Genomic DNA, 72,089 nt, shown 5'->3' with positions numbered 1-72,089 from the left:
ACTAGATTCGAGCTATTTGGAAGTTGATATGCGCATAATGGGATTTCTAGAGCATTGTTTAGATTGCTTGACATTGGATTCGGCTTGTTCGAGGTAAGTAACTCTTCTAATCTTGGAGTTGAGGGTATGAACCCTGAATATATACATTTTGTGAATTGTTGGGAGGTGACGCACATGCTAGGTGACGGGCGTGTGGGCGTGCACTATACAAATTGTGACATAATTATTTATGTGGAATTTTATAGTTAAATAATCTTGGCATTTTCCATGCAGTTTTATGTGTTAAAGAAATTGAGCTGAAAAGTATATTAAAAATTATGTTGAGGCTATGTGCCAGTATTATTGGGACCCACAAAGGTCATATTGCTGTGAATTATTGTGTTAAATTAAAAATTCAGACTCAATCATATTCATTTAATTGCATATCATAACTCAGTTTTATGACTCTATTTTGATGCATATAAATGTTTTGGACAGAATGCCCTATTTTACTGAAATGCCCGAGTGGCTTGAGAAGTTTATTACTAAGTGAGGCCGATGGACTGATTTGTGAGGATAAGTGTGGATCGGGGCTGCCCGCCTGCAGCATACTTTATTATTATAGCACGTGAGTTGTCCGTGCAGATTATAGCGCTTGGGCTGAAGGAGCCCCTTCAGAGTCTGTACACACCCCCAGTGAGCACAGGTACCTACTGAGTGCGAGTGCTGAGTGACTGGGAGGCATGAGTGATTGTGAGGTATGTACGAGTGGCAAGAGTGATTGTGAAGTATGCCCGAGTGGCACGAGTGACTGGGAGGTTTGCCCTAGGGACTGTATATGAGTGATGTTCTGCCCGAGGGGCTGTTTATGATTTTATCATTGAGTTGCATTGCATTGGCATGCACACATGGCATACATGCATAGAGATGTATTTTTTCTCATGCTGTACAACATCACACCATTCATGATTTCTCACACATTTTTTGACAGATAGGCATAGTGATGCATTTGTTTTACACGGGTTATCTGGAAGAAAAATGAAATATCTTATTTATTATTTACAAGATTTTGGGAGAAATTTATTGTTTTCAAACTATTCATATTTTTGGCAACTCCAGCAAACAATTTGGGTTTTCACTCATGTATTCGAAAGAAAGAACTATTATTTTTGAAATCATGATTTGGCTGGGTATTTTATCCCTGAGTTACTTCTCGTATTATTTTCTTTATGTTGTAATGGATTGTTGTGGACTATTAGTTTTGGACCCGACCTTGGTGGAAGCTCATCACTACTTTCAACCTACGGCTAGGTTTGTTACTTACTCAGTACATGAATTCGGTTGTACTGATACTACACTTTTGCACATTGTGTGCAGATGTTGGCTGTTGTTGTTGCTATGCTCGATGGTTGCAGGACTTGAAGATGTAGTTGCGTTCCTATTGTAGCTACCTTTTGTTCAGGGTAGCCTTATATTTATAAAAGCTCTGTTTATGTATTATTCAAATAGACTATGTATTTATTTCATTTCTGCTTTGTATACTCTATTCTTAGAATCTCAAGATTTGTACTACCAGTTCTTGGGGAATGTATAAGGTTAAGATAATTATTTACTTAAATTTCTTTAATAATTGTTATTGGGATTGGATAGTTGAAAGTTGGCTTACCTAGCGGGTTGGATTAGGTGCCATCACAACTAGTTAGATTTTGGTTCGTGACAAGGTGGTATCAGAGCTCTAGGTTCATAGGTTCTACAAGTCATGAGAAAGTGTCTAGTAGAGTCTTGCGGATCGGTATAATGACGTCCATACTTATCTTCGAGAGGCTACAGGGTATTTAGGATATATACTTCCCATTTTTCTTTCCTTATCGTGCGAGATTGATTCAGCTTGAGATATAAACTCTTTGAATTCCTTCCACGTATTCGTATGCGCATATGAACGATCAGTATCACCTGTGCATCGCCAGATTATGATTCTATGAACGAGGTTCGAGGTGAGTATTTTGTGTTTTGGTGGTGGGCCAGTCTGGAGGACTTGAGGCCATGATTAGACCGCAGTTTAAGCTCAACAGCTTCAGTTATAACTTGTACAATTTAACTCATAAGTCCGGTAATGACCCTACAGTAGAATTTGTGGCTTGATGAGCGGTGGAATGGCGGTATGATGGGTATGATGTGACCGAGGGATATGTTAAGACGATTTGAATGTGACGAGAAGTGTTTCCTTGAAATGTAAAGAAATGTCCATTGGGTGCTTGATTTTCGTTTTAATGTGACGTACAGTCTCGAGTATGAAAGTTTTGAAGGATCTTTTATATTGTTAAATTTTTGGGTAAATTAAATTCTCATGTCTAGGTAATGAGTTTGGACGTAGATTGACTAAGTGATTGCATAGTAATTGTGACTGCGAAAAGATATAACAAGATACCAGATTGAGGCTAAGCAGGTGGATTATCCCCTGCGGAGTAATCTATGTAGGAGTATTTCTTATGATGTGAGTGGAGAGTTTCTTTTCTGCCGACGGGGTGTATGGGTGGAGATTTGAATCTGAATCTGGTTGAGAAAGTTGACTTGTGTGTTAAGAGGATGAATACGAGCTTAGCGGATGATTGCGGTATTTTTATGATTGGCGTTGTATGAAGTTGGGAAAATGTTTTGTTGGACTGACTGTGGCATTATGGTAGTAAGAGAGTATTGGTATTGTGAGTTATGGAATGTTTTAATCTATGGCTTTGAGCCAAGTGGGGGAGTCTGTTATGTACCATTTGATTTCATGGTTAGGTGTTAAATTTTAATTTTGGTCGGAGCCATACTTGTAGGTTAGATATGACTTGTAGAAGTTAAGATCGAGGATGACTCGAATAAGGAGTTCCTAGTTAAGGATTATATTTCATGTATGAGTAAATGAAATTCGCGGGATGAGTGAGTTGTTATTGGTGAATGATGTAGTGCGCACGAAGTATGAATTTGATATGTGGTGTTAAAGTAGAGTTACTTCTTTGAGTGTTGTGGTGCTAATGGGGCACGTGTCTTTTGGCCCATTTGGGCGACGCAATTAGATTTAAGCAAAATGGGTGACTCCCGAGAAAGTTTCAGTGGGTTTGAGAATTATATATAGCAAGTGAGAATGTTTTCGGACATGGGTATGGATAAAAATCCGAGATTTGCATTTGATGGTGCCTGGACTTGTGGAAATTCTATATGACTATGGATTCTACATTTTTGTATAAGGAAGGTAAGAAGAACAATTTCAAATTCACATAAAGTATTCTTAGAGTGAGTGTTATAGTTATAGTATTTTTGAAGGTCATTAAGAAGAATACAGTTGTTGATGGGCCGTAGGGCGTTGTGGTTTTTTGCTAATGTTTGTGGGGTAAGTTGTGGTTAAAGATCATGGTAATTTAGCAAGAAGAAGTATCAATCTGAAGACAAATTCGGAAGGGACTTGGAGAAATAGGACAACTTGGTAGTAGGTTGGATAAGTATGGTAATGGATATGATCGGTTCTTTGAGTGCTTATGATGTGGGGGGTTTCTACAGGTGCTTTGTGGCAATACACCTGGACTTGGTGACCTGCGTGGCTTGGTCGAGTTAGAGGGATTTAGTTTTAAGGTTTTGATGTTGTAATGGATTGTTGTGGACTATTGGTTTTGGACCCTACCTTGGTGGAAGCTCATCACTACTTTCAACCTACAGCTAAGTTTGTTACTTACTCAGTACACGGGGTTGGTTGTATTGATACTACACTTCTGCACATTGCGTGCAGATGTTGGCTGTTGTTGTTGCCGTGCTCGATGGTTGCGGGACTTGAAGATGTACCTGCGTTCCTGTTGTAGCTGCCTTTTGTTCAGGGTAGCCTTAGATTTATAAAAGCTTTGTTTATGTATTATTCAAACAGACTATGTATTTATTTCATTTCCATTTTGTATACTCTATTCTTAGAAGCTCATGATTTGTACTACCAGTTCTTGGGGATTGTATAAGTTTAAGATAATTATTTACTTAAATTTCTTTAATAATTATTATTGGGATTGGATAGTTGAAAGTTATCTTACCTAGCCGGTTGGGTTAGGTGCCATCACGACTAGTTGGATTTTGGGGCGTGACATGCCGTTAGCTCCGTTAGGTGATTTCGGACTTAGGAGCGCGTCCGGAATGTGATTTGGAGGTCCGTGGTAGAATTAGGCTTGAATTGGCGAAAGTTACAATTTTGGCAATTTTGGCCGGCAGTGGAAATTTTGATATCGGGGTCGGATTGGATTTCCAGAAGTTGGGGTAGGTTCGTGGTGTCATTTCTGACTTGTGTGCAAAATTTGAGGTCATTCAGACGTGGTTTGGTAGTGTTCGGCGTCATTTGTGGAATTCAGAAATTTCTAAGTTCATTATGCTTGAATCCGTGTGTAATTCATGTTTTTGGTGTTGTTGAAGGTGATTTGAAGGTTCGACTAAGTTCGTATGATGTTATGGGAAGCGTTAGTATGTTTGGTTGAGGTTCCGAGGGTCTCGGGTGAGTTTCGGGTGGTTTATAGATCATCTATGGCCTTGGTGAGATAGTTGATCTGCTGCTGTATTTTGGTTCTGGTTTCCTCTTACGCGTTCGCGAGAGGGGCCTTTCGTTCGCGAAGAGTGTTTCTGAGATGGTAAATTTTTGTTCTATGCATTCGCGAAGGTGAAGACGTGAACGCGAAGGGTAGGGCAGTGTGTGCATCGCGAATGCGTGAGTGGCGTCGCGTTCGCGAAGAGGAGTAAAGTTGTTGGGGACCCCAGGTCCTTGGTCTACGCGTTCGTGAGGTGAGGGTCGTGTTAGCGAAGGTTTGAGCTGGTAAGACATCGCGTTCGCGAAGCAGTTGTCGCATTCGCGAAGAGTAAAGAGGAGAGGCAGTCTGAGTTGGTATGTGCAAACGCGAGAGGACGGTCGCTTGCGCGAAGAAGAAATCTTGGCAGGCAGTTTTAAATTCAAAAAAATCGAGGGTTTGAGCTCATTTTTCATATTTTGAGCTAGAGATCATGGATTTGGGCGATTCTTAAAGGAATTTTCGCGGAGTTGATTGGGGTAAGTGTTTCTCACTTGGTTTTGGTTAAATTCCATGATTATATCTTGATTTTTATTATCTAAATTGTGATTTGGAATGAAAAATTGGGGAAAGAGTGGAAGAGTTCTTGAGATGGAATTTTGAGGTTTTGAAGGGGATTTTGTTGTCGGATTTTGGTAAATTTAGTATAACTAGACTCGTGAGTGAATGGTCTTTCGGGTTTTTGTAATTTTTGTTGGATTTCGAGACGTGGGCCCGGGGAGCCGGGTTTGAGTCAATTTTGGATATTTGGCTATAATTTGGTATTTTTCTTGTAGAATTGGTTCCTTTAACCTATATTGATAGTATCGTATTGCATGTGGCTAGATTCGGAATGTTTGGAGGCCGATTTGAGAGGCAAGGGCATCGCGGAGTAGGATTTTCACTTGGCTTGAGGTAAGTAACATTTTCAAACTTAGTTCTGAGGGTCAGAGACCCCAAATTATATGTTATGTGATTGGCATTGAGGTGACGCTCATGCGAAGTGACGGGCGTGCACCGTGAGAATTGTGACCTGGGTGATTCCATGGAACCATTTAGTGACTCTATCCTGTTAAAATCCATGTTTTCATCATGTGATAAAGTAGTTAACTTGTAAATCATGCTAGATATCATGTTTAGGCTTTGTGCCGGTATAATTTGGACCCTTAGCAGTCGTTTCTTGCTGTCATCTCACTAGTGTCATTTACTATTTCATACTTAGTCATGATCATGCATTTTTATATCATATCTCAGTCTCAGTTATTTATTGATTCATCATATCATTGTTACGGGTTGTTTTCATGACATTGTGAGCCCGTGGTGAGACTGGAGAGGTTGATGACTGAGTGAGGCCGAGTTCCTGGTTATGAGTGACAGTTATAAGATCGGGTTGCACGCCGCAGTGGTTATATTGATTATTATGATAGCGCTTGGGCTGTAGGAGCCCCTCCGGAGTCTGTAACACACCCCCAGTGAGCGCGGATGATATTATTGAGGGGTGGATTTCCCTGGACATGGATTTGTCCGAAGTACTTGATACCCTGAGATGGATTTCTCCACAGGGTTGGATTGCCCTTTTTCCTCGGTACTGGTGACTTATAGTTAGTGTTGTATATGTTCCAGGATGGATTTCCCTAGGTCGGATGGCCATATACAGTACGAGTGGTTGAATACTTGAGAGTGGAGCACATGGTGAGTTTCATACAGTCTGTGCATTGGCATGTAGAGATAGCTGAGTGTATACCTTACACTGTTCAGATCTGTCCTTCCTTTACTGTTTGAGCTGTATATTTGACTTAAAAGGATGCCTACGTTTCTGGACATTTATATTTATTATACCTGTTGAGGTTGAGTTCGTCACTACCTTACCGTCCAAAGTTTGGACTTGTTACTTACTGCGTTGGTGTACTCACGTTACTCCCTGTACCTCGTGTGTAGATCCAGGCGATACCGATAGTAGCAGCGGTTGCTGATTAAGGATCCTAGAGTTTTGGAGGCTATCAAGGTAGCTGCACTGCGTTCGCGAGCCTTGACTCTCCTTCTTCATCTTTGTCGTACTTTCAGTTTATATATCTAGACACTGTAGTAGACTGTATTTCTGATCTAGACGCTCATGTACTCAGTGACACCCTGGTTTTGGGCTGGATTGTATCAATTTGGGATTTTAGTATGTTTTAAATAGTTTTTTTTTCTTTAATGTTAAATGCTTCTTTTAATGTTTTCAAACTTATTGTTGTTGAGTTGAGGTTGGCCTAGTTTCACGATAGGCGCCATCACGACGGTTGATGTTCGATCGTGACAAGTTGGTATCAGAGCCTAGGTTACATAGGTCTCACGAGTTATGAGCGGGTTTAGTTGAGTCTTGTGGATCGGTATGGAGACATCTGTACGTATCTTTGAGAGGCTGTAGAACCCTTAGGAAACTCCGCATTCTTGAATTCTTGTCGTGCAAATGTGTTGATTCTAGTAACTAAATATTTGTTGTTTCATTCTCTCACAGATGGTGAGGACTCGTACTACCGGGCAGGATGGATAGCCACCAGTACGACTAGCTAGGGCCGCGAGAGGCCGAGGGTGAGGTAGAGGCTGTGGTAGGGGCAGAGGTGCAGCCCGCACAGTAGCTAGGGCAGTACCTGCAGATCTACTAGTTTCCCCAGATCAGGAATAGATTCCAGTTGTTGATGCACCAGCTCAGGCACCACCTGTGCCTATTGCGATTCCAGGCCTTCAGGAGGCCTTAACTCAGATTCTGACTGCGTGTACCAGTCTTGCTCATGCGGTCTCTGTTTTGGCTGCAGAAACCACTTCTCAGGCTGGGGGAGGTGCTTAGACTCCAGCTGCCCGCACACCAGAGCAGGTGGTACAGGGATTCCAGACACCGGGGGCACCACCAGCCCAACCGGTTGTAGCTGCTCAGGACTATTTAGTTCTTGCTATGACTAAGGATGAGCAGCATAGATTGGAGAGGTTTGGGAGAATCCGGCCTCCATCTTTCAGTGGTGCAGAGGGATAGGATGCATATGGTTTCTTGGACAGGTGTTAGAGGATACTCCGTACAACAGGTATTCTGGAGACCAGTGGGGTCTCGTTCACTACCTTTCAGTTCTCTAGGGCTGTATTCAGTTGGTGGGAGGTTTACGAGAGGCGTAGGCTGGTCGGCGCAGCGCCCCTTACCTGGCAGCAGTTCTCTATTATCTTTCTGGAGAAGTTCGTGCCTCAGTCCTACAGAGAGGAGCTGCGCAAACAATTTGAGCAGCTTCGTCAGGGTGATATGTCTGTGACGCAGTATGAGATGTGATTCTCGAAGTTGGCCCGTCATCCTATCTGGTTGGTTCCTACAGACAAGGAGAGGATCATGAGGTTTATAGATTGCCTCACTTATCAGCTGCGATTGCTTATGACTAGAGAGAGAGTGTATGGTGCTACTTTTGATGAGGTTGTCGACATTGCTCATCAGATTGAGATGGTTCGCAGTCAGGAGAGGGTTGAGAGAGAGGCCAAGATGCCTCATGGACATGGTGGATTTAGTGGTACTCCTTCTGGGGGTCAGTTCCAGTACGGTAGAGGTCATCCTTTCAGGCATGCTCAGAGGGCTCGCCCAGTGCACCGAGGTGCATCATCCGGTCTTGGGCCCCATGGTTATCAGCAGAGCCAGACATCATTCAGTGCACTACCAGCTCAGAGTTGGTTGCATGCACCATCAGCTCAGGGTTCATCTGTGTCAGGACCTTCTAGTGGTTATTCTAGTGCTCGGGGTTCCCTTCAGTCCCCAGTGTCCGGTAAAGGTTGCTTTGAGTGTAGGGATTTGGGTCATATCAAGAGGTATTTTCCCTTTCTGACGGGAGGTTCATCTCAGCAGAGGAGTCAGCCTTTGACGTCAACACCAGTTCCTCCACCACCCGCTCAGCCAGCCAGAGGTGGAGCCCAATCAGCTAAGGGTCTCCCTAGAGGGGGAGGTAGATCAGGGGTGGCCAGGACCGTTTCTATGCCCTCCCTGCCATACCAGATACCATTGTTTCAGATGTTGTGATTACATGTATTGTTTTGGTTTTCCACCGGGATGCCTCGGTATTAATTGACCTTGGGTTTACTTATTCATATGTTTCCACGTATTTTGCTCATTTTCTAGATATGCCCCATGTGTCTTTAGTTTCATATGTTCATGTATCTACTCTTGTGGATGATACCATTATTATGGACCATGTGTGGTGACCATTGGGGGTCTGGAGACCAGAGTGGATCTTTTGTTGCTCAGTATGGTCGATTTTGATATGATATTGGGTATGGATTGGTTGTCTCCATGTCATGCTATTCTAGATTGTCACGCTAATATTGTGATGTTGGCGATGTTGGGGTTGTCGAGGGTTGAGTGGAGCAGTTCTATAGACTATGTTCCCAGTAGAGTGATTTCATACTTGAAGGCTCAGCGGTTGGTTGAGAAGGGTTGCCTCTCTTATTTGGCTTTTGTGAGGGATGTTAGTGCAAAAGTCCCTACTATTGATTCTATTCCTATGGTACGTGATTTTCCGGAGGTGTTTCCTGCAGACCTGCCGGGCATGCCGCCTGACAGGGATATTGACTTCGGTATTGATTTAGTGCCGGGCATTCATCCCATTTCTATTCCACCGTATCATATGGAACCGACGGAGTTGAAGGAGTTGAAGGGACAACTTCAGGAACTCCTTGATAAGGGGTTTATTCGGCCTAGCATGTCACCTTGGGGTGTACCGATTCTATTTGTAAAGAAGAAAGATGGTTCTATGAGGATGTGCATTTATTACAGGCAATTGAACAAGGTCACGGTCAAGAACAAGTATCCTTTGCCTCATATTGATGATCTATTTGACCAACTTTAGGGAGTGAGGGTGTTCTCCAAGATCAATGAGGTCTGGGTATCACCAGCTGAAGATTCGGGATTCAATATTCTTAAGACAGCTTTTAGGACCCGATATGGCATTATGAGTTCTTAGTGATGTCTTTTGGGCTGACCAATGCCCCAGCAGCGTTTATGCATTTGATGAATAGTGTATTTCAGCCCTATTTGGAATCATTCATTATTGTATTCATTGATGATATCCTGGTGTACTCTCGTAGCCAGGAGGAGCATGCTCAGCATCTGAGGATTGTATTACGAGATTGAGGGATGAGAAGATTTATGGAAAGTTCTCCAAGTGTGAGTTTTGGCTTGGTTCAGTAGCATTTTTGGGGCACATGGTGTCCAGTGAGGGTATTCAGGTGGATCCGAAGAAGATAGAGGTGATGTAGAGTTGGCCCAGACCATCCTTAGCCATGGATATTAGGAGCTTCCTTGGTTTGGCGAGCTATTACCGTCATTTTGTGAAGGGATTTTCATCTATTGCATCGCCCATGACCAAATTGACCCAAAAGGGTGCTCCATGCAGGTGGTCGGATGAGTGTGAAAAGAGCTTCCAAAAGCTCAAGACTGCTTTGACCATAGATCCAGTTCTAGTTCTGCCGCCAGTATCAGGTTCTTATACCGTGTATTGTGATAATTCGAGGATAGGTATTGGATGTGTTCTGATGCAGGAGAGTAGGGTGATTGCCTATGCCTCGCGCGAGTTGAAGACTCGTGAGAAGAACTATCCTGTCCACGACCTTGAGTTAGAAGCTATTGTGCATGCCTTAAATATTTGGCGGCACTATTTGTACAGGGTTCATTGTGAGATCTATACTGATCACCAGAGTTTGTAGTACCTGTTCAAGCAGAAGGATCTTAATTTTCACCAGCAGAGATGGTTCGAGCTTCTCAAGGACTATGATATCACTATTTTGTACTATCCGGGGAAAGACAATGTGGTGGCCGATGCTTTTAGTCGTCGGGCAGAGAGTTTGGGGAGTTTAGCATATCTTCCAGCAGCAGAGAGACCTTTGGCATTGGATGTTCAGGCCTTAGTTGGCCAGTTTGTCAGATTAGATATTTTAGAGCTGAATCGGGTATTGGCTTGTGTTGTCTCCAGGTCTTCTCTTTATGACCGTATCAGGGAGCGTCAGTATGATGACCCCCACCTGCTCGTTCTTCAGGACAGGGTTCAGCAAGGTGATGCTAGATATGTGACTATAGGTGATGATGGCGTGTTGAGGATGCAAGGCCGGATATATGTACCTAATGTGGATGGTCTTTGGGAGTTAATTCTTGAGGAGGCCCACAACTCGCTGTATTCCATCCATCCGGGTGCCGCAAAGATGTACCAGGATTTGAGACAGCACTATTGGTGGAGGCGAATGAAGAAGGATATAGTTGGGTTTGTGGCTCGGTATCTCAACTGTCAGCAGGTTAAGTATGAACATCAGAGGCCGGGTGGGTTTCTTCGGAGGTTAGAGATCCTAGAGTGGAAGTGAGAGCGGATCACCATGGACTTCGTAGTTGGGCTCCCACAGACTTCGAGGAAGTTTGATGATATTTGGGTTATTGTGGATCGGTTGACCAAGTTCGCGCACTTCATTCCAGTTGGTACTACTTACTCTTTAGAGCGGTTGGCTGAGATTTACATCTGAGAGATTTTTCGCCTGCATGGTGTCCCAGTTTCCATCATTTCAGATAGGGGCACTCAGTTTACATCGCAGTTTTGGAAGGCCATGCAGCGAGAGTTGGGTACTCAGGTTGAGTTGAGCACATCCTTTCACCCTCAGACGGACGGACAGTTCGAACGCATTATTTAGATATTGGAGGACATGCTACGTGCTTGCGTCATTGATTTTGGGCTTCATGGGACCAGTTTCTACCGCTTGCGGAGTTTGCATATAACAACAGTTATTAGATGAGCACTCAGATGGCTCCGTAGGAGGCTTTATATGGGAGGAGGTGTAGATCTTCAGTGGGATGGTTTAAGCCGGGTGGGGCTAGGCTCTTGGGTACAGACTTGGTCCAGGAAGCATTAGACAAGGTGAAATTGATTCAGAAACGGCTTCACCCGGTGCAGTCTAGACAGAAGAGCTATGCGGAGAGGAAGGTCTGTGATGTTTCCTTCATGGCCGGAGAGAACGTTTTGCTGAAGGGTGTTATGAGGTTTGGGAAGAGGGGCAAGTTGAGCCCCCGGTTCGTTGGGCCTTTTGAGGTGCTTTAGAGGATAGGGGAGGTGGCTTATAAGCTTGCCTTACCACCTAGCTTATCGAGTGTGCATCCAGTGTTTCATGTTTCTATGCTCTAGAAGCATATTGGCGATCCGTCCCATGTTTTGGACTATAACACGGTTCGGTTGGATAGTGATATGACTTATGATGTGGAGCCGGCGGACATTTTGGAGCGGCAGGTTCGGAAGTTGAGGTCAAAGTATATAGCTTGAGTGAAGGTGTAGTGGAGGGGTCAGCCTATGGAGGAGGCCACCTGGAAGACCGAGCGAGAGATGTGGATCAGATATCTACACCTATTTGAGACTCTGGGTATATTTCTAGACCCGTTCGAGGATGAACGTTTGTTTAAGAGGGGAGGATGTAACGACCCGACCGGTCGTTTCTAGATTTCCCCAGATTCAAGAGGGGTACACTTCCACAAATTTCGCAGGCCCCACCTATTCCACACGGCCCTCAAGCCATGATCACTGCACCAGTTGCTACTCCACCTGCAAATCCAGCTAGAGGGGGAGGTCGGACAGGTAGAGGTCGCCCTAGAGGGGAAGGCCAGGCCAGATATTATGCCCTTCCTGCTAGGATGGAGGCAGTTGCATCCGATTCTATTTTCACAAGTATTGTTCTTGTCTATCATAGAGATGCATCATGTAACAACATGACCGGTTGTTTCGAGAGTTATAGCCCCGTTCCCCCATTTCCTGCTTCTTTTTGTGTTCTTCAACTATATTATGTTATACCGGGTCAGGTGGTTCGGGTTCAGAGTGAATTGAGACACATGGTCTCTTAATTGAAAGCTTAACTCAGAAAAGTTGACCGGAAGTTGACTTATGTGTAAACGACCTTGTATTTGAATTTTGATGGTTCCGTTAGCTCTGTTAGGTGATTTCGGACTTAGGAGCGCGTTCGAAATGTGATTTGGAGGTCCGTGGTAGAATTAGGCTTGAATTGGCGAAAGTTAGAATGTTTGCAATTTTGGCCGGCAGTGGAAATTTTGATATCGGGGTCGGATTGGATTTCCGGAAGTTGGGATAGGTTCGTGGTGTCATTTCTGACTTGTGTACAAAATTTGAGGTCATTCGGACGTGGTTTGGTAGGTTTCAGCGTCATTTGTGGAATCCAAAAATTTCTAAGTTCATTATGCTTGAATCTGTGTGTAATTCGTGTTTTTGGTGTTGTTGAAGGTGATTCGAAGGTTCGACTAAGTTCGTATGATGTTATGGGACGCGTTGGTATGTTTGGTTGAGGTCCCGAGGGCCTCGGGTGAGTTTTAGGTGGTTAACAGATCAGTTTTGACCTTGGTGAGATAGCTGATCTGCTACTGTTTTTGGTTCTGGTTTCCTCTTACGCGTTCGCGAGAGGGGCCTCGCCTTCGTGAAGAGTGTTTGAGATGGTGAATTTTTGTTCTACGCGTTCGCGAAGGTGAGGACGCGAACACGAAGGGTTTTGTGATTATTGTTGGATTTCGAGATGTGGGACCGGAGGGAGGGGAGGGTTGAGTCGATTTCGGATTTTTGGCTATAATTTTGTATTTTGCTTGTGGAATTGGTTCCTTTAGACTATATTGATCGTATCGTATTGCTTGTGGCTAGATTCGGGACGTTTGGAGGCAGATTTGAGAGGCAAGGGCATCGCGGAGTAGGATATGTTTTGGTTTGAGGTAAGTGACATTTTCAAACTTGGTTCTGAGGGTTCGAGACCCCAAATTATATGCTATGTGATTGGCATTGAGGTGACGCACATGCCAAGTGACGGGCGTGCGGGCGTGCACCGTGAGAATTGTGACTTGGGTGATTCCATGGCACCGTTTAGTGACTCTATCCTGTTGAAATCCATGTTTTCATCATGTGATAAAGTAGTTGACCTGTAAATCATGCTAGATATCATATTTAGGCTATGTGCCGGTATGGTTTGGACCTTAGCAGTCTTTTCTTGCTGTCATCTCACTAGTGTCATTTCCTATTTCATACTCAGTCATGATCATGCATTTTTATATCATATCTCAGTCTCAATTATTTATTAATTCATCATATCATTATTCCAGGTTGTTTTCATGACATTGTGAGCCCGTGGTGAGACTGGAGAGGTTAATGACTGAGTGAGGCTGAGTGCCTGGATATGAGTGATAGTTATGGGATCGGGCTGCACGTCGTAGTGGTTATATTGATGATTATGATAGCGCTTGGGCTATAAGAGCCCCTCCAGAGTCTGTAACACATCCCCAGTGAGCACGAATGATATTATTGAGGGATGGATTTCCTTGGACATGGATTTGTACGAAGTACTTGATACCTGGAGATGGATTTCTCCACAGGGTTGGATTGCCCTTTTTTCTCGGTACTGGTGACTTATAGTCAGCGTTGTATATGTTTCGGGATGGATTTACCTGGGCCGGATGGCCATATACAGTACCGAGTGGTTGAATACTTGAGAGTGGAGCACATGGTGCATTTCATATAGTCTGTGCGTTGGCATGTAGAGATAGCTGAGTGTATACCTTACACTGTTCAAATCTGTCCTTCCTTTACTGTTTGAACTGTATATTTGACTTGAAAGCATGCCTACGTTTCTGCACATTTATTTTTGTTATACCTATTGAGGTTGAGTTCGTCACTACCTTTCAGTCCAAAGTTTGAACTTGTTACTTACGGTGTCCATTGTGAAGTTTATACTGATCACCAGAGTCTACAACATCTATTTAAACTGAAATATTTTATTTACGGCAATGGAGATGGTTGGAGTTACTTAAGGATTATGATATCACTATTCTCTATCATCCGGGGAAGGCCAATGTGGTGGCCGATGCCTTGAGTCGTAAGGCGGAGAGTTTGGGCAGCTTAGCATACTTACCGGTAGCAGAAAGGCCTTTAGCCTTGTATGTTCAGGCCTTGGCCAACCAGTTTGTTAGATTGGATGTTTCCGAGTCGAGTTTTGGCTTGTGTGGTTTCTGAGTCTTCTCTTTATGATTGTATCGGAGACCGTCAGTATGATGACCCCCATCTGCTTATCCTTATAGACATAGTTCAGCACGGTGATGCCAATGAAGTCACTATTGGAGATGATGGTGTATTACAGATGCAGGGCAGGCTATGTGTGCCCAATGTAGATGATTTGCGTGGGTTGATTTTCCAGGAGGCTCACAGTTCGCGGTACTCCATTCATCCGGGTGCCACAAAGATGTATCGGGACTTGAGACAATACTATTGGTGGAGGCGGATGAAGAAAGACATATTGGAATATGTAGCTCGGTGCCTAAATTGCCAGCATGTGAAGTATGAGCATCATCGACCCGGTGGATTGCTTCAGAAGCTAGAGATTCCAGAATGGAAATGGGAGTGGATCACTATAGATTTCGTTGTTGGGCTCCCACACACTCAGAGGAAATTCGATGCAGTTTGGGTAATTATGGATTGATTAACCAAGTCAGCTCATTTCATTCTTGTGGTTACTCTTACTCTTCGGAGCAGCTGGCTCAGGTTTATATTTGCGATATCGTCAAGCTTCATGGAGTACCAGTATCTATCATCTTTGACCGGGGTACGTAGTTTACGTCACGGTTTTGGAGGGCCGTACAACGTGAGTTGGGTACTCGGGTAGAGTTGAGTACACCAATTCACCCTCAGACAGACGGACAGTGTGAGCGCACTATTCATATATTGGAGGATATGCTTCGCGCACGTGTGATAGATTTTGGGGGTGCTTGGGATCAGTTCTTGACACTTGCGGAGTTTGCGTACAACAACAGTTACCAGTCCAGCATTCAGATGGTGCCGTATGAGGCCTTATATGGTAGGCGGTGCCAGTCTCCAATGGGTTTGTTCGAGCTTGATGAAGCTAGGCTATTAGGTACGGACTTGGTTCAAGATGCTTTGGAAACAGTTAAATTGATTCAGGATCGACTTCGTACAGCCCAATCTAGACAAAAGAGTTATGCGGACCGGAAGGTTTGTGATGTTGCATTCATGGTGTTGCTTCGGTTTTCACCCATGAAGGGTGTTATGAGATTTGGGAAGAATGGCAAGTTGAGCCCTAGGTATATCGGGCCTTTTGAGATCCTTAAAAGAGTTGGGGAGGTGGCTTACAGACTTGCATTGCCACCTAATCTCACTGCAGTTCATCCAGTGTTCCATGTTTCCAGGCGCCAGAAGTATCACAGCGATCCATCTCATGTGTTAGACTTCAGCTCAGTCCAGTTGGACAATGATCTATCTTATGTTGAGGAACCAGTGGCTATTTTGGACAGACATGTTAGAAAGTTGAGATCGAAGAGCATTGCTTCAGTAAAAGTACGTGGAGGGGTCATCCGGTCGAGGAGGTGACTTAGGAGACCGAGCATGATATGCGCAGTCGTTAGCCTCATCTTTTCATCACTCCTGGTATAATTCTAAACTCATTCGAGGACGAATGTTTGTTTAATAGAGGGGAGAATGTAACGACCTGGCCGGTCATTTTGAGTATTACAACTCCGTTTCTCCATTTACTGCTCTATTTATGCTTTGCAGTTGTTATGTGACTTGCCGAGGTGATTAGTTCGGGTCCGGTTAGGTTTTGGAATAAATTGGAACACTTAGTTTCAAGGTTTAAAGTTTAAATTAAAATAGTGATTGGATGTCGACTTATGCGTAAATGACCCCGGAATAGAGTTTTGATGATTCCAATAGCTCCGTAAGGTGATTTTGGATTTAGGAGCATGTCCGGAAAAATATTTGGAAACTCATAGCTAAATTAGGCTTGAAATGGCGAAAATAGAAATTGAAGTTTGAAAGTTTGACCGGGGGAGTTGACTTTTTAATATTGGGGTTGGAATCCGATTCTGAAAAATTTGAATAGGTCTGTTATGTCATTTATGACTTGTGTGCAAAATTTGAGGTCAATCAAACTTGATTTGATAGGTTTCGGCATCGAATGTAGAAGTTGGAATTTCTAAGTTTCATTAAGATTGAATTAGAGCATGATTCATGATTTTAGCGTTGTTTGATGTGATTTGAGGTTTCGACTAAGTTCATATGATGTTTTAGGACTTGTTGGTATATTTGGTTGAGGTTCCTGTGGAGTTTCAGATGGTTAAACGGACCAAATTGAGACTTGGAGCTGTTCTGGAATTTTTCCAAATCTGGTGCAATCGCACCTGCGATGGAAATGGTCGCAGGTGCGCGACCGCAAAAGTGACAAAATGGTCGCAGATGCGTCCTGGACTAGGAAGGGCAGTGGCCGCAGATGCGCACTCCTTACCGCAGAAGCAGAGTCGCACCTGCGGCTTTGCGATCGAAGAAGCGGTAAAAGGAAGGGCCAAGCCTCATCGCAGAAGCGGACTACTGTCTACAGAAGCACCTCAGACCGCAGAAGCGTGAAGGCACTTGCATCTGCGAGACCATAGATGCGGCTAAGTGCATCGCAGATGTGAAAAATGCCTCGGCAGAATATAAACGAATGGTCCGAGAGTTTTTCTAATTTTTGATTTTTAAGCACGGTTTTAGGGCGATTTTAGAGAGAATTCGCGAGAAAACTTGAGGTAAGTCACTCATGATCAGTGTCATTCAATAATATTGGATTATCTTTGAGTATTTCGACTAGATTACATGTTTTTGAGGTGAAATTAGAGGATTTGGACCTAGGGATTTCAAAATAAGAATCTGAGATTTGGAGGTCGAGTTGATGTCGGAATTTGGTAAAATTGGTATGGTTGGACTCGTGGTTGAATGGGCGTTCATATTTTATAACTTTTATCGGGTTCCGAGACATGGGCCCCACGAGTGATTTTTGAGTTAAATTTCGGATTTTTGTTGAAAATTTTGTATTTTCATGTGAAATTAATTCTTATTATTTTTATTGACTGAATCAAATTAATTATGACTAGATTCGAGCCGATCGGAGTCGTAAAATTGAGGGAAAGGCATACTATTTGACTGATTGAGTGAAATGCGAGGTAAGCAGCTTGTCTAACCCTGTTTGGGGGAAATCCCCTTAGGATTTGATACTATCGGTTATTGCTGAGTAGTCTTCTTTTAAATTCTTTAATTGAGTTTCTTTAGTATATATAGTGATCACGTTTAGCCTAGTATCACATATCTACATACCTTAACTCTTACTTGCAATATGTGCAACATGCTTAGCTGAATTAGCTGCGTTTTTTGATTTGATTTAAATCTTTAACTGTAAGATTTTTGCTGAAAATTTGTTGTTCCTCCAACTACCTGCTGCATATTTACTTTGGGACTACGAGGCGGTTCCTCGGGAGATCCCCCTGTATTGCATATTTACTTTGGGACTACGAGGCGGTTCCTCGGGAGATCCTTCTGTACTGCATATTTATTTTGGGACTACGAGGCGGTTCCTCGGGAGATCCTCCTGTACTGCATATTTACTTTTGGGACTGCGAGGCGGTACCTTGGGAGATCCCCTTGCATATTTACTTTTGGGACTACGAGACGGTATCTCGGGAGATCCCCTGCTGAGCATTTACTTTTGGGACTACGAGACGGTATCTAAGGAGCGCCCTGTTGTTTACCTCTTTTTGCTGTGTTGTTCTCTCTTCAGTCATTTCATTATACTATTATATCCTCTGTCATATTGTTTTTTTATTTCCAATAGGGCATGACCTGATCTCGTCACTACTCTACCGAGGTTAGGCTTGGCACTTACTGGGTACTGTTGTGGTGTACTCATGCTAATCTTCTGCACATCTTTTTGTGCAGAACCAGGTACCGCTTACCATCCCGAATATCAGTGAGCTACCTGTATGCGAAGACTTCAAGGTACATTTGCCAGCGTCCGCAGATCTCGGAGTCCCCCTCTATCCTTATCATGTTGTTTTCCTTACTTTAGTAGACTCTGATGTATAGAGACAATTAGTATTTCTCTTAGAAGCTTGTGACTTATTTTTACCGGGTTTTGGGAGATTTTAGTTCTTTGACTTGCAGTTTCAATTTATTATAGCTATTGAGGTTTGAGTTTCAGACTCTTATTATATTATTCCGCAATTTGTTAGGCTTACCTAGTCTTAGAGACTAAGTGCCATCACGACATCCTATAGAGGGTGAATTGGGGTCGTGACAATAATTTATTATATTACATAGCTCAAATAAGGAAGTTTTAATATAAAAAAGTTAGTTGATTCTGAAATCCTAAATATTAGGGAAATAATAAATATCAATATTCCTAAATATTAGAAAAATAATTAAAAGACTATTTTGTCTAGTGTGAAATTGATTTTTGAATGGTAAAAAAGTGAAATGACATTTCGCTAAAAGCCTTCGTGCTTTTAATATAACTAGTATTTATGAGCGTGCGTTGCACGTTAATAATGACACGTGATGGTTTAAATATTTATTTATATTAAGGAACAATAAAATTTAATTAATGAGAGAAATTTTATGTATAATAATACAACTCTCAGTAGCATTGCGGGCATATTTTTCTTCATAATCAACCTGTATGCAATGGAAGATCAATTTTAACTTAGTCTATTATATATACGGTGACACTAACATATGTAAGAAATAATAAACTTGACAACAAATATGTATGGTAGAAGGCCATTTGGTATTTAAGTATTTGTCACGACCCCAAATCCTAACATGTCGTGATGGCGCCTATTTCAATACTAGGCAAGCCAAAAATCTCAATGAACCACAAATTTGTTCAAGTCTGAAAATGTAATATTTTAAATACAATACATAATCTCACAAATACTGATACGAATACTTCCCAAAACTTGGTATCACTGAGTACATGAACATCTAATATGAATACAAGTCTGGAAAATATGGTCTATAATAGTCTGAGATCAAATACAGTAAACAAAGAGATAGAGAACTCGAGGCAAGATCTGCGGAACACGTCAGCTACCCCAAAATCTCCTGAAAATCAACCGCGCCAAAGGATCAACACCCGCTATGTCCAGGAACACCTGGATCTGCACACGAAGTGCACAGTGTAGTATGAGTACAACCAACTCAGCAAGTAACAATAATAAATAAGAAACTGAACATAGTAACGAGCTACACAGTTATGGTTCATTTCCAGTAATTCCAGCAAAGAATAGACATGCTATCAAATCTGGCAGTTTAATGTCAAATCATTTTTTATACAGTTCCTGTTCATGTAATCCGTATATAAAAATCTATCAGCGATTTCACAACAGTGACAGATAGCAACTAAGTGCAACAACAAATGGAAATCAAGTACAACCTCTGAGGACAACAATCACTTACTGGGCTCCCAGCCCTCATTACTCACTCTCAATGGGTACCCGCGCTCACTGGGGGTGTACAGATTCCGAAGGGGCTCCTACAGCCCAAGCACTATAATTTTCACGGACAACTCACGTGCTGTATGGACAACTCACATGCCATAATATAAATATCTGGATCTGTACGGCCAACTCACGTGCTATAGTATAATATAAGGATCTGCACGGCCAACTCACGTGCTATAGTATAATATAAGGATCTGCACAACCAACTCACGTGCTGCACAGATAACTCACGTGCTATGGTATCAATATCTTAGAATCAGGCCCTCGGCCTCACTCAGTCATAAATCTCTCCAGTCTCTCGGGCTCTCAATAATCATGAAATCAACCCAAACAACAATGATATGATGTATCAATAATAATAATAGAGACTGAGATAAAATGTGCAAGTAAAAACTGAGACTGAGTACATATAGCATTTAGTAGGCAATTCGACAAGTACGCAACCTCAGTGGGTCCCAACAGTACTATCACATAGCCTAAGCATGATTTACAATCAAATTTTATCAACACATAGAGAGCATATAGCTAACAACAAATTATTCAACTTTACAGGTTTTCCGGGACACCTCTAGTCACAATCCCCTCGGTGCACTCCCACACGGCCGTCACCTAGCATGTGTGTCACCTCTAAAATAATCACATGATACCAAAATCCGGGGTTTTATACCCTCATGACCAGATTTAAAACTGTTACTTACCTCAGAGCGTTAAATTCTTTACTCTGCTATGCCTTTACCTTGCGAATCGGCCTCCGAATGCCTTGAATATAGTCACAAATAATTTGTTTCAGACAATAAAATTTATTGGAATTAACTCCATAAGAAAATGCTAATTTTTCATAAAATCTGAATTTTATCTCAAAAGTTGCATGTGGGGCCCATGTCTCGGAACTCGACAAAAGTTACAAAATCTGAAAGCCCATTCAAGCACGAGTCTAACCATACCAATATTATCAAAATCCGACCCCAACTCGACCCTCAAATCTTTAATTTAAACTAAGAGGGTTTTTAAACTTTTCCAACTTAATTCACCAATTAAATGATAAAAACAACCATGGATTCAGGTATTTTACCAATATTGAGTTAAGAATACTTACCCCATTATTTTCCTTGAAAAACTCTCGAAAATTGCCTCTTCCCGAGCTCAAATCCGTCAAAAACTGAAAATGGGACAAAGTCTCATTTACAGAACTTAAACTCTCTGTCCAGACCTCTCTTCTTCGCGAACGCGATAGGTCCCTCGCGTTCGCGAAGCACAACTCAATTGCCCACAAACTTAACCCTTTGCGAATGCGACCATGGCTTCGCGAACGCAAAGCTTTACCAGCTCAGACCTTCGCGAACGCGACTGCCACCTCGCAAACGCGTAGAACAAGGACCCGGGGGTCCCCAATAGCCTCACTCCTCTTCGCGAACACGACACCTCTCACGCGTTCGTGACACACACATAGACCATACCTTCGCGTTCACATCCTCCCCTTCGCGGATGTGAAGAACAAAACCTCACACTCAGAAAACACTCTTCGCGAGCGCGAGGGCCCACTCGCGAAAGAGAAAATCAGAAAAATGCAGCACCAGATATCAGCAATCTCACCAAGGCCAAAAATGATCTGTTAACCATCCAAAACTCTCCCGAGCCCCTCGGGACCTCAACCAAATATATCAACAAGTCCTAAAACATCATACGGACTTAGTCGAACCCTCAAATCACCTCAAACAACGCTAAAACCATGAATTACACCCCAATTCAAGCCTAATGAACTTTGAAATTTCTAGCTTCTACAAATGACTCTGGAACCTATCAATTCACGTATGATTAACCTCAAATTTTGCAAACAAGTCATAAATGACATAACAGAGGTATTAAAATTTTCAAAATCAGATTCCGACCCCGAAATCAAAAAGTCAACCCTCCGGTCAAAGTTCCCAAAAATTCAACTTTCGGCATTTCAAGCCTAATTCCTCTACGGACCTCCAAATAATATTCCGGACACGCTCCTAAGCCCAAAATCACCATACAGAGCTATTGGAATCATCAAAATTCAAATTCGAGTTCATTTACACATAGGTCCATATCCAGTCCACTTTTCTAACTTAAAATTTCAATTATGAGACTTAGTGTCTCATATCACTCCGAATTCCTTCCAGACCCGAACCCACTAACCCGGTAAGTCATAAAATAACTATAAAGCATAAATTGAGCATTAAATGGGGGAACGAGGTTATAATACTCAAAAGGACCAGCCGTGTCATTACATTCTCCCCCCTTAAATAAACGTTCGTCCTCGAACGGGTTTAGAACAATACCTGGAGTCTTAAATAAGTGTGGATATTTGCTCCGCGTCTCCTCCTCAATCTCCCAAGTAGCTTCTCCGGCTGGCCTGCCTCTCCACTACGCCTTCACTGATGTTATGTTCTTTGACCTCAGCTTCCTAACCTGCCGGTCTAAAATAGCCACTGGTTCCACGTCATAAGTCAAATTACTGTCCAGTTGTACTATAATGAAATCCAGAATATGATACGAATCCCCGACATACTTTCGGAGCATGGATACATGGAACACTGGACGAACACCTGATAAACTAGGTGGCAAAGCAAGTTCATAAGTCACTTCTCCAATTTTCTTAAGTATCTCAAAAGGCCCAATATACCGAGGGCTCAACTTGCCCTTCTACCCGAATCTCAACAAACCCTTCATGAGTGAAATCTTGAGCAGAACCTTCTCCCCTACCATGTGAACAACATCACGAACTTTCCTGTCGATATAACTCTTCTGTCTAGACTATGTCGTGCGAAGCTGTTCCTAAATTACTTTTGACCTTCTCTAAAGCATCGTGAACCAAGTTAGTGCCCAATAGCCTAGCCTCACCCGGCTCAAACCAACCCACCGGGGATCGGCACCGTCTCCCATACAAAGCCTCATACGGAGCCATCTGAATACTCACCTGGTAGCTATTATTGTAAGCAAACTCCGTGAGTGGCAGAAATTGATCCCAAGAACCCCCAAAATCAATGACATAAACGCGTAACATATACTCCAAAATCTGAATAGTGCTCTCGGAATGTCCGTCCATCTGAGGGTGAAATGTTGTACTCAACTAAACTTGTGTGCCCAACTCTCGTTGCACTACTTTCCAAATCTGTGAGGTAAACTGCGTACCCCGATCTGAAATAATGGACATCGGCACACCGTACAAGAGCATCTAATATAAAAATGTAATATTTAAAATGCAATACACAATCCCACAAATACTGATACGAACACTTCCTAAAACCTGGTGTCACTGAGTACATGATCATCTAATATGAATACAAGTTTGGAAAATATGGTCTATAATAGTCTGAGACCAAATACAGTAAACAAAGAGATAGAGAAGGAGAAACAAGATCTGCGAAACATGGCAGCTACCTTAAAATCTCCTGAAAATCAACCGCACGAAAGGATCAACAACCGCTATGTCCAGGAACACCTGGATCTGCACACGAAGTGTAGGGTGTAGTATGAGTACAACCAACTCAGCAAGTAACAATAATAAATAAGGAACTGAAGATAGTAACGAGCTACACAGCTATGGTTCATTTCGAGTAATTCCAGCAAAGAATAGACATGCTATCAAATCTAGCAGTTTAATGTCAAATCAATTTTTATAAAGTTCCTGTTCATGTAATCCATATATAAAAATCTTTTAAAGATTTCACAACAATGACAGATAGCAACTAAGTGCAACAACAAATGAAAATCAAGTACAACCTCTAAGGACAACAATCACTCACTGGGCTCCCAGCCCTCATCACTCACTGGGCTCTCAACCCTCATTACTCACTCTCAATGGGTACTCGCGCTCACTGGGGGTGTACAGACTCCGGAGGGGCTCCTACAGCCCAAACGCTATAATCTGCACGGACAACTCACGTGCTGCACGGACAACTCACGTGCCATAATATAAATATCTAGATCCGCAAGGCCAACTCACGTACTGCACGGCCAACTCATGTGCTATAGTATAATATAAGGATCCACATGGCCAACTAACGTGCTATAGTATAGTATAAGGATCTGCACGGCCAACACACGTGCTGCATGGATAACTCACGTGCTATGGTATTAATATATTACAATCAGGCCCTCGGCCTCACTCAGTCATAAATCTCTCCAGTCTCTCGAGCTCTCAATAATCATGAAATCTACCCAAACAACAATGATATGATGTATCAATAATAATAACAGAGATAGAGATAAAATGTGCAAGTAAAAACTAAGACTGAGTACATATAGCATTTAGCAGGCAATTTGACAAGTACTCAACCTTTGTGGGTCCCAAAAGTACTATCACATAGCCTAAGCATGATTTGTAACATGATTTACAATCAAATTTTATCAACACATAGAGAGCATATAGCTAACAACAAATTATTCAACTTTACAGTTTTCCCGGGATGGACCAAGTCACAATCCCCTCAGTGCACGCCCACACACCCGTTACCTAGCATGTACGTCACCTCCAAAATAATCACATGATACCAAAATACGGGGTTTCATACCCTCATGACTAGATTTAAAATTGTTACTTACCTCAGAGCGTGAAATTCTTTACACTGCTATGCCTTTGCCTCGCAAATCGGCCTCCAAATGCCTCGAATCTAGTCACAAATAATTTGTTTCAGTCAATAAAATTAATTGGAATTAACTCCATAAGAAAATACTAATTTTCCATAAAAATTCAAATTTTAGCTCAAAATTTGCCTGTGGTGTCCATGTCTCGGAACTCGACAAAAGTTACAAAATCCGAAAGCCCATTCAACCACGAGTCTAACCATACCAATTTTATCAAAATCCGATCCCAACTCGACCCTCAAATATTCAATTTAAACTAAGAGGCTTTTCAAACTTTTCCAACTTAATTCACTAATTAAATGATAAAAACAACCATGGATTCGGGTAATTTAACCAATATTGAGTTAAGAACACTTACCCCGTTGGTTTCCTTGAAAAACTCCCGAAAATTGCCTCTTCCCGAGCTCAAATCCGTCAAAAATTGAAAATGGGACAAAGTCCCATTTTAAAAACTTAAACTATCTCTCCAAACCTCTCTTCTTCGTGAACGCGACAGGTCCCTCGCGTTCGCGAAGAACAACTCTACTGCCCACAAATTTAACCCTTCGCGAACACGACCGTGGATTCGCGAACGCGAAGCTTTACCAGCTCAGACCTTCGCGAACGCGAACGCGACTGCCACCTTGCGAATGCGTAGAACAAGGACCTGGGGGTCCCCAATAGCCTCACTCCTCTTCGCGAATGCGACACCTCTCATGCTTTGGCGATGCACCCATAGACCATACGTTCGCGTTCGCGTCCTCCCCTTTGCGGACGCGAAGAACAAAACCTCACACTCAGAAAATACTCTTCGCGAACACGAGGTCCCACTCGCGAAAGCGAAAGAGAAAATCAGAAAAATGTAGCAGCAGATATCACCAATCTCACCAAGGCTAAAACTGATCCGTTAACCATCCAAAATTCTCCCGAGCCCCTCGGGACCTCAACCAAATATACCAACAAGTCCTAAAATATCATACGAACTTAGTCGAACCCTCAAATCACCTCAAACAACGCTAAAACCATGAATTACACTCCAATTCAAGCCTAATGAACTTTTAAATTTCTAGCTTCTACAAACGACTCCGGAACCTATCAATTCACGTCCGATTGAACTCAAATTTTGCACACAAGTCATAAATGACATAACAGAGGTATTCAAATTTTTAGAATCGGATTTTGACCCCGATATCAAAAAGTCAACCCCCGGTCAAACTTCCCAAAAATTCAACTTTCGGCATTTCAAGCCTAATTCCTCTAAGCCCAAAATCACCATGCGAAGCTATTGGAATCATCAAAATTCAAATCCGAGATTATTTACACATAGGTCTATATCCGGTCCACTTTTCTGACTTAAATTTTTAATTATGAGACTAAGTGTCTCATTTCACTCTGAATTTCTTTCGGACCCGAACCCACTAACCGGGTAAGTAATAAAAAAACTATAAAGCATAAATTGAGCAGTAAATGGGGGAACGGGATTATAATATTCAAAACGACTAGCCGGATCGGTACAATATTTAAGTATTTTTCTTGGTAGTAATTGTTGGTATCATCTTCTACTAAGTCAAAAATTAAAAAATATTTTGTTTTTACCGCAAAAATTTACAATAAACCTTTTATTTAGTTGATCAACATATTCATTTCTGCTAGCTAAGATTGCTTTTTAATTTCTATCATGCAATTTGCACAAATTGTATTTTAATCTAATGATGAAAATATTTCCCTTATTAAATGCATTATTATTACCATTGGGGTTGATAAACAAGTGTTATGGAAAAACCAAATCATCTTTTATATCCGACATGAAGCAATAAATCACTGAATATTGAATTATTTCTTACTTTATATTTCTTCTCAGTTGAATCTTTTTCATTTGAGACCATAAGTATAATTTTGGCAAGCTAGCTTTTACAGTCTCTGCTTTCGTCGATTTTGGAACTACTGGTAGTACTTGACAGAAATCGCCTTCCAAACCATTAATTTTCCACCAAGTTATTTATTGATATCCAATTTACCTCTAGAACTCCGAGCAATTGTTTCGATCGTTTGACACTTCCCCATAAGTGCTTCATCTCATTTATCAAATTTTTTTATAAATTTAGCATTATTGCTCTGCTTTGATATATTTGTGATGATTTCAGTTATTTGAAGAGGTGTATCAAATCTAAAGTGAGTGGTCTCATAATAAAATCATTGCTGGTACACCACTTGTTATTATTGCTGACAATATCATGCTTCTTGATCTGACATTTGCAAGTAATTGACATAGAATATATTTCGATTCCATCGAAGGCATCTACAAAGGATAATCCCGCTCTACCAGATTCGACTCTTTATAATATACTCTTGAAAGCTTGTTCTTGTTCAGGATTTCGTTTTGATTGTGCTTCTTCACACACTTGTTTGGCCTTTTAATTCTTAATACTATACTAACCTTTTTTATTTTGTGTTCTGATATTTTTAATCTTTAACGCTCTTTTTATGGAATAAATTTATTTACCCTAAAAAATATTTAACTTAAAAAATAATATTACTCATATGATGAATTTAAAAAATAATTGAATTGGATTCTCTAGCTAAAGAATTAATTATTTGGTCTTAACATACAAATAATTTATTTTATGTTGATTCAAATTCTTAATATTAGTTCATCTTTTGTTTTGAATATTTAATCTTAATTATAATTTTATCCTCACATAAATTTTATTTTCAAAGAGTAAAAAGATCGATCTAACATTCCACTTTTAGATCTTTATATATACAGAATCATTAGTGGTATTGATTCTAATCATCCATTTTTCTTTCTCTTTCTCACACATTTATATTCTTACATATTTTCTTAGTTGCTGTTTAATAATTTGGTATATTTTTTAATATTATACGAAAAATTGATAAAACAATATTATTTAAGTAGAAAAATAGTTCAAATATAAGATAAAAATATGTTATCATGGGGATATTTGTTTTCTCAATTTACACGTTTTTTGCAGTCCATTTAACATTACTTTTATTGTTTCTTGGTATTGGACATTTTGGAATGGTAATGTATTTCCAACATAGAGGATTATTATGAAATTGATTTTATTAAACATTCCTGCATATTGTTAATAAGAATTTAATAGACAAAAATTTATTAATTTTAAAATTTTATATATTAAAAAAACTAACATATAAGGTATTGTAGTCCAAAAAAATAAGCAGTTATGTCGTTTCCCTATGAGTTCTTCAGTTTAATATTTTAGGGTTATTTTGGTCTATCAATATTATATTCATGCTATAATATATAGGCTATCCTTTTCTACAAATTAGTAATAGAATATTTTAAAAAGTATATCCTAAAAGTAATAGGATTACATGACTAAAAATATATGTCTATCCCAAAAGTAATTATACTAAAAGAAAACCTAATGTGTTCGTAAAGTATTAGGTTTACATGATAACATGTAGTATTATATGTCTATGTCCGAAATTAATTATACTAATAGTATTCCTAAAGGTAATCATGTAGGATTCCTAACATGTATTATATCCTAAAACTAATAGGATTATAAGGCTAATATCTAGAATTCCAGTTATGTCCTTTTATTGTGAGTTATTATGCTTAATATTATAAGGTTATTTTTGTAAAACGACATTGTATTCATGCTTTTATAATAACTAGTCTCTATATTCGTGCGATGCACAAAATATCTTGTGTCAAACATTAAAAGATGTGTATCAAAAGTAATAAATTTTCACTTGCATATATATATATATATATATATATATATATATATATATATATATATATATATATATATTCTAAAACTATTTGTTACTAAATATGTGTGAATTTCATAATCGATTAAAACAAAAAAAGAAGAATATATAAATGTCATTCAATATTTGAATTAGAAGGATACGTCTTTGGGGGGAAAAGGAACTGATGGACTAATCATAATAATTTACTCTTTTTTTTTTTAATCCTACATAAATTTATAGACTATTTTGGTATAAACAATAGAAAATAAAATTATAATTTAAGACTACCTCTTGATTTTGAAGCCATACGTCTTTGGGGGGAAAAGGAACTAATGGCCTAAACATAATAACTTACTCATATTCTTGTTTAATTGTCACGACCCAAATTTCCCCTCTGTATAATATCGTGACGGTACCTAATCTCTACGACTAGGTAAGCCTAACATTTGCGGAATAATGAAATGAAAACATAATTTTAACACCTAACCGTTCAAAAATACACAGCAAAACCCAAAACCCAGAACATCGTAAATCACAAACTACAGAAGGAAAAATCTAGTGTCTCTATACATCAGAGTCTAACAAGGAAAAATACAGAAGATAATGGACATGAGAAAGAGTAGAAAGGGGACTCCGAGGTCTGCGAACGCGGCATATATATCTTAAAGTCTCCAAAACTATCCCACCTCACTGATAATGCGACTGATAAGGTGTGCTTGGATCTGTACACGAAAAACATGTGCAGAGAGTAGCATGAGTACACCACAATCGGTACCCAGTAAATACCAAGCCTAACCTCGGTTGAGTAGTAACGCGGTCAAGTCAGGGCCCTACTGGTAAATATATAATAAAACAATATAGAGTGTAATACCGCAATAAAATAAAGGCTGAAATTTAACAACAATGAAATCATATAAGGTAACAGGTCAGTGTCACGACCCAAAATCCCACTACACGTGTCGTGATGGCATCTAGTCTCTAAGACTAGGTAAGGCGATTACAATTACCTTTTGAAGCCTTTTTTTTTAAAACCAACAGCGGAAATAATTACAATATACAACCTCCCAAGACTGGTAGTACCGAGTCACGAACTCTAACTGAATACATGATTGATCACGATGACCGAATATACAATAGTGTTTGATTACAAATTAACAGTACAATGAAATGAAAAGACTCCAAGGGACTGCGACGGCCAAGCAGCTCTACCTTGAATCTTTACGATCGCGCTTTAACTCTGCTCAAGTCCGATACCTCCAATACCTGGCTCTGCACAAAAATGTGCAGAAGTGTAGAGTGAGCACACCACAGCGGTGCCCAGTAAGTATCAAAACTAACCTCAATGGAGTAGAAACGAGGTACAGTCAAGACACTTACTAGTCTAATAACCTCTGTAATATAATATACAAAATACTAGGAAACAATAACAATAAGGGTAGGATAAAACAACCAGTGATATGCACAACAGACAACAAGAATACCATTAATATACCTCAATAATTAATAAATACAATTACACCCAATTAAATCAAGTCCTTCAAATAAGTGTCTTCCACATATAATTATTTTTGAATAAAAATCCTTCCAAATAAATATTTTGAATATAATTCTTTCAATTAAAAAGTCACCACGTGACACCTCATTTCATAATCATAAAAGAAACACGAGTCTCAGCCCATGTTCATATTTTTCGTAAACACGGGTCTCAGCCCATTTTCATATTTCCACGAGACCTCGTGCCCATAATTAAATCATCATGTTTCCCCCGCACCTCATGCCCTCAATCCATATCTCAACTGCACGAACAACTCACGTGCCAAATATCCTCAATGTATATAAGATCCACATGATCAATCTATTTCCACTAAAGTGAATTTAAATTTTTTAAATCAAGTAAGAAATCAACGAAGAATTGAATTTATTTTTATAATTCATTTGGGTGAAGAAAGTAACATTTCGCTTAAATTAAGGCATCAGATAAACTATTGATTTGGTTGTAAAACTATTAATTTAAAATAAAATAATAATTTTTTTTTATTTAAATCAACTCAATCATCGACAATTAGTAAGAAAACCCAGAAATATACTTCTTCTGGGTCACGTGCTAAAAATCCAAAGCCAACACAATATAACTAGGAACACAAAACACATGATAATAAAGTCAACTAGTACATCACGGAAGAAGACAAGAATTTACATATTCAATGAAACAAAATCACCAAGACAGGAACATAAATAAAGAAATATCAACAGTGCACTCCTGAGGTACCGCATCGTAGTCCCAAATTATAAATAAATTCACAATATCTCATTTTCTTATATCACCGCGGGAGCCTTCACATTTAATTTTTAAAGAAATTATTTTTTTCCGAAATGGCATTCCGCGTTTTAGCCATCCTTATCACACCGCATGGCTTCTAGTAGTTCATCTACTAGCCACGCATTTCAAGCCACCCTTATCTCACCGCATGCATTTCAACACCCTGACCTTATATCATCGCATGACTTCTAGTAGTTCCCCTACTAGCCATGCGTTTCAAGCCACCCTTATCTCACCGCATGCGTATCAATATCACAATCCTTTTACAAATCGCACCTCAAGTGCCCAAATATCACAGCATAATATAACTTGCACCTCAAGTGCCCAAATATTACAACATATCATAAATTACACATCAAGTGCTCAAATATTACAACATATCACAAATTACACATCAAGTGCTCAAATCTTACAACATATCACAAATTGCACATCAAGTGCTCAAATATTACAACATATCACAAAATGCACATCAAACGCTCCAATATTACAACTTGCCACAGAAATCAACAACACGTTATATTTCCACAATAAGGAGCCATGACTCGATCATAATGTGCACAACATCTTAACAAAATATTCGGGAGTGAACAACTCAACTGAATAATATTTTATAATTTGGCACTTTGCCTCAATATGATTCACGACCTTTATAATTCAATACCAAATTTTCCATAACGTGAACTAAAAAGCAATTCATCTTATTAACTAAATTTTCCATTTTAATTATTTGTAGGTAAAATCAATAATGAAAGTATTTTTCATAAAAAAAATGGCAACTCAAACAAACACAAAGTTCACATAAAAGTCAAGTGACAATCACACCGATTTATCATATAAAAACAATCTCGGCAAACAAAGAATGAGGCATGACAAATAAGGGATTTAATAAGTTACAATAATTTTCCAACTTAATACTTAAGGGCGTCTACGAATTTCAACCGATATAATTTTCACATATAAACCAAGTACGTACTCGTCACCTCGCGTACATAGTTTTCAATTACACAATTTCCACATGAGACTCAATGCCTAAGGGATAATTCCTCCACTCGATATAGGCAAGATACTTACCTTTTTGAAGTTATGCTAATATTCCATAATCGCCTTCTTGCTTGAATTTGACCTCCAAAAACCTCGAATCTAGCCACAAATAATTCGATTCAGTCCATAAAATTTATTGGAATTAATTTCATAAGAAAATACTAATTTTCCAACAAAACAAATCCGAAATTAGCTCAAAAATTGTCTATGGGGCCCACATCTTGGAACCCGACAAAATTTATAAAATCCAAAAGCCCATTCAATCACGATTCTAACCGTACCAATTTTACCAAAATACGACCTCAACTCGACCTCCAAATCTTCAAATCTTATTTTCAAATCCCTAAGTTCAAACCCCCGATTTACACCTCAAAAATATATAATCTAGTCGGATTAGTCGACGATAATTCAATATTATGGAGTATAAATGATCACAAGTGTCTTACCTCAAGTTTCCCTTGAATTCTCTCTCAAAATCGCCCCAAAACCCGTGCTTGAAGGCCCAAAAATGGCAAAACTCGGAACCCCTCTGTCTTTACCATTCTGTCCAGGATTTTCGCACTCGCAGTGATTTCTTCGTACCTGCGGTCTTCGCACCTGCGGTGATTTCTTCGCACCTGCGGTCTTCGCACCCGCGATGATTTCTTTGCGCTTGCGGTCTTCGCACCCGCGATGATTATTTTCGCACCCGCGGTCTTCGCACCCGCGATGATTTTTTTGCACCCGGTGCCTGGACAGCCCATGCATTTTCGCTTCTGCGAATCATTCCTCGCTTCCGTGAGCTCGCACCTGCGGCCATTTTTCGCGCAGGTGCGATCACACCAGCAGCCCAGCTGCTTCAGCTCCTCCTCCAAATCCAAATTCAATCTGTTAAGCATCTAAAACTCACCCGAGGCCCACGGGACCCTGTCCGAACATACCAACGGTTCCATAACATAACATAGACCTACTCGAGGCCTCATATCATATCAAACAATATCAAAACAATGAATCGCACCTCAAATCAAAATCTATGAACTGTAAACTTCCAAAGTCTAACAAGGAAAAATACCAAAGATAATGTACATGAGAAAGAGTAGAAAGGGGACTCTGAGGTTTGCGGACGCGGCAGATATACCTTGAAGTCTCCAAAGCTGTCCCGGCTTACTGATAGTGCGGCTGATAAGGTGCACCTAGATCTGCACACGAAAAATATGTGCAGAGAGTAGCATGAGTACGCCACAATCGGTACCCAGTAAGTGCCGATCCTAAACTCGATCGAGTAGTGACGCGGTCAGGTCAGGGCCCTACTGGTAAATATATAATAAAACAATATAGAATGTAATACCGCAATGAAATAAAGGCTGAAATTTAACAACAATGAAATCATAGAAGGTAACAACTCAGTACACAGAAACACAACAGTGGATCTCTCGAGATACCGTCTCGTAGTCCCAAACATAAATGTGCAGGGGGATCTCCCGAAATACCGTTCCGTAGTCCCAAAATAAATGTGCCTCCCGGAATACCGTTCCGTAGTCCCAAAATAAATGTGCAGGGGGATCTCCCGAAATATCGTTTCGTAGTCCCAAAGTAAATATGCAAGACAAGGAGATCTCCCGGAATACTGTTCCGTAGTCCCATAGTAAATATGTAGTACAGGGGGATCTCTCGGCATACCGTTTCATAGTCCCAAAGTAAATATGCAATGCGGATGATAGAAATACAACTACATCACGAAATTCTCACAATTTAGACTAAGTACCAGCCAGGGAAGAAGCAGGAAATTCATTAAGCATGTTGTACATAAGTCACATAAACAATTAAGACACGTAGACATGTTGTATTAGACTAAACATAATAGCTACACATATTGGAATAACTCAATTAAGAATAAAAATAGATTAGTACTCATCAAAATGGTATAACTCAAAATAACAGAAAAAACATGTTGCTGCTCAATAAGAAAATCGGATTTTTCCACAACTAGCCCGTGTACGTACTCGTCACCTCACGTACACGACGCTCACATAGCACAATAGTTCCAAATCTTAAGGGAATTTCTCCCACATGAAGTTAGGCAAGCCACTTACCTCGAACCAAGCTTAATCAATCGGTCACAATACCTTTCCCACGAATATCAGGCTCCGAATGGCCCAAATCTAGCCAAAAGCAATTACATATCATAAATACAACAATAATAGACTCATCTAATTAACGAAATTAACATTTTAACAAAAAATCCGAAATTAACTCAAAATTGCCCGTGGGGCCCATGTCTCGGAACCCAACAAAAGTTACAGACTATGAACGCCCATCCAACCACGAGTCCAACCATACAAATTTCACCAAAATCCGACATCAACTCGAACCTCAAATCTTCAATTAAAGTCTATGAAGATTTCTACCATTTTCAACCCAATATTTACCCATTTGAACCTTAACAATCTTTCCACAACCTTATTGGTATGTATACATAATAATCTTACACCCAAGAGTCATACTATTAATCACCCATCTTTACTACAAACCCGAAATTGAAGAATTGAGGAAAGAAATTCTTACCTCTTTGAAGCCCTAGCAAGATCCTTGTGAAATCTTCAAACCTTGGAACTAGGTGTTCCAAATCATTCAAAAACCTTACCGGACCGGAATCAATTACCCCCGGCAAGTCACATAATAAATGTAAAGCATAAATTGAGCAGTAAATGGGGAAACGGGATTATAATACTCAAAACGACCAGCCGGGTCATTACATTCTCCCCCTCTTAAACAAACGTTCGTCCTCGAAGGGGTTTAGAATAATACCTGGAGTCTCAAATAAATGTGAGTATTTACTCCGCATCTCCTGCTCAATCTACCAAGTAGCTTCTTCGATTGGCTGGCCTATCCACTGCACCTTCACTGATGCTATGCTCTTGGACCTCAACTTTCGAACCTGCCTGTCTAAAATAGCCACTGGCTCCACATCATAAGTCAAATTATCGTCCAGCTACACTGTACTGAAATCCAGAATATGAGACGGATCTCCGACTTACTTTCAGAGCATGGATACATAAAACACTGGATGAACACCTGATAGACTAGGTGGCAAAGCAAGTTCATAAGCCATCTCTCCGATTTTCTTAAGTATCTCAAAAGGCCCAATATACCGAGGGATCAATTTGCCCTTCCTCCCGAACCTCATAACGCCATTCATAGGCGAAACCCGGAGCAAGACTCGCTCTCCAATCATGAATGCCACATCGCGAACCTTCCGATCCGTATAACTCTTTTGTCTGGACTGGGCTGTGCGAAGTCTATCCTGAATCACCTTTACCCTTTCCAAGGCATCCTGAACCAAGTCCATACCCAATAATCTGGCCTCGCCGGGCTCGAACCAACCCACTGGGGACCGACACAGTCTACCGTACAGAGCCTTATACGTTTCCATCTGAATGTTGGACTGATATTTGTTGTTGTAAGTAAACTCTACAAGTAGGAAGAAATGGTCCCAAGCACCACCAAAATCTATCACACGCGCACATAGCATATCCTCTACTACCTGAATAGTGCGCTCGGACTGCCCGTCCGTCTGAGGGTGAAATGTTGTGCTCAACTCAACCCTAGTACCCAACTTATTCTGTACAGCTCTCCAGATTCGTGATGTAAACTGCATACCCCGGTCAGAGATAATAGATACCGGTACGCCATGAAGTTTGACGATCTCACGGATGTAGATTCGAGCTAGCTGCTCGGAAGAATAGGTAGTCATCACATGAATGAAATGATCCGACTTGGTCAGCCTATCCACAATCACCCAAACTGCATCAAACCTCCGTTGAGTCCTTGGAAGTCCAACAACGAAATCCATAGTGATCCGCTCCCATTTCCACTCCGGAATCTCTAACTTCTGAAGCAATCCACCTGGTCGATGATGCTCATATTTTACCTGCTGGCAATTCAGACATCGAGCCACATACTCTACTATGTTCTTCTTCATTCTCCTCCACCAGTAGTGTTGTTTCAAGTCCTGATACATCTTTGTGGTACCCGGATGAATAGAGTACCATGAACTGTGAGCCTCCTGGAGAATCAACACGCAAACCATCTATATTGGGCACACATAGCCTACCTTGCATCCTCAATGTACCATCATCTCCAATAGTGACATCCTTAGCATCATCATGTTGGACCGTGTCCTTAAGGACAAGCAGATGTGAGTCATCATACGGACGCCTCCTGATACGATCATAAAGAGAATACCGAGAGATCACACAAGCCAATACTCGACTCGGCTCAGAAATATCCAATCTCACAAACTGGCTGGCTAAGGCCTGAACATCCAACGCCAATGGCCTCTCTGCTACTGGTAGATATGCTAAACTCCCCAAACTCTTTGTCCGACGACTCAAAGCATCGGCTACCACATTGGCCTTCCCAGGGTAGTACAAAATAGTGATATCATAATCTTTCAGTAGCTCCAACCACCTCCGCTGACGTAAGTTAAGATCTTTTTGCTTAAACAGATGCTGCAAACTCCGATGATCAGTGTAAATCTCACAAGGAACACCGTACAAATAATACCGCCATATCTTCAAGGCATGAACAATAGCTACTAACTCAAGGTCGTGGACGCGTAGGCAATCAGACAGGTTTTATTGCATAAAGCTTCGGTTCTACTGCATGAAGCACCGTCAGAATAGTGTTTTATAAGAATGGGGTCGGGTTTATAAAACCAGAAAAATGAAGCTCCGGAACAGGTTCTGCAGTCACATATGCGACCGCATAATGGTTATGCGGACCGAATATCGGTCGCATAATCGGTGTCCAATACTGGAAAACATATGTCTGTGTATGCGGTCACTATGCGGCCCGCATACCTGTTCTGCGGTCGCATGGTACCACAGAATAGTTATGCGGTCGCATAGTCGACCGCAGATTTCATCCAAACTGACCCTCTTCTGCCTCACTTCTACGCCCATTATGCGGCCCGCATAGTGATTATGCGGTCGCATAATGGACCGTAGAAATGCATTTTTTCACCAAAAAATTTTCTTTACTTTCCGGTGCATTGTTCAACCCAAAAAGTCCGAACCGCGGCCTTTGTACTAATTGATCTACCTCGACACCACAAAACCTTAATTTCCTTAGCGAAAATTCTCCGGGTCATTACACATATGTCAACATCTGGTCAACCTTCTCAACTAAATTTTGAAACCTTGGAACTAGGTGTTCCAAATCATTCAAAAACCTCACCGGACTCGAATCAGTTACTCCCGGCAAGTCACATAACAAATGTAAAGCATAAATTGAGCAGTAAATGGGAAAACGAGGTTATAATACTCAAAACGACCGGCCGCGTCGTTACATTAATCCTACAAAAATTTATAGATTATTTTGGTATTAAACAATAGAAAATAAAATTATAATTAAATACTACCTCTTGATTTTGAAGCCGAAAAAAATAGGCTGCTAATTATGTTTTCTCCACTTTTAAACTTACTCTAATTATTTTGTTTCTTTTAGATATTGTTAGGATGGCATAGGAATATTATGTTATATTATGGCTTAAGAAATTCTTTTTTTTTTCAATGACATTTAAGAAGTTCTATTATTAGTTGGTACCAAACTCCTACATTTTAGGCACTAAAACTTAAATTTATGTTATTTTATGTTTTTAAAATTTTCTTGTATTGGTTGGTTTCAAACTCCTATATTTTAGGCACTTGATGTTACTGTTTTATCCCATATTCTATTTTTTTAAAAGAAACAATTTATGCTATATTATGGCTTAAGAAATTCTTTTTTTTTTCCAATGACATTTAAGAAGTTCTATTATTAGTTGGTAACAAACTCCTATATTTTAGGCACTAAAACTTAAATTCACGTTATTTTATGTTTTTAATTTTTTTTTTTTTCAAACTCCTATATTTTAGGCACTTGATGTTACTGTTTTATCCCATATTCTAATTTTTTTAAAGAAATAATTCAATTGTGAAGGATATAAAAGTCGGTCAATATTTTGAGGTTATTTTTATCGTTCAATATTTAACATTCCAACATTCGTGCTTTTATAATAATATAGATATAGATATAGATATATAGAATATAGATAGATAGTTTATCTTGGTTCCATGACATGAATCATTTCAAACCTGACTAGGAAAAAGAAGTAATTCCGAAAGGAGACTCCACCTAGCTAGTGCACTCCTCACCTCAGTGCTACATTTCGGCAGCTACGAACTAAGACACCTCAGAAGAAAAGCTACATCCACTACCTGGATGGATTCATCTGTATTTTGCCTTTTTGTATAGATTGATTCGGAACCAAGATTTTAGAGATCATCAAAACTTGATCATGATCTCCAATCCATCATCATAGTTCCTGAATCAAACTTATAATATTCAGTGGCGGAGCCAGAATTTTCCCTAACAAATATCAAAATATAAATAAGTAAGAATATAAAAAAATTAAGGGGAGTCAACACATATTATATACATAAAAATAAAATATTTAACCTATCTATCTTGTATAATTTCGGATGAAGGGATATCAATTGACTCCTCTCGCCAATGAGTGGCTCCGCCACTAGTACTACTACTTCGTTATAAAAAATAATTTAGCGACTTTAATACAATAAACTGAAAGTGAAGAGACTATCTATAAAAATTAACCCATCGAATCCATAAAAGGCCAGCAATCTTACATTGAAAATAACCATATAGTTTTTGTCTGTTTTATACACCTTTCCCAAAAACTTCCTGGGATATTTAACTTAAAATATATCAATAAACAAAGACTCAAAAACATCATTAAAAAAAGACTGAGATTAACATAGTTGACTAAACTTGGTGAGGATAAAGTCTAACAGGAAGTCCTTTAGCAGGAATAGGCATTGGATCAACAACAATTTTCTCATTAGGAATAACTTTTTCCCACTTAAACCTTTTCACTAAATGGTGCATAAAAACAAGTATTTCAAGTCTTGCATATTCTTTTCCTGGACACATTCTTGGCCCTCCTCCAAATGGCACAAATGTGTAAGGAGCTGGTCCTGAACCTTCAAATCTTGAAGGATCAAACTTTTGTGGCTCTGGGAAATATTCTGGGTTTTTGTGTGTTGAGTTGGCACTCCAATATAGCTGCATACATTGAAAGAACGAATAAATTCTATTAACTTTTAAAATTTATCAATAAGAGTTTAACTTCTATGCATCGGTAATTTATAAAACAAATTATGCATTATCAAGTCAAAATATACAATATCATGTAGCTGTACCACTACAAAAAAAAAAAAAGAATTAGCGTCGGACAAATTATATTTTTGCCGCTAAACTTATTTAATGATGGATTTGCCATGGATTGTAGAAAAATCCTATTGGCTACAGACTATTTAACGATAATTAGTGACGAATTTCTTAGGTTTTTTTGTAGTGCATCCAAAAAATCGGATTGGCCAGCTGAAAAATAAGATATGTAACTTACTATAATATGTTAAAACACACTGATAGGGGTGTCAAATGAGCGAGTTGGGCTGATTTTGAACGGGTCAAAATTGCCCGAGTGAATACTCACCTAAAAGGTTACTTGAGCTAACATGGGCTGGTTCAAGATGGACTAAAATTTGGGTCATAACTCAATCCGACCAATTCTTACCAAACTTTAATTAATGTGTATTATTTTTTTATAAATTTATTAATTATCAAATAAGACTCTTTTTTCCTGTTATTATGGTCATATATAACATATCAAACAAAAATATTAATTTAAAGATAATTTGGCAAAGTTACTCATCGATCAATTTGGGCTAAAAATCAGCCCGAGATAGGATGGGTCGAGATGGACTGAGTTCGACAAATGAGCGTGGGCGGGTTAAATGGGTTTGGGCTCAATTGCCGGGGTAAGTGTACAATTAGCCACTAATTAGAGATGCCTTTACTCTTTAGCCATTATTTAAAATGTATTTACTCTTTAGCTAGTGCTTAATAAATATTTACTCGCCCGGACGAAAATACCCATGTGCTAGACATGGTTGCTGTGTAAATATTAAGGGCATGGTGTCCTTAACTTCATGAATGCTATGTAAATATTAAGGACAAAGTGCCTTGTATTTGCACCTTCCGTTGTTAAACTTTAGGACAACATGTCCTTAACTTCATATGTGCAGTCTAAATGTTAAGGACATGGCGTCCTTAACTTCATGTGTGCAGTGTAAATGTTAAGAATATAATGTCCTTAACTTGTACTTGCACCTTATGTTGTTAAACTTTAGGACCTCATGTCCTTAACTTCATATGTGCAGTGTAAATGTTAAGGACATTGTGTCCTTAACTTCATGTGTGTAGTGTAAATGTTAAGAACATAGTGTCCTTAACTTTATGAGTGTTGTGTAAATAACTAAATACTAAGGATATGGCGTCCTTAACTTCATGAATGTTGTGTAAATATTAAGGACAAAGTGTCTTGTATTTACACCTTCCGTTGTTAAACTTTAGGACATCATATCCTTAACTTCATATGTGTAGTGTAAATGTTAAGGACATGGCATCCTTAACTTCATGTGTGCAGTGTAAATATTAAGGATACCATGTCCTTAATATTTACACAACACTCATGAAAAAAGGGTAACAACGTCTTTTCGTATTAATTTTAATAAAGTAATGGTTATTTTTGCTCAGTATTAAAAATACTGAATAAAAAATAAATACCACATTAAAAAGTGATTATCCCACGCCATTTCTACTCAATTGCCACCTCTATACACTAATATGATAAAATTCTTGAAACTATCAATGCATATAAGTTAAATCTATTTAATACAAAAAAATATTCAAGAAAATCAGATATTGTTAGGAGTTTCTCTTATAAAAAAATTACCTTCCATCCTTTGGGAATGTAGAAACCATTGAACATGAAATCATTAATAGCTTCTCTAAAAGCACCTTGGAGGGGTGAGGCAAGTCTCAAAACTTCACATGCAACATTCCAAGAATACTTCATCTTCTGAATATCATCCCACCTTAATAACTCACCAGCTGCTTTTGACTTTGCAATTTCCATTTGTTCTGTTAATTATCACAACAATTAATCATTTGTAAATTAAAAAGAATAAAAATCAATTTATAATCACAAGAAGTTGACAAAGAGAAAATAAAAAAAGAAGTGTATTCTGCTAATTAGAAAGTTTACCTTTAATTACTTTCACTTCAATGACCCAATCAAAGTTTTACCGGCCAATTAACAATCAGTTTCTTCCAATCGGTCATAAGATGTCCATATGCTAAAGACATGAGAAAAGCTTTGGAGAAAATGCCAAATAAAAAAAGGGACAAAGTCTTTTTTTGTATTTTTGGAAATAATGTTTTTGCATATTAAGTAGATTGAAAAATAAAAGCAGATTATAATATCTGACCATGCCTAAAGATACAAACAACAACTATCTTTAGGCATGATCAGGTATTATAATCTGGTTTTATTTCTTAATCTGAACTAGTACTAGTATAAACAATAGATAAAGACAAAAAAATGGGCGATTGATCTTGCGTTCATGGTTGATAGAGAACTTAAATTGTTGGCAAAAGATCCTTTTCTTTTAATGTTTAGAATTCAAGACTAATCCGGATTTATATTGTAGAGAATATTTTAGTACTTTCTATCAAAGATAATTTAATTCTCGCGGCTCGCCGGCTTGAACTCGAAACTTCTAGTACTTAGGGATAGAAGAATTTTTACTATTCGCATCACAAAAAAAAAAAAAAAAAAAGCAATTCGAGTTGTCTTGAAATAATTCATTACATTTTCTCCTTAGACTTCCTAGGTAAATTCATTTTATTATTTAACAATGAGCCACTAGACACTATGTATCTATTGTATATACTTATGCATATATACTTGTGTTTATAATATATGTACATATAGATATTTTATCAACATAGTGAATAATTCCGGAATTAAATTAAAAAGGCTCTTTTAACTCAGTGGTAGAGTAATGCTATTGTAAAGTGTAAGTCATCGGTTCAAATTCTATAAGGGGCTTTGTAAAACTCCAATCTAGTATTTATATTTGATTCACGATCGGATTGGTGCCTTGCCTACTGTCTTTGAATAATGCTCTGATGATTTGGTGGCTAAAGATCTAGAGTAACATATCATTAAAAACCTTACAACTAGGGTTTACCTTGTACCATGTTTAAAATAAGTGTCCACTATTTTGCTTTTAGAAATTAATCTGATTTGACTATGGGGCAGACTGCTCGAAGGTTTTTCCTTGTGCACTAAAGAGAAGGGAACTTCCTTTTTATTCTTAATTCTGTATTCAACAACTAAATTTAATTTGGAACAAACAAATCAGGCGGTAGTGTTGAACGTTACTCCTATTACTTAACTCATTAGGATTAATTAATTGTCTGAACTTCCCATTATGAAGAATTTGATGACAGTTTCATTAAGATAATGAAATAAGAGTTTATATTCAGTAAAGATAAAAATTATATTATTAAGTCATTTTATTCTGACATATTAAATTACACTAATGGTACTATCGGTCAACATATATAAGTTAAGCCAATGATATTAAAAAAAAGCAGAGTGGTACACAAGACATCTTGTGTTCATGCAGAGAAGGGACACAGAGAAGGGACACACCCCTAGGGGTGTGATGTAGACAACCTAACCTAATGCAAATATTAATGGTTGCTTACACGGCTCGACCGCACCCCAAGAGGTGTGATGTAGATAACCTAACCTAATACAAATATTAATGGCTGTTTCCACGGTACACGGAGACACTTTACCGTTGCTCTTAGGTTTCGAGTGAATGATATATAATTGAGAGAAAAATAATGCACAGGGGACAAAAAGAATAAAGTACTGATAAAATCAATAACATACCTTTGTAAACTCCTTCATAGATCTCAGGAAGTTCAGCAAGATACTTGACAATAAATGTACAAGCAGAACTAGCAGTATCATGTCCACCAATCAATAATCCTAAAATCTTATCAGCAATATCCAATTCATTCATGAATTTCCCATTTTCATCACTTGTCAAAAGCATATGTGACAATATATCTTGTGTTGGTGATGCTTTCCCTAAAGCCAAATCAACTTTCCTTTGCTTAATATTTAACAAAAGTTCCTTCCTAATAAAATTCGAGGCCTTAATCGCGCGATTAAATGGCGTTCCAGGCAAATCTATAGGGATAGAAATCAATCCGGAAGCTAAAACATTAAAAGGATCAGCAAATTTCGCGACATGGTTAGGATTTTCCACGCTTACAAATAATCGACAGGCTAGCCAAAAGGTGTAACGTTTTGCTAGTGGGAAAACTTCGATTTGGCTCTTATTTTCCCAACTCGAAGCAAAATGACGTTGCGCGATATGATCCATGATACCAACATAACGTTGTAATGCCTCTGGCTTGAAGAAATTTGGAAGCATTTTTCTCATTTTAATTGCTTCTTCTTTTGATGAAGTTTGAGTTGAAGATGGGAATACTTTGTTTACAGAATCTGGCCACCAAGCTTGTACTAGTTTATTTTCATTAGAAAACAAGAATTTATTGCACGTTGGACCACAAAAGACTGCTGCTTTTTCACCTAAAAGATGAGTTTTAAAGACACTAGACGAATACTTAGACATTCTATCAAATATGAATTTTTCAGGGTGACCTTTCCAACCTGTTGAGAGAAACTCGAAGCTCTCTCCGATGAACGGCCATCCGGTTTTGCCCGGAGGTAGGGTTCCGATTAAGCTGCTGGAGTTTCGCTTGTAAAAGATGAAATAAATGGCGAGCGACATAAAGAGAGTGAAAAGGCAAAAGAGATAGAGATAGAAGAACTCCATATTTAGTTTTGTGTTCAAATGACTTGGTTAAGGAAATTAGAAAATCTAACACATAAATGTTGTAAGTTTGGAGAATTTGGAATGGGATGAGTTTTGGTAATGAATTGGATACATATTTATATTGGTGGGAACTAAATATAGTAGGAATTAATAATGTAAATATGGAAGGTCAATTATGCTGGTTGTTGACATCAAAAACAAAAAGGAAATTCCACATAGAAGTCTAAATGGAATCTAGAGGTCTTTTTCTTTTTCTTTTTCTTTTTACCTCATGCAAAACATTTTAAGAAAGATGGAATTATTTAATTAGGTATATACAATACCGTCCTTTACATAAATCCTTGGTAGTTGAGCATCTTATAAATTATGATAATCATTTATTACTATTAATTCATAGTTTACCAAAACAAAATGTAAGAAAAAGTTATTGCAATCATAATCAAATTTCAGTAATATAATATTCCACTTTTTTTTTGTTCAATCAATTGAATTCATAGATACTTGAGTGATTTTTTTGTTTGTTGAGGAAACCACTTTTTCTTTTTTTCGAAAAACAAAGGAAAAAATATTTATAGCTGTGGCGGTTGCCAAAATCTCCCCACCTTTTTCGTTTTTATATTTTATTTGAGAATGAAGTTTGATAAGTAGATAGCTATCAGTTTATAGTTTTGGAACGTTGTATATTTTGTTTTCCTTCTGCATGTGCTAATTTTATAGAACCTCATTGGTACCATAAAATCTTGTTTCGTATTTTGTTAACTTAGATTTGTTCATTATTCAATCTAAAACCGGAATTTAACTAAAGTGTAAGAAATGGGGGAAAAAGATACATTCGGTTGGTGAGATATATATGATTCCCTCGTTCTTGATCAGAGGTTTTAGTCAAGAAAATATAATTTTTCCTTGTAGCTGCTAAGGAACGCTATCCTCTTAAATGGACCCTATATGGTGCAAAACTGAGTTAGCCCACTAGTAAAGTAGTAATTACGATACCAAACAGTTAAAATAAAAAATAAAAAAGAGGTGTCTATAATATTTATAAACCAGTGGAAAGCATTGCTGTATTTTATCTTATGGCCGACCTGTTTCCATTAGTCATATTTAGAAATGACAAAAAATTACATATTATAGTACTCATTACTGACGAGTTCCAAATGTTAGTTTAAATTTTATCATAGAAAGTGTTACAAATAATGTTCAAATAAAGTTTCCTAAGCACTGTTTCAGACTCGAGAGAAGGATTTAATGTGATCCTATTGTTAACTATGTGATGCTTAAAATCAGGGGCGCACCTACATGGTGTCAAGGGGTTCAGTTGAACCCGCTTCATCGAAAAATTATACTGCGTATATTGATATATTACGTTTAACGGAAGAAAATTACTAGTATAAAAAAATATTTGAACCCACTTTAACACAAACATGCTCCCAGTAGAAAACTCTAGATTTATTTAAATATCTTGGAGTTAATAAATATTTGTTAAATTATTTTTTTTGAAGTAAAATTTGTTAAATTAAATAGATAAATTTCGTAGAATAGAGATTAAAAATAAATTTAACCTTCATAAAATATTTTTAGTTTTGTTAAAATTAAAGAGTACCAACTTTAAAATGATTTCATTTTGATAGTGTATTAAGAGCAAAAAAGATAAAAAAAATGATCAAACCCTACTTATCATACCCGACACCAAGTCACCACTTGTGCTATTAGACACCTTCGTCTTTGACTGAACCCGCTTGCGCAAAATTCTGGGCACGCTACTGCTTAAAGTGACATCAATGTTAATCAATTCTTTTTCACTCTGCCCTTCTATATTTAAAGGAAAATGGTCAAGTTTGTTTCTATACCATTTGAAATTAAATAAATTTATCATTTGTTAACATTTTTATTTCATATCACCTATTTTTTAACAACATTTCAATCGATAGATGAACATTAAGAAGCATATTAAAAAGTGGCCGGCCACGCCATTTTTACCAAGGAAATACACTATATTTACCATTTGTAGCTATACTTTCAAAAAATTATCGTTTTTAGCTATATTTAAATTTTATAGCAAATTTACCTGTAGTATTAAAATAAAAGATCAATTATTTTGAACTGAAATAAGAGAGCAACAAGTTCTCATAGTTTTGTTGGTTAGACCACTCACTTAATAAGTGAAGGTCTTGAATTCGACTCTAAACATTCTATTTTTTTGTATTTCGGTATTTCGCTTTGATCGTATTCGGTACAGTCGATACGACCCAAAAGCCTATTCACTAGTCACCCCAAGCTTAACAAAAGTGTTGGTTTTTTCTGTCACGCCCCCAAATTCCCTCTGTAGGATGTCGTGATGGCACCTAGACTCTAAGATTTTCCGTACAATTTTCCGAAAAGTTTTTATGTGAAAAATGGATTAAAATATGAAATAGAACTTTAAAAACTCAACTGAGTTGATTTTAGTCGATATTTTGATCAAACGGACCCGAATCAGTATTTTGATAATTTTGGTAGGTGCGTATCGTGATTTGGGGCTTGGGCGTATGCCCGAAATTGAATTACGAGGTCCCTAGCCCGAGATATGGAATTTTGATGAAAAATTAAAAGCTTGAAAGCTTAGTGATTTCTAAGAAATTACCGATGTTTGATTTATTGACCTCGGGGCCGTATTTTGATTCCGGAGTCCAGTATAGGTCCACTATAATATTTATGACATGTCTGCCGAATTTGGTGATAATCGGAGTTGATTTGACGTGATTCGGACGTCCGGTTGTAAAAATATAAGTTTTAAAGTTTTCTTGAAAATTTCCTTTGAATTGGTATCTGATTCGTAGTTCTTAGTGCTATTTTGGCGATTTGATAGCGCGAGCAAGTTCGTATGATATTTTAGGACTTGAATGCATGTTTGGTTTGGAGTCTCGAGAGCTCAGGTTGGTTTCGGATGGTTAACGGATCATTTTTGGACTTGAGAAAACTGCAGAAATCTGCTTCTGATTTCCTTCTTCGCGTTCGCGAGGAGAAAATTTGGACTAGCACTTCTGTGCTACGCATTCGCGACTAAGGGAACGCGTTCGCGAAGGGTCGAGGTGCAAAGCTTGACGTTCGCGATCGAAGCCCCGCGTTCACGAAGGGAAGGAGGCTGGCCAGGAAAATTAGCCTTCGCGTGCGCGAAGGACATCTCGCGTTCGTGAAGGCCAAGCGAGGCAAGCATCGCGTTCGCGAAATATCCCTCGCGTTCGCGAAGAGTAAAATTGGACAACATAAATTTGTGCTTCGCGAACGCGAGGCATTGACCGCGTTCGCAAAGGGTAAAAATCCTAGAAATAGAACTTAAGTTCTAGAAATGGGGTTTTGACCCATTTTCAACTCTTTTCCATTTTTGAGCTCGAGTAAGGCGATTTATGGGCGATTTTCACGGAAAAATATTTGGGTAAGTGTTCCTTATCCTATATTGATTATATTTCATGATTTCATACTCATTTATATCATGAGATTAATATTGAATATATCGAATTGTTTGTGAATAAATTTGAAGCTTTTGAAGATAAATTTAAAAGGAAAAGCTATGGTTGAATAATTGATTGGAATTTGCAAAGTGAGCTAAGTGTTGTGGTTAACCTTGACTTGAAGGAATAGAACCCTTAAATTATTTGTTATGTGAAATGCATGTGAACGACGTATAAGCGTGGTGACGAGTGTCTATACGCCGTCAAATTAATTATTTGCATGCTTATTTGAAAAATCATAAATTATTTTAAATCATAAATTAATTATTATAATAAATATTTCTCTCCTATTCTTTGTCAAATATTAATTCTTGAATTCCTGCATTAATTGTTACATGCTATTTGAATTATGTGTTTTAATTGTTATTTGACATTTAGCATATTAAATATTAAACTGCCTATTTTCTCCCTGATTTTTATAATAATTTGCTATTTGTCATTGTTTGTTTCATAATTAAATCATAATTATTGTATGCTTGTTGTCTTATAATTTTATATTAATTATTGCATTTATTGGGGAAATTTCTTCTATAAGAATTGGTAAATGAATTTATTGTGAGAGTGGGTTGCACGCTGCAACAGAATTGAATGTGCATATATTGTGAGAGCGGGTTGCACGCTGCAACAGAATTAATGGAAATAATAATTGATTATAACTGCTGAGTTGACTTCAATTATTATAAATGAGTTACCTGATTTATTTTTATTATTGTTATTATTACTGATATTGCGTACAGGAAATGTAAGTGACCCGCCTTAGCCTCGTCACTACTTCGTCGAGGTTAGGCTCAGCACTTACAAGTATATGGGGTCAATTGTATTGATACTACACTCTCCACTTCTTGTGCAGATTTTGGAGTTGGTCCCAGCGGCGTACCATAGACTTGCTCGGATTTCAGCTACCAAAGGATACTTGAGGTATAACTGCATGGCGCCCGCAGTTCTGAAGTCCCCATCTATTTTACTTTAGCTGTGTGTTTATTTTCAGACAGCTTTATTTTATTCAGACCTTTATTTGTATTCATTCTAGAAGCCCGTGCACTTATGACACCAATTCTGGGATGGTATTTAGACACCATTATTTTTATGGATTATTTCACTATATTTTAAACTTTGTTTCTGCTTTTGTTTTCTTGATTATTAATAATTTAAAAATTGGTTAATATTATTCTAACGTTGGCTTGCCTAGCAAGTGAAATGTTAGGCACCATCATTGTCCAAATGAGGGAATTTTGGGTAGTCACAGTTGGTATCAGAGCACTAGGTTACATAGGTCTCACGAGTCACGAAAAAGCTTAGTAGAGTCTGAAGGATCGGTACTGAGACGTCTGTACTTATCTCTTAGAGGCTATGAAGTTTATGAACAATATCACTTCTTTCTTATTCTGTCATGCGATTTTGTTCTATCATCGATGATTGAACTATTCTACTCTTATTCTCTCGCAGATGGTGAGAACATGTAATACCTCTACCAATGGACAGGGACCAGAACCCCTGGTGGAAACTATGGCCAGGGGTAGAGGTCGAGGCCTAGGTCGTGCTGGAGGCTGATGTTGAGGCCGAGGTAGAGCTCAGTCCAGAGCTCGAGCAGCTGCACCTGTTATATAACCTCAGGTGGACCTTCAGGAGGAGGTTCCAGTTCAGAATGTACCAGCTGGACCAGTTCAGGTCCCGAAAAGATTCATAGCTACTCCAGTGCTTCAGGACACTCTAGTCCGTTTGATGTGTCTTATGGAGGGTGTGGCCCAGAATGGTACATTTCCAAACTCCCACTACTCCCGCTCCAGAGCAGATGGCTCCCCAGAATCAGGCTCCAGCAGCCCCGCCAGTTGGGGTAGTTCAGCCAGTTGTTGCGGCACAGACCGGTGATAGGCCCGTCATGTCTTTTGAGGCCTTATTGAGACTGGATAAGTTTACCAAGCTCTTTCCAGTTCACTTCAGTGGTACACCTTTTGAGTATCCACAAGATTATCTTGAACGCTGCCATGAGGTGCATCGGAACATGGGTATAGTTAAGACCAATAGGGTTGATTTTGCTGTATTTCAAATAACGGGTTCCGCCAAGAGGTGGTGGAGAGATTATACATTGACCCGACCAGTCGGATGGCCTGCACTTACATGGGAGTAGTTCTCTTAGCTATTTCTGGAAAAGTTCCTCCCGATCACACTGAGAGAGGAATTCCGCAACAATTTAAGCGTCTACAGCAGGGGAGTATGACTATTACTCAGTATGAGTCCCGTTTTTTGGATTTGGCCCGCCATGCTCTCCTTTTACTACCTAGAGAGGGAGAGAGAGTGAGGAGGTTTATTGAGGGACTCACTCACCCTATCAGGCTTCAGATGGCCAAGGAGACCGGAAGTGAAATTTCTTTTTCAGGCGGCTGCTAATGTCGCGAGGAGAACCGAGATGGTTCTTGCACAAGAGAGAGGGTAGAGGTATGACAAGAGGCCTCGTCAGTTCGGTGGTTTAAGTGGTGCCTCGTCTGAATGCAGGGGTAATTTTGGTAGGGGTCATCCTCCCAGACCATTTCATTCAGCACTTCATGTATCTCCCGGTGCTTCAGGGAGTCACGGTCCTATTATGCCTTACTATGGACAGCCGACATTCAGTGCACATTCAGCTCCTATCAGTACTTCACCACTCCAGAGTTATTACAGCGGTTATCCGGCCCATTTGGGTCAGCTTCAGCTTTAGCAGCCACGACATCTGGATGGGTGTTATGAGTGTTGGAACATTGGTCACACCAGGAGGTATTGCCCTAGGTTAGCGAGTAACAGATCTTGGCAAGATTCTCGTGCCATCATACCGGCACTGGTTGCTTCACCGCCTGCTCAGCCAGCTAGAGGTAGGGGTCAGGCAACTAGAGGCGGAGGTCAGGCCATTAGAGGTGGAGGCCAGTTAGTTAGAGGCCGTCCTAGGGACGCGGTTCAGAGTGGTGGGTCCCAGCCTCAATTTTATGCTTTTCCAGCTAGGCCTGAGGCCGAGTCATATGATGTTGTGATCATAGGTATTATTCCAGTTTTCCATAGAGATGCTTCAGTTTTATTTGATCCAGGATCTACTTATTCCTATGTGTCCTCCTATTTTACTTCATATTTGGTTGTGCCTGGTGATTCTCTGAGTGCTTCTGTGTGTATCTACACCGGTGGGAGACTCTGTTGTAATAGATCATGTCTATCGTTCATGTGTGGTTCCTATTGGTAATCTTGAGACTACTGTGGATCTTCTACTTCTTGATATGGTAGATTTGGATGTCATCTTGGGTATGGATTGGTTGTCCCCTTATCATGCAATATTGGATTGTCATGCCAAGACAGTGACTCTAGCTATGCCGGGGTTACCTCAGTTAGAGTGGAAAGGAACTCCTAGTCATTCTGCCAACAGGGTTATTTCTTATATGAAAGCTCGGCGTATGGTAGAGAAAGGGTGTCTAGCCTATTTGGCTTTTATTTGTGATCCCAATACGGATGCTCCTTCTATGGACTCTGTACCAGTTGTTCATGAATTTTCAGAAGTATTTCCTACAGATTTGCTGGGGATGCCACCCGACAGAGATATTGACTTCTATATTGATTTGGCTCCGAGCACTCAGCCCATTTCTATTCCACCATACCGTATGGCCCCGCCAGAGTTGAAAGAATTGAAAGAGCAGTTATAAGACTTGTTTGATCAGGGATTCATTAGAACCAATGTCTCGCCCTGGGGTGCACCAGTATTATTTGTAAAGAAGAAATATGGCTCTATACGGATGTGTATAGACTATCGGCAATTGAACAAGGCCACTATCAAAAATAAATATCCGCTGCTAAGAATTGATGACTTATTTGATCAGCTTCAGGGTGCCAAGGTATTTTCAAAGATCGATTTGAGGTCTGGTTACCATCAGTTGAAGATTAGGGCGTCTGATGTCCCTAAAATAGCTTTTCGAACTCGGTATGGGCATTACGAATTCCTAGTGATGTCATTTGGGTTGACAAATGCCCCAGCAGCATTTATGGATTTGATGAATCGAGTGTTCAAGCCTTATTTGGATTCTTTTGTGGTTATATTCATTGATGATATCTTCATTTACTCCAACAGTCAAGAGGAACATGAGCAGCAACTTCGAAGTGTGCTTCACACCTTGAATAATAATCAGTTATATGCCAAGGTTTCAAAATATGAGTTTTTGTTAGACTCAATTGCCTTTTTGGGGCATGTTGTATCGGCAGAAGGCATAAAGGTGGATCCTAAGAAGATTGAGGTTGTTCAGAATTGGCCTAGATCTACTTCAGTTACAGAGATCCGAAGTTTCCTGGGTTTGGCAGGTTATTATCGTTGGTTCGTGGAAGGGTTTTCATCTATAGCAAGCACATTGACCAGACTAACCCAGAAGGGTGTCCCATTCAGATGGTCAGACGAGTATGAGTTGAGCTTTCAGAAGCGTAAGATCGCTTTGACTACGGCGCCAGTGTTGGTATTACCCACAGGTTCAGAATCGTATATGGTATATTGTGACACATCTTACATTGGGCTTGGTGCAGTATTAATGCAAGATGGCAAGGTAATTGCATATGCGTCGCGGCAGTTGAAAGTTCACGAGAAGAATTTTCATGTTCATGACTTAGAATTGGCAGCCATTTTTCATGCGCTAAAGATTTGGAGGCATTACCTCTACGGTGTCTCGTGTGAGGTATTTACTGATCATCGCACCCTTCAGTATATGTTCAAACAAAAAGATCTTAATTTGAGGCAGAGAAGATGGTTGGAGTTGTTGAAAGACTATGATATCACCATTTTGTATCACCCCGGAAAGGCCGGAAATCCTATGCTTTGAGTAGAAAGGTTGTGAGTATGGGCAGTCTTGCGTATATTCCGGTTGGTGAGAGGCCATTAGCTGCAGATGTTCAGACTTTGGCTAATCAGTTCGTGAGTTTAGATATTTCAGAACCCAGTCGGGTTCTAGCTTGCACAGTCGCTTGGTCTTCTTTATATGAGCGCATCAGAGAGAGGCAGTATGATGATCCTCATTTACTTATCCTTAAGGACATTGTTCGACACAGTAGTGCCAAACAGGTTGTTGTGGCGGAAGATGGGGTTCTGCGAATGCAGGGTCGTATTTTTGTGCCTAATGTGGATGGGCTTCGTGAATTAATTCTTGAAGAAGCACACCGTTCCAGGTATTCTATTCATTCAGGTACCGCCAAAATGTATCAAGATTTGCGGCAACATTATTGGTGGAGGAGAATGTAAAAGGATATAGTTGCATATGTAGCTCGATGTCTGAATTGTCAACAAGTTAAGTACGAGCATCAGAGACCTGGTGGTTTGTTCCAAAAGTTAGAAATTCCTGAGTGGAAGTGGGAGCGTATCACTATGGATTTTGTTGTTGGGATCCCACGGACTCAGAGAAAATTTGACGCGGTTTGGGTCATTGTGGATAGGTTGAGCAAGTCAGCACATTTCATTCCAATGGCAGTTACCTATTCTTCAGAGAGGTTAGCTGAAATTTACATTCGTGAGATTGTCCGCCTTCACGGTGTGCCCGTGTCTATTATTTTAGATCGAGGTCCGTAGTTTACCTCACATTTCTGGAGGGTTGTACAGCGTGAATTAGGCACGGGGGTGGAGTTGAGTACAACATTTCATCCACAGACAAACGGACAGTCAGAGCGTACTATTCAGATATTGGAAGATATGCTTCGCACTTGTGTTATAGACTTTAGAGGTTCTTGCGATCATTTCTTGCCACTTGCGGAGTTTGCTTATAATAATAGCTACTAGTCGAGCATTCAGATGGATCCATATGAGGCATCATATGGAAGGCGATGTCGATCGCCAGTTGGTTGGTTTGAACCGGGAGAGGCTCGGTTGTTGGGTATCAATTTGGTACAGGATGCCTTGGATAAGGTCAAGATTATTCAGGATCGACTTCGCACAGCTCAGTCTAGGAAAAAGAGTTATGCCGACCGTAAAGTTTGTGATATTGCAGTCATAGTTGGAGAAAGAATATTGCTCCGGGTTTCACCTATGAAAGGTGTAATGAGGTTCGGAAAGAAGGGCAAGTTGAGCCCTAGGTATATCGGACCCTTTGAAATTCTTGAAAGGGTGGGTGAAGTAGCCTACAGGCTTGTATTACCACCTTGTTTATCAGCGGTTCATCCATTGTTCCATATGTCTATGCTCCAGAAATATAATGGTGATCTATCCCATGTGTTAGATTTCAGCTCAGTCCAATTGGACAAAGATTTGACTTACGAGGAAGAGCCGGTGGCAATTCTAGCCCAGCAGGTCCGACAGTTGAGGTCTAAGAGTTATCCTTCAATTCGGGTGCAATGGAGAGGTCAGCCGGTAGAGGCATCTACCTGGGAGTCCGAGTCGGACATGCGGAGTAAATATCCACACCTTTTCTCTAGCTCAGGTACTTTTTCTAACTCCGTTCGAGGACGAACGTTTGTTTTAGAGGTGGAGAATGTGATGACCCAAAATGTCATCTTTAAATTTAATAAGTAATTCTGTGTTCTAAGACTTTGAAAAACACCATTTGTCATTCCTCGACTTGCGTGCGCACTCCGTACAATTTTCCGAAAAGTTTTTATGTGAAAAATGGATTAAAATGTGAAATAGAACTTTAAAAACTCAACTAAGTTGACTTATTCAACATTTTGAACAAACGGACCCGGACCAGTATTTTGACAATTTTGGTAGGTCCGTATCGTGATTTAGGACTTGGGTGTATGCCCATAATCGAATTTCGAGGTCCCTAGCCCGAGATATAAAATTTTGATGAAAAATTAAAAGCTTGAAAGCTTAATGATTTTTAAGAAATTACTGATGTTGGATTTATTGACCTCGGGTCCGTATTTTGGTTCCAGAACCTGGCATAGGTCCACTATAATATTTATGACATGTTTGCCAAATTTGGTGAGAATCGGAGTTGATTTGACGTGATTCGGACGTCCGGTTGTAAAAATATTAGTTTTAAAGTTTTCTAAAAGATTTCCTTTGAATTGGTGTCTGATTCATAGTTCTTTGTGTTATTTTGGCAATTTGATCGCCCGAGCAAGTTCGTATGATGTTTTAGGACTTGGATGCATATTTGGTTTGGAGCCCCAAAGGCTCGGGTTAGTTCTGGGTGGTTAACGAATCATTATTGGACTTGAGAAAACTGCAGAAATCTGCTTCTGGTTTCCTTCTTCGCGTTCGCGAGGGGAGTCTCGCGTTCGCGAAGAGGAAATTTGGACTGGTACTTTTATGCTTCGCGTTCGCGAAGGGTCGAGGTGCAAAGCTTCGCGTTCGCGATCGAAGCCCCGCATTCGCGAAGGGAAGGAGGCTGGCCAGGAAAATTAGCCTTCGCGAATGTCACGACCCCAAATCCCACCACAGGCGTCGTGATGGCACCTAGTCTCTAAGACTAGGTAAGCCGATTTCAATTACATTTTGAAGCCATTTTTTTAATTCAATAAGTAATCAAAAACTAACAGTGGAACAATTATGAATATACAACCTCCCAAGACTAGTAGTACTGAGTCATAAACTCTAAATGAATACATGGAATGATTACGAGGACTGAATATACAATACTGTTTGATTAAAAATTAACAGTACAATGAAATGAAAAGACTCCAAGGGACTGCGACAACCAAGCAGCTCTACCTTGAATCCTTATGATAACATTTTAACTCTGCTCAAGTCTGATATCTCCAATACCTGGCTGTGCACAAAAATGTGCAGAAGTGTTGTATGAGTACACCACGGTCGGCACCCAGTAAGTATCAAGACTAACCTCAATGGAGTAGAGACGAGGTACAGTCATGACACTCACTAGTCTAATAGCATGTGCAATATAATATACAAAATAATAGAAAACAGATAACGATAAGGGCAAGATAACACAACCAGTGATATGCACAGCAAGACAACAAGAATACCATAAATATCGCTCAACAATTAATAAATACATGTACACCCAATTAATTCAAGTTTTTCAAATAAATATCTTTCATATATAATTCTTCCAAATAACTCTCTTTCAAATATAGTTTTCTCAAATAATAATCTTTCAAATATAATTCTTTCAATAAATCTCTTCAAATATAATTTCCTCAAATAAATATCTTTCAAATACAATTCTTTCATATAATACTTTCTAAAACAAAATCCTTCCAAATAAATATTTTGAATATAGTTCCTTCAAATTAAAAGTCAGCATATGATACCTCATTTCATAATCATAAAATATACGTCGTCTCAGCCCAATTTCATATTTTTCGTAAACACGGGTCTCAGTCCATTTTCATATTTCCACAGCACCTCGTGCCCACTTTGCATATCACTGCTGCACGGACAGTTCACGAGCCAATATTATTATCATTTAATCACAGCACCTTGTGCCCACATTTCATATCACATCGCACGGATAATTCACGTGCCAATATCTTCATTATTTACTCACGGCACCTCGTGCCCAGATTTTATTTTATAATCCGTCTGGCAATAGCCACAGGCTCCTAATTTCAACATAAATCAGATTATTATCAATTTACCAACAACAAAACAAATTGCACAAGGTATAAAACTAAACACAAGAAAATCACAACATCACATGAAAATCACCAACACCACAACTCCACATCATCACATATCGTCCCTCATAATAGCCACCCTTATCTCTCCTATAGCCACCCTTATCGCTCCGCCCAGACAATATCAATAGCCACCCTTATCGCTCCTATTACCACCCTTATCGCTCTGATAGCCACCCTTATCGCTTCGCCCAGATAATATCAAAAGCCACCCTTATCGCTCTGATAGCTACCATTATTGCTCCGCCCAGACAATATTCCAACAAACACAATAACAGTGAAATGCCACCCTTATACCCGCATAATATCAATGGTGAAATGCCACCCTTATCTACCCAAAAATAATAACTCACACAACACAACAATGTACACGGGAAATTATCACGGCAACATAACAAAAATCAATTCATATCGCAATTTGCCCAGTGGCCACAACCAAAATTCCAAAGATACAACCAAATCAATTAATTTTACAACAAATAGCCGAAGGCCCCACACAATGTGTATAACACCCCAAAAATAATCAACATGGATAGAAATTACTCAACATAAAACAAAGCCTTCATTAATTTAAATTCTCAATAATTATATAAACACCTCTTCTTAAGCTCATTTAATTAATTATTTGCAGAGGAAAAATCCATAATGAAATTAAATTGCAATAATTATCAAACCAACAAATTCACGAAATTACATGAATAATCAAGTAACAATCACATCAAATTGTCATATAACAACAGATTCAACAACAAGGATTTATGCACGACAATTAGATGATTAAATATATGCCAACAAATATCCAATTTAATACACAATATGCCTAAGACTTTCACTCAATATATTTTGCACATATAAGCCCGAGTACGTACTCGTCACCTCGCGTACACGGCTTTTCACATTTCACAAATGGCACATAAGACTCGATGCCTAAGGGGTAATTCCCCCACTCGAGGTTAAGCAAGACACTTACCTAGACGAAACTAAGTCAATGCTTTAAATGATCTTTGTGAGTGAAGCCACCTTCGGACGGCTCAAATCTGAAATTCGCCCCTTAATAATACTACGATGGTCCACCACACTAAACAAATTTCAATCTACAACAATGCAAAACAATTGCACCAATATTAGTAAACAAGTTTCTAGATTTTTGGTCATTTAGGCATTTTATCAAACACCTAGTAGGCATGAATCTCTACATATCTTAACCATAGAATTAGTTCATCCAACTACTACCATTTTACCAATAATTTATCCCACCATCATTCTTGAACAATTTATAACTTCCAACATCACATACATGACCATCCATCCACACCCAGCCAACAAAATTCCATCAAATAATCACCTTTTAATCTCTACAATGGTTATGTATTTAAATTCGGAACATATGGCTTCCAATCACCATACCATAAGTTCTAATACATAAATTCCCATAATATATCCATACATGTAAGTCTAAGGGTGTAGGATTACCTTTTTGGAAGAAATATTGCAAAACCCTCATTTGAGTTCTTGAAGAAATTTCTTGAAGATCTAACTATTTTATGTGTAGATTTTATCAATACTAGTATAGAAATAATGGAATTTCACATCAAGATAATGGGGATTGCTTACCTTGAAGAATAGAGGAGTTGATGGTCTTGAGAGAGTGGAAAAGAGCTCCAAAATTCGTCCAAATGAAGTGGGGAAAATGAACCCCGAAATTGTATCTATAGGCCCAGATTTCTGGGTTTCGGATGTTGCCCCGGATGCTATGGCAGCACTTCACTGCCAGCCCCTTTTTCGGATGCGGCCCTGGATGCTTCGCATCCGCAGTCTCCGCGGCCCTGGTAATTTGGTCATAACTTCTTGTAGAAATGTCCAAATAACGAACGGTTTGAAGAGTTAGAAACTAAACTCGAAGATCTTTGCATTTGATAGGTTGTGCATCACATAAAACCTTATTTATATGTAGATACTCTCGTTCTAAGTTAGGTCTTGTGCAGAAACATAACAAATCGATCCGGAATGACCTCAAATTTTGCACATAAGTCGTAAATGACATAACGAAGCTATTCAAATTTCCGGAATCAAAGTCCAAGCCCGATACATCAAGGTCAACTCTCAGTCGACAGTTTTCTTAAAATCTTCCATTCTCCAACTTTCGCCAAAATACGTCGAATTCTCCTACGAACATCCAAATCCGGATATACGCCTAAGTCTGAAATCACCATACAAAGCTATTGACATTATAAAAATCCCATTCCGGTGTCGTTTGCTTAAAAATCAAACTCCAGTCAACTCTTTTCAACTTAAGGGTTCTAATATGAAATTTATTCTTTCGAAATAATCCCGAAATACCTGATAATCAAAACCCATGATTCATACACGTCATAATACATCATATGAAGCTATTCAAGACTTCAAATAGTTGGAAGGAGCATAAATGTTCAAAATAACAAGTCGGGTCATTATACCAAGCTAGGCAAGCATCGCATTCGCGAGGTAGCCCTCGCGTTCGCAAAGAGTAAAATTGGACAGTACAAATTTGTGCTTCGCGAACGCAAGGCACTGACTGCGTTCGTGAAGGGTAAAAATCCCAGAAATAGAACTTAAGTTCTGGAAATGGAGTTTCGACCCATTTTCAACTCTTTTCCATTTTTGAGCTCGGGTAAGGCGATTTATGGGCGATGTTTACGGAAAAACATTGGGGTAAGTGTTCCTTATCCTATATTGATTATATTTCATGATTTCATACTCATTTATATCATGAATCCGTGAATTTATGGAAGAAAAGTCAGATTTTTATAAAATCTTTCAAAAACGAAAAATTAAGATTTGAAGGTCCATTTGATATCGGAATTGGACAATTTTTGTATGGTTGAACTCGTATCGGAACGGGTGTTCGAATTTCACAAGTTTTTTTGGGATTTGAGATATGGGTCCCACTGTCGAATATTTAAATGAATTTTAGATTTTTATCCGGAAAATTAGTAAATTCATATGGAATTAATTCCTATGATTAATATTGAATATATCGAATTGTTTGTGAATAGATTTGAAGCTTTCGGAGACAAATTTGAAAGGAAAAGTTGTGGTTTAATAATTGATTGGAATTTGCAAAGTGAGGTAAGTGTCGTGGTTAACCTTGACTTGAGGGTATAGAACCCTTATATTATTTGTTATGTGAAATGCATGTGAACGACGTATAGGCAAGGTGACGAGTGTCTATACGTCGTCAAATTAATTATTTGTCTGCTTATTTGAAAAATCATAAATTATTTTAAATCATAAATTAATTATTATAATAATTTTTTCTCTCCTATTCTTTGTCAAATATTAATTCTTGAATTCCTGCATTAATTGTTACATGCTATTTGAATTATGTGTTTTAATTGTTACTTGACATTTAGCATATTAAATATTAAACTGCCTATTTTCTCCCTGATTTCCATAATAATTTGCTATTTATCATTATTTGTTTCATAATTAAATCATAATTATTGTATACTTGTTGTCTTATAATTTTATATTAATTGTTGCATTTATTGAAAAAATTTCTTCTATAAGAATTGGTAAATGAATATATTGTGAGAGCGGGTTGTACGCTGTAACTGAATTGAATGTGAATATATTGTGAGAGCGGGTTGCACGCTGCAACAGAATTGATGGAAATGATAATTGATTATAACTGCTGAGTTGGCTTTAATTATTATAAATTAGTTACTTGATTTATTTCTATTATTGTTGTTGTTACTAATATTGCATACAGGAAATGTAAGTGACCCGCCTTAGCCTCGTCATTACTTCGTCGAGGTTAGACTTAGAACTTACCAGTACATGGGGTCGGTTGTACTGATACTACACTCTGCACTTCTTGTGCAGATTTTGGAGTTGGTCCCAGTGGCTTACCATAGACTTGCTCGGATTTCAGCTACCAGAAGAGACTTGAGGTATAACTGCATGGCGTCCGCAGTTCTGAAGTCCCCGTCTATTTTACTTTAGCTGTGTGTTTATTTCCAGACAACTTTATTTTATTCATACCTTTATTTGTATTTATTCTAGAAGCCCGTGCACTTGTGACACCAATTCTGGGATGGTATTTAGACACTTTTATTTTTATGGATTATTTTACTATATTTCAAACTTTGCTTCCACTTTTGTTTCCTTGATTATTAATAATTTAAAAATTAATTAATATTATTCTAACGATGGCTTGCCTAGGAAGTGAAATGTTAGGCGCCATCACGGCCTGAAGGACGGAATTTTGAGTCGTGAAAAGATCTAAAGAAAATAAGGAAGCAACGTAATAATGATAGAAGGGGACTCCGGAGTCTGCGGACGCTGACAGATATACCTCGAAGCCTCCGTGTACAGGTAACTCACTAATGTCGGGGATGGTAAGGAGTACCTGGATCTGCACAAAAAGATGTGCAGAAGCGTAGTATGAGTAAACCACAACGGTACGTAGTAAGTGCCAAGTTTAACCTCGGTAGAGTAGTGACGAGGTCAGGTCAGGCCCTACTGGAAAATAATAATAGATGGCATGGTAAAATATTTCACAATATAATAAAATAAAATGACAATGGAAATGAATCAAGTTGTAGGTCACCATTTAATTACACAAATAATGGCAAATAATACTTTGTGGAACAAAACAAAATTTCTTTTTAACTTTAAGAAAAATACAAATCAAAGGCAATTACGGCCATAAATCAACATCAACAAGGTCATTCCCGAGGTACCGTCTCGTAGTCCCAAATTATAAATAAATTCACAATATCTCATTTTCTTATCTCACCGCGGGAGCCTTCATAATTTATTTTAAATAAAATATTTTTTTCCTAAAATAGCATCCCGCGTTTTAGTCATCCTTATCACACCGCATGACTTCTAGTAGTTTCCCCTACTAGCCACACGTATCAAACCACCATTATCTCACCGCATGCGTTTCAATACTCAGACCTTATACCACCGCATGCGTATCAACATCACAATATATCACAATTTGCACCTCAAGTGCTCAAATAATTCAACTTACTAAAATATTTCAACAACAATATTTCTCCACAATAAAGAGCTCATGGCTCATGCCAACATAAATCATCAATAATATTTTTCCACAATAAAGAGCTCAAGGCTCCATCACAATGAGTACGAAAATCTTACAAAAATATTCAAGAATAAATAATTCAGCAAAATAATATTTCAAAATCTTTAATACGTTGCTTCAATACCAAATTTAAAAATGTCAAATACTTCATATTAATAATATTTAATTTAAAGAAAATTAATTTCAAATAATGCACAGAATAAAAGAAACCAAGTTTCAACTAAACAGGTAAAACAATTAGCAGGAAAAGGTCAAGCAACTTTAAAATATAAACATTAAATCAATGATGAAGAATATATCAGAATAAAGTAGTTTAATTAATCTGTAACAGTGATCTACATAATTTTAAAAACATAATCTTTCACATTTAGCCCGTATACACACTCGTCACATCGTGTACACGGATTTTAACACATTACAATTTATCACTTCAATACCAATCCTAGGGAAAATTTCTCCCACACAAGGTTAGACAAGTCACTTACCTCGACTTGCTCCAATTTAACCAAGTAGTATGCCTTTTCCTTGATTTTTTGACTCTGATCGACTCGAATCTAGTCATAATTAATTCGATACAATCAACAAAAATTAAAGGAATTAATTTCATAAGAAAATACTATATTTTTCAATAAAATCCGAAATTAACTCAAAAATTGTCCGTGGGCCCATATCTCGGAATTCGGCAAAACTTACAAAATCTGATAGCCCATTCAATTACGAGTCCAACCATACCAGTTTCACTCAAATCCAACTCCGAATCGACATATAAATCTCAAAAATTCATTTTTATGAGATTTCTAAAATTTTCCTAAATTTCCATCTCAATACACTAATTAAATGGTGAAAATAATGATATATTCGTGTATATTGACAAAATTCGAGTTAGAATCACTTACCCAAATGTTTTTCCTTGAAAATCTGTCAAAATCGCTTTTTCTCAAGCTCAAGTTCGTCAAAAATGGCAAATGGGAATAAATCCCCAGTTTTATAAACTTACAGATCTGTCCAAGCTGGACCTCGATCATGGACCTTCGATCCTGGGGCTCGATCATGGCCCTCGACCCTGGGGCTCGATCACAGCCATCGATCATGGATATCGATCATACATTCGATCTTTATGGCCTTCGATCACTGGCCTCGGTCATATCCCTCGACCCTGGGCCTTCGATCAGTGGCCTTCGATCACTAGCCTTCGAGATTGCCTTCGATCATGGCCCTCGAGCCTTGCCTTCGATCATGGCTCTCGAGCCTGCCTTCGATTATGGCTCTGTAACGACCCAACTTGTCGTTTTAAGAATTAATGCCTCGTTCAACGACTTAAGGTCCCGGAAAACTTCATAATATGTATTATGACCAGTGGGTGTGGTCAAGTTTGATTTTCGGAAGATTTAGAATTTAATTGAAAGAGGAATTCTCATTTTGAAGTTTAAATAGAAAGAGTTGACTTTTGAGCAAACGACCTCGGAATAGAATTTTGATGATGCCAATAGCTTCGTATGGTGATTTCGTACTTAGGCGCATGTTCGGGTTTGTATTTGAAAGTCTGTAGGACAATTTGACGCATTTTGGCGAAAGTTGGAAAATAAACGATTTTCGGAAAGTTCGATCGAAGGTTGAATTTTTTATAACGAGGTCGGAATCCGATTCTGGAAATTTGAATAGGTCTGTTATGTCACTTATGACTTGTTTACAAAATTTGAGGTCAATTGGACTTGATTCGATAGGTTTCGGCATCGAATGTTGAAGTTGGAAATTTCATAATAGACTAATGTTTCAAGTAAGTTCGCACAAGACCTAAATTCGAACGAGAATACCTCTCTTTATATGAAGATTTATATGGTGTGTTACCTATCAAAAGAAAGGTATGTGTGTCTAGTTTCCAACTCTTCAAACCGTTTGTCATTTGGACATTCCTACAAGAAGTTATGACCAAATTACCAAAGGCTAAAAAAATGCAATTCTCCGACCAATTATGCGATCGCAAAACTGGTCGCAGAATGGACCAGAAGAGCCCAGTTCTGGGCACCGATTTTGCGATCAATTTTGCGGCCCGCATATCCATTCTGTGGTCCATTATACGACTGCAGACCTGCTTTCGGAGGGTTAATTTTTCTATTTTCATAACCTGACCCCATTTTGATAAATAAGTTTTGGGGTATTTTTCTGAGGGTTTTAGAAAGAGGTAAGAGTAGTTTAGAGAGATAAAGAGGGAACCTAACATTCTAAATATCCAATCTTCAAGAATCAAGGAAGCTAATCACAAGATCTTCATCAAAGAGATAAGATTCAACCCCTAGTCTTCAATTTCGAGTTTGGGATAAAAGATTGGTGATTGGGTGTAAGAGTATTATGTATATATGCTTGTACCAATAAGGTTTGTGGGAATATTGTTGAGATCAAATAAGTAAAGATTGGGTTGTGGAATGAAGGAAATCTTGTAGAAGAACCTTGTAACCAAATTTGCACACCTAGTGTTTGATAAAATGCTCAAATGAGCTGAAACCATGAAAATCTTCCTAATTATGGTTCACTTTTGTTATGTTTATAAATAGATTGAAGTTTCTAGGATTTTCGGAACCTCGTAGTAATGTAAGGAAGGCTCAAGAAAGATTGGAGTCGTCCGGAGGTCAATTCACGTGAGAAAGCTATTTTGGAATATCGACCTAACTTAAAAAAGGTAAGTGTCTTGCTTAACCTCGAGTGGGGGAATTTTCCCTTAGGCATTGAGTCTTATGTGAAATTTGTGTAATTGAAAATTATGTACGCGAGGTGACGAGTACGTACTTGGTTTATATGTGCAAATTTTATTGAGTTAAAGTCTTGAGCATATTGTGTAGTAAATTGGATAATTGTTGACATATATTTAATCATCCATTTGTCGTGCCTAAATCCTTGTTGTTGACTTTGTTGTTATATGACAAGTTGATGTGATTGTTATTTGATTATTTATGAAATTTCGTGAATTTGCTGGTTTGATAATTATTAGAATTTAATTTCATTTTGGATTTTTCCCTCTGCAAATAATTAATTAAATGAGCTTAAGAATAGATGTTTATATAATTATTGAAAATTTAGAGTTAATAAAGACTTTGCTTTATGTTAGTAATTTCTATCTCTGTTGATTATTTTTGGGTGTTGTACACATTGTGTGGAGCCTTCGACTATTTGTTGTGAAATTAATTGACTTGGTTGTATCTTTGGAATTTTGGTTGTAGACATTGGGTAAATTGTGATATGAATTGATTTTGTTATGTTACCGTGATAATTTTTCGTGTAAATTATTGTGTTGTGTTAATTATTATTTTGAAGATATAAGGATGGCATTTCACCGCTGATATTATGTGGGTATAAGGGTGGCATTTCACTGTGGTTGTGTTTGTTGGAATATTGTCTGGATGGAGCAATAAGGGTGGCAATAGGAGCGATAAGGGTGGCTATTGATATTGTCTGGGCGGAGCGATAAGGGTGGCTATAGGAATAATAAAGGTGGCAATAGGAGCGAAAAGGGTGGCTATTGTCAGGGACGATATGTGATGATGTGGGGTTGTGGGATTGATGATTTTCATGTGATGTTGTGATATTCTTGTATTTATTTTTATACCTTGTGTAATTTATTTTATTGTTGGTAAATTCATGACAATCTGATTTATGTTGAAATTGAGAGCATGTGGCTATTGTCATGCGGATTATAAAATAAAATGTGAGCAAGAGGTGCCGTGAGTAAATAATGAGGATATTGGCACGTGAATTGTCCGTGCAGTTGTGATATGAATTTTGGGCACGGGATGCTGTGATTAAATGATAATGATATTTGGCACGTGAATTGTCCATACAGTTGTGATATGAAATGAGGGCATAGGGTGCCGAAAAAATATGATGATTTAATTATGAGCACGAGGTGCCGTGGAAATATGAAGAATGGGTTGAGACCCGTGTTTACGAAAAATATGGAAATGGGCTGAGACCCGTATTTTTATAATTATGAAACGAAGTGTCACATTGTGACTTTTTAATTGAAAGAATTATATTCAAAATATTTATTTGAAATGATTTTTATGTAGAAGGTATTATATGAAAGAATTATATTTGAAAGGTAATTATTTGAGAAAATTATATTTGAAAGAGAGTTATCTGAAAGAATTATATGTGAAAGACATTTATTTGAAAGATTTGATTTATTGTGTGTAATTGTATTTATTAATTATTAAGCGATATTAATGGTATTCTTGTTGTCTGTTGTGCATATTACTGGTTGTTTTTTGTTGCCCTTATTGTTATCTGCTTCCTATTATTTTGTATATTATATTGCACATGCTATTAGACTAGTGAGTGTCTTGATTGTACCTCGTCTATATCCACTGAGGTTAGTCTTGATACTTACTGGGTACCGACTATGGTGTACTCATACTATACTTCTACACATTTTTGTACAGAGCCAGGTATTGGAGTTATTAGGGTTGAGAAGAGTTAAAGTGCTTTCGTAAGGATTCAAGGTAGAGCTGCTTAGTCGTCGAATCCCCTTGGAGTCTTTTCATTTCATTGTACTGTTAATTTTTAATCAAACAATATTGTATATTCGGTCCTCGTGATCATTCCATATATTCAGTTAGAGTTCGTGACTTAGTACTACCAGTATTGGGAGGTTGTACATTCATATTTGTTCCGCTGTTAGTTTTGGTTACTTATTTAATTAAAAAAAATAGCTCCAAAAAAATGTAATTGAAATCGGCTTACCTAATCTTAGAGACTATGTGTCATCACGACGCCTGTGGTGGAATTTTTGGGTCGTGACAGGCTCTCGAAGCCTTGCCTTCGATCCTCGGCTCGATTTCTGGGCTTGATTTCTGGCCTTCGATTTGCTCGACTTCTGGGCTCGATTGCTCAGCAGAAGAAAATTTGCAGGAGCTTTTTGCAGCAGCTGTTTAAGTTCAATTTTTGATCCGTTAACCAACCGAAACTCACCCGAGGCCCTCGGGACCTAAATCAAATACACCAACAAATCCTAAAATATCATACGAACTTATTTGAAACCTCAAATCACATCAAACAACGCTAAAATCATAAATCAAACCCCAATTCAAGCTCAATGAAACTTAAGAATTTTCAACTTCTACATTCGATGTCGAAACCTATCAAATCAAGTCCGATTTATCTCAAATTTTGCACATAAGTCATAAATGGCATAGCGGAGCTATGAAAATTTTTGGAACTGGATACCGACCCCGATATCAAAAAATCAACTCTCCGATCAAACTTCCAAACTTTAAATTTCTATTTTAGCCATTTCAAGCCTAATTTCACTATGGACTTCCAAATAAAATTTCGATCACACCCCTAAGTCCAAAATCACCATACGGAGCTGTTGGAATCATCAAAATTCTATTCTGGGGTCGTTTGCACATAATTCGACATCTGGTCATTATTTGAACTTAAACTTTTAGTTATTCATGAAAATTCCATATCTCGGGCTAGGGACCTCGGAATTTGATTTCGGGCATACGCCCAAGTCCCAAATCACGATACAGACCTACCAAAACTATCAAAATACTAATCTGAATCCGTTTGCTCAAAATGTTGACAAAGTCACCTCAATTGAGTTTTAAAGCTCTAATTCACATTTTAATCCATTTTTCACGTAAAAACTTTCCGGAAAATTTTACGGACTGCGCATGCAAGTCGAGAAATAATAAATAGTGCTTTTTGAAATCTTAGAATACAGAATTAATTATTAACTTTAAAGATGACATTTTGGGTCATCACATTTTCTTTTCTTTCTTATTCTTTTGTTTTTGATATATATATATATATATATATATATATATATATATGTATATATTAAAAGCACAAAGGCCCTTAACGAAATGTTGTTCGCCTTTTTTCTTCTTAGCGAAATGTCGTTTGCCTTTTTTATTATTTTAAAATAGAATTTATTACTTTTTATACCTAATATTTAGGAGTTTAAAATTAAATAAGATTTATTACTTTTTATACCTTTCCTTATTTGAATTAAGCAAGAGGTCCTTATATTTTGGATTTCAAAATTATTAAAGTTTTATTTTATATGAATTTTAAAATTAAGGTATAATTAAATAACACCAAAAATTTATATGTTTTACCTTATATATGAATTTTATACAGTTGAACGTTTTTTAGCTCAAAAGAAATTGTATAATCATGCTAAATTTGAGGTGAACAATTATGATGTAAACAAATCAGTAATTAACCTATAAATGCTATGAGTATTCTATGTGAGATTGGTCCATTGGCTATTAATTTTATTCTTTGATCAATAATTAACTAAGATATAAATATTAATATAGATTATACCTTAATTAGTAAAAATAATTATGAAAATATTTAATAATAGCAAGAGAAAGAGAGAAAGAAAAGTGATAGACAAAAGTCATTTACTAACACTACGACAAACATAAAGTACAAAAGTTTAATTTTTTTTTATCATTTGACAAAAGAATTTTTGCGGATAAATATATAGTTATAATTAAATATTTATTTTATGCCTATGGGCTAATATTGATAATTTAAATCCTCAAAAAATAAATTATTTCTATTAGTGATTTAAAAAGATAATTAATTATTTGAATTGACTTTTTTTCGGATTTGAATTAACTAACTAGAAAGATAATCTAATTTTATTCCTTTCTAAATTTATCATATAGATAAAATTAGCGATAAAAGAAATCTGAATATAAAAAGGGCGAACGACATTTTGCTAAGGGGTTTCGAGCTTTTAATATTGCGTAGATATAAATTTAGGGACTTTAAAATCAAGTAAATTTTGTTTATCTAAATCTTCCTTATTTAAATTATGCATAGAGTCTTAATATTTAGGACTCCAAGTGGACTAACCTCATTTGTTTGCACTTAATGGAGGTTTGAATCTTAATCATTCAGATCTCAGACATTAAGTGCGTTTATTTTTAAAATCTGAATCTTAATTATTCAGATCTTAATTGTTAAGTGTGTTTGTTTTTTTTACTTCACATCCACTTAATAGCCCTGAATAGATCTGTATCATTAAGATCTATAACAGAGACTTAATTTTATTAAGATACTATCATCCATATTCATTATTAAGTACCGTCAATGCCTACCATTATCAACTAGCACCATGCCATCTACCACCACCATCATCCTCAATCATAACAGCCACCATTGTCGACTACCACCATCATCTCAACGACAACCAACACTCATCCACCTTAACTACCACAACTAACCATCACATCACCATCAACAACCATACCTGGCACTGCCAGGGGCGGATCCAGCCCTCTAAGCACCGGGTTCAACTGAACCCAGTGCTTTTATTGCGGAGTATAAATTTATGTGTAAAAATTTATTAAAATTACAATAAATAGTAAATATGAATTCATAACTTTAAAAATATAATGATGTAATACTAAAAACCTTAATGGTTGAACCCATAGAATTTAAATCTTGGATCCGCCTCTGGGCACTGCCCACCATTATAAACTACCACCACCTTCCTCAATCACAACTACCCCCACCACCACCCGCCATTATTAACTATCACCACCCACCACCACCATTCTCAATCACCACTAGCTACTACCCTAAACTACCACCATTAACTAAATTTACCACCAACCACCGCTTTTAGTCGGCATTCACAAGCACTACAGTTAGCCATCACCGCCAGCAACTATCATATTTAAAAAGCTATATATTTTAGTGATGGAATATTAGATTAATTAGTATTTTATTTGAATTTTATGTTTACTAATTTTCAAATAAACGTAAATTTTATGCATTCAGATGTTAAAAAATCAAACAGTGTTAATCATTTAGTATTTAGATCTTAATACACATCTTAATATTCATATGTGTATTCAGATTCAGATGTCTTAATCTTAATACATATCTTAATATTCAGACGTGTATTCAGATTCAGACGTCTTAATCTTACAAAAAAAAATAAATGAGGACATTAATATTCGTTTAACATGCGAACGAGTAATACTAACCAGAAAGGAATTAAATCTCCATATACACGAGTTATACACAAAAAAAAAGGAGTAAAAATATATTTCTTGCCACAAAGTTTGTCTATCAGACTTGGTATGCTACGTATGCACCAAAACTTATATAAAATTAAAAATGCTAACTGACTTTCAAACTCTTTAAAGTAAAGTTTACATTAAACGAAAAATTATAAACTTTTATTGTCTGACTAATATTTTAGAACTTTGAAACCAATTAAAATTTTGGTTATTATACTTATTTTCCTTTTTCGTATTTGAACTATGTAGGAAATTTAAATATTTAGGACTTTAATATTAATTAATTATAATTAAAATTTTAATTAATTTTAAGTTCCTGAATATTAATATCTTAGATACAATTAATTGATTTTAAAGAAATAATTAACCATAATTCCTTCCATTTTATCGTTGAACTATGTATATAAACTATGGTACATTGTCATATTATATTTGTACTACTTTCTTACTCGAATAGTATTTTTATATTCATCGTAAATTCTGTTATTCCCATCAATCTTTAGGGTTATTAGATAAAAGTTACCTCAATATTCATAATTATTATTCTCTTTAACTCAAAATAAAATTCTAAAAATATTTCCAAAATGATAATAATAATAATAGCACGTTAGGTGTACATAGTTTTAATAGTATATTAATAATTTTTTTAAAGTTTTATACTTATTAAGATATGGTACATGCACAATATGCGTACCTTAATTAAGACTAGTATATATATATATATATATATATATATATATAAACTATTATATTCACATGCCTTTTCAATATGATTGGTATGCAGTTTTAGCCACAACAGCTATTAGAAGTGTTTATTATTAGTCATTTCGCCAAGTTAAAGTGGTAAAAACAAAACTAGAAGAGTCGACTTCCAAATTGGGTGTAAGTTTAGGTGTCAATTTAGATGCCTCGCCCAAAATAAACAATATAGCATTATGGGCTAAACATATATGAGGTATATCACCAAGAATGCTAGGTACTGATAGTAATGCATTATAGAATAATGTCTAATGTAGTCCAGCTCTTCTTTGCTTAGGTGAATAAATATGAAGCCCAAAGTCAAAAAGGTCGTGCCAGTCAAACTTCAAGTTTTTCCTCGCAGATTCAAGATTTAAATATTTAGGTTCTTAGCACATAATTTATTACTATATGTTGTTTCCTTTGCTTGAATTATCTTATTGCTTTGTTATTTTGCTGTTATTAATGATCTTATCTTCATTATTCTCAGCATGACTTTTTTACTACTGTTTTGAAATGCTTCCTTTTCCAAACCCGCTTTGAAATGCTTCCTTTTCCAAACCCGCTTTGAAATTCTTTATTTTTTAACCGAGTTTATATCAAAAATAACATCTCTATCTCCAGAAGGTAGAAGTAAGGTCCACGTACATATTACACTATTCAGACCCCACCTGTAAAAATAAAATGGGTATGTTGTTGCAAAATACTGAATTCGATAGAGCAATCAATCAGGCCATTCTCCTTTAACTTACATTTTCATTTGGATTTCAAGGCGGATATTGTATGTTAATTCATCTACTACCTTTTTATCCCCAACAGAGTAACATTAAAAGAAAGAGACCCTTCTTCCTTGTATAAAAACACATCCCAAGTTTGAGTAAAACTCAACTAAAGGATATAATGAAGGTTTTTAGTTTGCATTACGGTCTATATATCAATTCTTAATACATGAGTAGATTCTAGATATCTCATTTCTTTGATTAGGTGAATAAATATGAAGCCAAAAAAGGTGGTCCCGGCGGGGCTCGAACCCGCGACCTTCGGCTCATAAGACCAACGCTCTAACCAACTGAGCTACGGGACCTGTGCAACTTATATCCTTAAAGAATTTATAAATAGAATAAATCAGTGTAGACTCTACTTTAGTAATTCTGTAAACTTAGTTTTACCCAAAAGTTAGAAGAATGGAGTGTAAGTAGATGATCATAGCTTCGGCATATATACATACTATACTTCTAATTAATCTTTATACAAGTGTGAGCATTTTTAGATTGGTAATTTAAAAATTCGAACAAGGAAATAGAGAGAAGAATGGACATGTTTACTACCTAAGAGTATCTTCAATCCATACTCAAAAGTGAAGGGCTAAATTTGGATTTATTTTTTCGAAGAATTTGAACAAATGGAGTCCACATATTTCACATTGAATATCTATTAGTGGTAAGGCAAAAAAGGAAACAATTTGCTAACAATAAGGATATGAGTGAAACAAAAGTGCTAACTGCCAGCGAAATTGAACAATTTAAGATAGCATATGAGAGAAGTTGTACCTCCCTCCTATTATTAGGAGAAAAAAATATTGTTTTATGAAATGATTATCTGAGAAACAATTTTCTGTAGAAGGGCCAAAAATGAAGAAATATTAAACGGAAAAGGGGTAAATATACCCATTTACTTTCATATATTGTCTATATTTAAACTCCGTTATACTATCGGGTCAAATATACCCCTACCGTTTTACTATCGGGCTAAATTTACCCCTACAATCAGCAAATCTTTAAAAATAATCCTTAATCTGCTAAGTAATTCTCCAAATGATGTAAGCCACCTAATTATCCACAAAGATTGATTGAATTCTATTGTCTTCACATATCATAATAAATCATAAGTTTATTGTATTTGGAAATATCAAATGATTCCAATATTCTTGGCACACTCCTATCACGTCAAAGATTATAACTGAACCTAAATCATGAACTTTATCATAATTGAGACAATTATAATGTGGATTGAGACAAGATGAATATTAATACACGCATAAATAGTTAGAAATATGTCATCTGGACATACACATGTCCTAAAGGGAAAAATGGTCCAAATCCCACATATTTTTCCTTCATATTTTAAATTATCCATCAAGAGGGTTTACTTGGAAATGATTGAATCACTAGCAAAGTGCTCTAACATCACTAGATTAACTTGAATCCTCTTGATAAAAATAGTGTATTAATCACCAAAGGTTAGGGTGGAGCGGCAAATACTCTATCATTCTTAATTAGAGGTTTCGAGCTTGAGACTTATATGAAATTATTTTTGGTAGGGAGTGTTTTACCCTTCAAAATGGAATTTACCGATGCGATTCTTGATTAGTCGAGCTCCAAAAAAGGTATCAAATACAGAGTAAGAAATAAAAAAGAATAATATTGTATCACTAAACCACAATATCTCCTCCGGAACACTTTTTTCTCTTTATTTTTTTTTTCTTCGAATTTTCTGAAGGGGAGCCTTGGAGCAGCCATCAATGCTTGCATTAAGGTAAGCTATCTACATCAAACTTAGGATGCGATTTTTTTTCGAACCTTACACAAATACAAAATACTTTATGTATGGATAGCTTACATGGAATAGTACAATTGAAACAATTAAAGAAAATGTAAAAGAAAGGGATGATATATCTATGAGTTAGTCAATTTGGTCAGGCCATCAAAACCATCCACAGGTTTATCATATATATTATATTAAATAAATACACAATTAGCTACGTACACCATAAACTATAAC

The 72,089-nt window shown here is 37.9% G+C and overlaps 1 protein-coding gene and 1 non-coding gene across 2 annotated transcripts; both read right to left on the bottom strand.

Moving 5' to 3' along the window:
• Nucleotides 1-38,201: 38,201 nt before the first annotated feature.
• On the bottom strand, nt 38,202-43,486 carry LOC104103477 (beta-amyrin 28-monooxygenase-like). The gene is made up of 3 exons (XM_009611387.4): nt 42,429-43,486; nt 40,416-40,603; nt 38,202-38,680 (listed from the first exon to the last, which is right to left on the bottom strand). Exons 1-3 carry the CDS (start codon nt 43,381-43,383, stop codon nt 38,381-38,383), a joined length of 1,443 nt encoding a protein of 480 aa, XP_009609682.1. The 5' UTR covers nt 43,384-43,486; the 3' UTR covers nt 38,202-38,380.
• A 26,832-nt stretch (nt 43,487-70,318) lies between these two features.
• TRNAI-UAU (transfer RNA isoleucine (anticodon UAU)) lies at nt 70,319-70,392 on the bottom strand. Its single transcript has one exon. It is a non-coding gene; the product is annotated as a tRNA-Ile (tRNA).
• Between the last annotated feature and the right edge of the window lie 1,697 nt (nt 70,393-72,089).

Source organism: Nicotiana tomentosiformis, chromosome 6, assembly GCF_000390325.3.
Source record: "Nicotiana tomentosiformis chromosome 6, ASM39032v3, whole genome shotgun sequence".
Lineage (NCBI taxonomy): Eukaryota > Viridiplantae > Streptophyta > Magnoliopsida > Solanales > Solanaceae > Nicotiana > Nicotiana tomentosiformis.
This window is presented reverse-complemented; position numbering and strand designations above follow the sequence as displayed.

Coding starts and splice junctions, on each gene's coding strand:
- LOC104103477 (XM_009611387.4), bottom strand. CDS start 43,383: ATGGAGTTCTTCTATCTCTATCTCTTTTGCCTTTTCACTCTCTTTATG. Junction 40,604..42,428: donor CTATGAAGGAGTTTACAAAG/GTATGTTATTGA, acceptor GATAATTAACAG/AACAAATGGAAATTGCAAAG. Junction 38,681..40,415: donor ACATTCCCAAAGGATGGAAG/GTAATTTTTTTA, acceptor CAATGTATGCAG/CTATATTGGAGTGCCAACTC.